Raw genomic sequence first — 60,948 nt, 5'->3', positions numbered from 1 at the left:
GATTTAAGGAATTAAGGATTTGAGCACTTAATCTAGGATGACTCTCCAATCTAACATTGAGGGAGTTCAATGTTGTCAGACGTGCCACCCTCCGGGATAAGATGTTGAACTGAGGTCCTGAGTACCAGTTTAAATGGATGCTAAAGATCCCACAGCACATTTTGGAGATTAGGGAGATGTCCTGGAGACCATGCCATCCTCAACCAGACTCCCACTGACAACAGACTGACTGGTCATTTGTCATGGCTATTTGTGAAGCATTGCTAATACTTAACAACAGCACTTCAAAAGTAATTCATTGCATAAAGTGTTCTGAGATATTTTAACCTGTTAAGATGTTATATAAATAAAGATCCAAAAGGATAATTCCAACATTGAATCTTCCCACTGTGTTTATAGTGTCACTAACACAGAGGGAATCTTCCCGTTGTGAGTTTTGAACACCATGAAAAATAATTACTGGGTGAGAGGGTTTTTGGGTGCGATCCAATTTCTAGGCCAATCCGTTTTTGCTGGTGTTGGTTGAGGGATAAATACTGACCAGGACGTTGTGAGCACCTCCCCCGCGCTTCAAAAAGTGCTGTGGGAACATTTACATCCACTTAAGTTCTTTGTGTTTAGATAAGTGAGGTGTGACCCTGCCGGGAGAGAGCATGAACTTCCCAGTAGTTTCAGTTGGAGAGTCTTAAACATGGTGATGGGTTCTGAGTGCGTCAGACACCCGACTGACCAAAACAAAAACGTGCAACTGTCCAGACAGCTCGCAAAGCTGGGAGGTCAACGAGCCAGCAGGGGGGTTATTGGTGCTCTTCTGGGCCCTCCGGGTTGAGTGAGCGTCTCGACATGGCTGAAAACCGCAATGATACCTCTGATAGTCTAGGGTAGAGCTATAGGGGAGCAGGAGTGGCTGGAATTAAGTATATGGAGAGCAGGATTACTCCATTTTCAGTGGCAGATGTTAACAGCGATCACTAATGGGCAGTAGACATGCCTGGAGACAAAGTGCTGTTTGGTTTGATACTTGATTTTACTTCATGTAAGAAGGGATGTGTGTGTCTGGTATAAATTATACACAGTAATGGTCAATTCACGGTCATTGGTAGCACACAGGATTCCACCTATAGGTTAAAGTCAATACCTCAGTGCTGATGGGAAATTTTAAGGGTTCCAAAGAATAACTCCAGTAGGAGAATCCAAAGCAATCATCTTAGAACTGGAGCTAAACCCATTTAAATTGAATCCAGGAAAACAACCTCTTTACAGAGTGTTGTGAGAATGTGGCATGCACTGGTCCAGATGCAAAGTCAGTTGAGATGTTTCACAAAGGCCGACAGGTACTTGCTTGGAAAGGAAGGGGATTGAGGGATACGGAAAAAGCATCGGAAATTGGAGTAAAGAAATGGAGGTGCCATGAGTAACAAAATGGCAGAACAGGCACAATGGGTCAACAGGCTTACTCCTGTTCCTATGTTAATGTACCTGCAGGAAGAATGGGTTGTGCCTTCGCATTTACTGGCAGTGACTATTTCTTAGCTGCCTCTGGGATTGTTTTATTTTTAGAAGTGAGAACATTCCCACATTTGCTCAATCCCAGTCCCCAAACAGCGGGAGGGAGGGAGATGTAGGAATGGTTGCAAATAAACGCAGGAAATGCTGAAAGTGGTCGATCAGCATCTGAAAGAGAAGGATAGGCCAACGTTACAGACGGTGGCCTTCAGTTCAATTAGTAAAATGCCTTTTCTCTTTTCGGGTGCTGACTGACCTGCTGTGTATTTCCTGCATTTCCTGTTCTTTTCAGATCCTCGACTACAGAGACAATTGGGCTGAAAACATTGGAGTGTGTACGTTGTTCCTGCTCTGACTTTCTCCATCCTTCAGTGATTGGAGAAGAGCAGACATTTGTGTGACCTAGTCCAAAGTGGGTGTATGCTTCTCATGGTTACTACTCTGGCAGAGGTTGCACCAAGACAGCAAGTTGTGCACAAACCCCTTTCCCCTTCCGCTCGCGCACCACAATCATGTCTTTGGGCCAATGGTGTTGGCGCCCCGCTGGAAGGGAAAAATTAGGGCCATGGGTATTCTTTCACTCACAGTGTGAAGAGCTTCCACAATGCTCACCGGTGAGTTGTGAGTGCGTCTCGGATGTGAAAGGTCCTCCGTTACTAATCGCTGAGATATCCTAGACCTAAATGTCTGTGTTCATGTCTAGACCAACAAAAGATTGCACTGCAGAAGTATAAATTAGCTTGGATAACAAAGTGTTACTTAATATAAGCTCCTCTTCTATCATATTGTTTAGTTTGACTCTATTTTTTGCTATGAAGAAAGAATAACAAGGAATAAGGAGATATTTTCATTTCACTGCACCAAATATTGGAAAACAAATCCAACCCCTTAATAAGAAGTCTTAAAAACCAAAATTACACTGTCTTGTTGCACTTCCCATTCAGTCAACTGCATCCATGTCAGTGTCTTCTGTCCTCTCCGCCATGCCCGCCTGACTGGGAGTTGGTTCTGCTGCGGAAGCTCCTGTTTCACGTGCAGCACCTGGAACTGGAGCTGAAGCTGGACCTGGAGCAAGAGTAGGGGTTGAACTGGGAGCTGAATCCGGAATTGGAACAGGAGGAGGAGCAAGAGCTGGAGCCAGGGCTGAAGCTGGAGCTGGAATTGGAGCTGGAGCCAGAGCTAGAGTCGGAGTCGGAGTCGGAGCCGGAGCTGGAGCAGAATCCAGTACTGGCACAGGAGGTGTAGCAGGAGCTGGAGATGGAACTGAAACAGGAGCTGAAGGTGGAGTTGGTGCTGAAGCTGGTTTTGGAGCCAGAACTGAAGGTGGAGCAGGAGCTGGCGCTGGCAGAGAAGCCTTGTCTGGAGTGAGAGCTGGAACCGGTGCTGGAACCAATGTTTCTGTGACACTGCTTGGCCCTGTCTGGTTATCTTGTAGTGGGGACCTTAAAGTCTCTGCAATAGGCAGTGGACTTTGTGCCTCAGAGGTGTCATGTGAAGCCTTGTCGTCCTTCATACCATCATTGTGGAGGGGCTCTTCTGTGCAATGTGCTACTTTGAACACCATGGCCAGGTCTTGCAGGCGGCTTTCTCCCAAAGCGGGAGCCCCCATCGTATCTGCTCCTATCTCCTCCCCCTCCTCTTCAATGCTCCCTGCTTCATCTGCCTGGGATTCTGCATCATCCGCTATGGTGCGCACATTCACTATCCTCTTGTACAGCTCTGTCCTTTCCTCCTGTAGCGCTCTGCAAAGGTTTTCCAACCTTTGGATCTTCAGCTGAAAGCACTCGTACTCCTTGGCTCGCATTTCTCTCTGTGAAAGAAGAAGCCAGAGTAAGAATCATCGAATCTTACAGCACAGCAGGAGGCCATTCGACCTATCGTGCCTGTGCCGGCTCTTTGAAAGAGCTACCCAATTAGTCACACTCCCCCAGCTCTTTCCCCCATAGCCCTGCAAATTTTTCCTTTTCAAGTATTTATCAAATTCCCTGTTGAAAGTTACTATTGAATCTATTTCTATCGCCCTTTAAGGCAGTGCATTCCAGATCACAATACAAGGGAGAGTTCTCACCAACACTGGGCATCTACTCCAAGGGGGCTGTTGTACTGTAGGTACCTGGTTCGAGACCAGTTTGTGCTACGTATTATATGGAGCCAGCAGGTACGAGTTATACTGCCAGCTCTGTGACACTCTCTGCTCAGGCAAAGCAGAGCTCTGTGCATGGACCCTGCCCACACCTCACCTTCAGGAAAAAAAATGGCACCTTAATAGTTTTCTTTGTCAGCTTTTCAATGTCACCAGGTATCTGTTCTAATACCCGGCTAGGCTTTGCTTTGCATGCACTGCCTTGTTGAAGATTGTATCCTCCCACACACCATGAGCAACTCCACAGGACAGCAGGTGTCAGCTGTGGCTCAGTGGGTAGCACTCTTGCCTCTGAGTCAGAAGGTTGTAGGTTTATAGTCCCACTCCAGAGACTTGAACACATAATCTAGGCTGACACTCCCAGTGCAGTAGTGAGGGAGTGCTACCCTGTCGGAGGTGCCGTCTTTTGGGTGAGACATTAAACCGAGGCTCTGTCTACCCTCTCAGGTGGACGTAAAAGATCCCACAGCACTATTTCGAAGAAGAGCAGTGGAGTTCTCCCCAGTGTCCTGGCCAATATTTATCCCTCAACCAACAAAAAAAACATTATCTGGTCATTTATCTCATTGCTGTTTGTGGGACCTTGCTGTGCATAAATTGGCTGCTGAGTTTCCTACATTACAACAGTGACTACACTTCAAAAAGTACTTCATTGGCTGTAAAGCACTTTGGGATGTCCTGAGGTAGTCAAAGGCGCTATATAAATGCTAGTTCTTTCTTTCACTAGCTCTACAGGAATGGCCAGGCGATTTTGTCTTGGCTGTTTCGGTTCATTCCACAGAACCTCGAAGGCTAAATAGAATGTTAAAATGAATGTTCCCAATTAAATGCAATTTTTAAAACATTCATTCTCAGGATGTGGGCGTCGCTGGTGAGGCTGGCATTTATTGCCCATCCCTAGTTGCCCTTGAGAAGGTGGTGGTGAGCCGCCTTCTTGAACCGCTGCAGTCCGTGTGCTTTGTAGCGATCAACCATTCTTGTGGGACTGGAGTCAGACACAGGCCAGGCCGGGGAAGGACGACAGGTTTCCTTCCCTGAGAAACCAGTTGGGTTTTTCCGACAATCCGACAACTTCATGGTCACTTTTACCGAGACCAGGTTTTTATTTCCTGATTTTTTTTTAAAAAACTGAATTCAAATTCACAAACAACCCTGGGAGCACGTTCTCTGGATTATTAGTCCAGGCCTCTGGATTACTAGGCCAGTAACATAACCAGTACACTACCCTACCTCATATCCATATATCTCAAGATGTGGATGCTGACAGATCTTGGCCTTATGATTTAGGATTTATTGACCAGTGAGGCAACAGGTGTAAGAACAAACGGAACCAAACCATCAGGCCCATGATATTCAAACTGGACAAACCAGCGAATAAGAAACGTAGGGCTTCCTGGACTGGGTTCTCAGGTCTTGTGGGCTACATGTGACCCACGGGACTTAGTTTGGACACCCCCCTGCACTAGTATGTTCGAAATGAAATTTTGTGGGGTGGGTTGGAGGGGTGTGGGGTGGTGGGGGTGGGGGGCATTCGCCTGATCTTCGAGTCTCCCACACCGTAACTCCAGCATGGGAACCACCCTAAAGGGGAAAGTGGTGGAGACCCGGCAATGGTGTGCCCAGCTGTGTCAGAACACTGCCGAGTTCCGCTCTTGGAGGCGATTGAACTGGCTGCTCTGCCAACGAGAGCGAAGCTTTACAAGCTGGAATTGGTGGCTTGCCCGTTTTCATTGGGTGGTTGAACCCTCACCTCCTCAATCATGTCCAGAAGGGCCTTGTTGCAGGACTCCCACTTGTTCTTCCACATCATCGTCTCCTTTTCAAGTTTCTTCATCCTCTTTGTCATCTAGAAGGATGCACAATAACATAAGTGTTACATCTTAAGAAACATAATGTTAAGTGTCAGCTTGGCTCAGTGATAGCATCCTTGCCCCCAGAGCCAGATGGTTGTGCGTTCAAGTCCTGCTTTATGACTTGAGCTCTTAATCTAGGCTGACTCTTCATCGGATATTAAACCAAGGCCTGTTTAGGTAAAGGAAGTAAAAGATCCCATGGTACCATTTGAAGAAGAATGGGGCAGTTGCCGATATCAATTTTGTTCTTCAACCTACTCCACCACAATAGATTAACTGGCTATTTTCTTCATTGCTAAGACTTTGCTGTGCACTTCAAAAGTAATTCATCGATTGTGAATCACTTTGGGATTTACTGAGGGTGTGAAGCATGCTATATAAATGCAAGTTCTTTCTTTCTTTAAGAAATATCAATAGACCATTTGGCCCAACAAGCTCATTCCCTTTCAATAGATCAAACACATCTATCTAATTTGATCCCACGTCCCTCAATACCTCCTCTCTCCAGAAATGCATCGGATTAGCTCTTCAACAATTTATAGTCTGCTTCAATCCTTGTGAATTATTTCATGTCTGTGAATCCTTGGGTGAAAAATGTTCTGCCTGACTACCTTCTTATTCCGAACTTCTTCATTTTAACATGTATCCCCAGTACTTCAACCCTTTACCATAGTGACCAACAACATCACTACTTCGATGGTCAGAATGCTGCTACATATCTTAAACCGTTAAGCAACCCACAGAAAAGAATACATTGTGAACGTAGATACCAGAGCATAAACGTACCACCATGGCAAAAATGGTGGCATTTAAGTACGGTGGCTCGGTGGGTAGAACTCTCTCCTCTGAATCAGGAAGGTTGTGGGTTCAAGTCCTACCCCAGAGACTTAAGTACAAAACCTAGGCTGACACTTCAGGGCAGTACTGAGGGAGTGCTGCACTGTGGGAGGTGCCATCTTTCGGATGAGACATTAAACCGAGGCCCCGTCTGCCCTCTCAGGTGGATGTAAAAGATCCCAGGTCACTGTTTCGAAGAAGAGCAGGAGAGTTCTCCCCCAGTGCCCTGGTCAACATTTGTCCCTCAACCAACATCATTAAAATAGATTATCTGGTCATTATCACATTGCTGTTTGTGGGATCTTGCTGTGCGCAAATTGGGTGCTGCGTTTCCTACATTACAACAATGACTACACTTCAAAAGTACTTCATTGGCTCTATAGCGCTTTGGGATGTCCTGAGGTCGTGAAACACGCTATATAAATGCAAGTTCTTTCTATAAGTGGGGTTCCAGAAGCAGAATGTTCCTGATTGTCCTGGCCCCAGGGGGAATGTGCATGATGCTCAGCTCATATCGTGGACCCTCACTAGCAGTGAGCGTGGTAGCGGACGTAGGACTCTAGCCCACGATTTTCTGATCTGCGTTTACTGCCAGGGAGGCTTTGCACCCGAAACCTCCCAAAATTACTCCCCCCCCCCCCACCCCCCCACCTCAACCCTCCCAATTTAAGGAAGTCAAAGTCACACGAAAATATACACTGATCCCTCTTAATCTTGCTAGAACTGAGTGACCTGTCGCTGCCCCGCGATCGCTCGAGCGATTTCAAGTAACTGACCTTTTCCATGTCCTGTTTGAAGCTGCTGAACGTTTCGTTGCTTTTCGACAGTGTCCCCTGGAACTCCTCGAACTTCTCCGAGTACAGCGCGAGCTGGAAATAGATCGGCATGTACACGTCAGCTCTGGGAATGGGCTTTCCTGTTATGAACTGTTGTTTAGTGTTGGTTCAGTGGACAGCTCTCTCACTTCTGAGTCATGAAGCCACTCCAGTGGCTTGAGAATATAATCCACACTGGACATTTTAATTCAGTACTGAGGGAGTGCTGCACTGTTAGAGGTGCCGCCTTTTGGATGAGACGTTAAACTGAGGCCCCATCTACCTCTTCAAGTGGACGTAAAAGATCCCATGGCACTATATGAGGAAGAACAGTGGAGCTCTCCTGGTGAGCTAGCTGATCTCATGTAGTTACACCACTCATCTTCCCAGGAACCAACATGTTTGACACAGTATTTGATCATCTAAATCCTAGTGAAGAGATATCCATCCAGCTGTGTCTAGCTTTTATAGGTCTTACCAGGAACAGAACTAACGAGGTCTGTTCCACGATGTTTGGGAGGGAAAGTAATTTCTACTGATCTCAAATCTTGCTTGAGGTTTCTTAATTGTGCCTCCTAGTTCTTTGTTCACTGTTTAATCCTATTACATTTACACTGTCCGCCTCTTTCAACATAATAAAGACCTCGATCATGTCCCCTTTCATTTCACTTAAGGGTTAGGGAGAAAGTTGTAGGGATTTAACCGCCCTGGAAGGTTTGGACACTTCCCTCAGAGACTAAATAAGTTGGGTGAACTTCATGACCAGTATATGGTTGATGGGCTGAACAGCAATATTGCATTCTACACTTTTAGGCTGAATCACGTGTGCTGTTAGTGACAAACACATTAATGCATTATTTTACTAAACGGGTTTAAAACAGGAAATGTGATAAAATAGCAGAGAAATATCTTGTAAGTGGACATAAAAGATCCCATGGCACTATTTGCAGAGGAGCGGGGTCCTGCCAATAATTATCCCTCAACCAACATCACTAAAACAGGTTGCCTGGTCATTATCACATTGCTGTTTGTGGGATCTTGCTGTGTGCAAATTTGCTGCTGCGTTTCCTACATTACAACAGTGACTGCACTTCAAAGAAAGTACTTAACTGTCTGTAAAGCGCTTTGGGACATCCTGAGGGCATGAAAAGCACTATATAAAAGCAAGCCTTTCTTGAATTTCCTTAAATAGTCTGTACTTTATGTACCCACAATATATATTTTTTAAACGTAGTTGAATTGTTGCAGTGAATTGCCCGATGCAGGTCCACAGTCCGATGGTGATTATGAATTTTTTTATACAGGAGATAGCAATGGAGTTGGGACATGGATTTCAGAAACTTGTTCACATAGAGCCACATAGTGGACAAAGCCTGTAACTACTTTGTAACAGTTGACATAGCAAAAATTGGATGGGAAACGTTGATATAACTTACAATGGTAAGAGCTGACACAAAAGCGTGACCAAAAATAGTGACAACACAAAGTAAGTAAGTGCAGAGTTTGTCTTGCCTCAACCTTTGAAGGTTGTAAATTCAAGTCCCACTCCAGTGACTTCAGCCCAGGATCTAGGCTGGCACTTCAGCGCATTACTGAGGGAGTGCTGCACTGCCAGAGGTGCCGTCTTTCAGATCAGGTGTTAAAATCGAGGCCCCCCTTCTGCCTGTTCATATGGATGTAAAAGATCCCACGGCACTATTTGAAGAGATCTCCCCGTGTCCTGGCCAACCGACCATCATTAAAACTGATTAACTTGCTGCCATTTATGTCATTGCTGTTTGTGGGAGCTTGCTGTGCGCAAATTGGCTGCCGTATTTCCCTAAAATGCAACAGTGACTGCACTTCAAAAAGTCCTTCATTGGCTGTGAAATGCTTTGATAATATGTAGATGATTAAAACAACCCACTGATTGTTAGCACTACATCTATCAACGTGACTTCCAGATGGAAATCTTGTACCCTACCATGCATATGTGAGGAGCCTATAAACCATTCAGCACGCCCTCGCTGGCACACCATGCAGTCTCCCTCAAATCACCTGGGCCTTCATAAGAGTTTCTTGTTCCTTCATGATGTTGGTCTGCATCTTCCACTCAGCTGCTTGGTTCAGTAGCTATTTGAAGAGAGAGAGAGAGAGAGACTGAGAACGATCGATTTGGTATTAATAGCAACTTCTCTTTGTAAAAAAAAAAATGTATTTCAGGCAAATTTCTGCCCTCCCAGGAACTGTATTGAACATACGAAATTGATGGGCAGAAAAAGACCAGCTGGTCCATCAAGCCTGTCCCAGACCTCACGATGGCTGGAGCATCCTGACTAGACCGATCTCTGAATCATCCTTATTCAGAACTCCGTGGCATATTCAATGCAACCACTAGAGTTCTGAGCACACCAACTGGTGACTCAGTAACTAAAGGGGATATATTCAAGATCATCACCAAAAGAATGAAGCGTGAGGCTAGGAGAATGTTTTCTTTAAGCACAGAGGGTTGTTAGAATATGGACAGCCCTTCCAGAAACACCAGTGGAAGCATCAATATTTGAAGAAGAAGCAGATGAAGAATTTAAATGGGTATGGGGAAAGGTTGGGAAAACAGGACTAAGGGGACAGCTCTTTCAAAGGGCCAGTGCACATTTCATGGGCCAAATGGCCTTATTCTGTTCTGTAAAATTCAATGATAAAACAAGAAGAGTCACACTAAACCTTTAATGTTCTTGCGTCTTGCGGCCACAAGAAAGGTTTCTCCATGACAACATCACTGACCCAATCATTCAAGCTCGTAGTAACTACTATATGAGCCAGTGGTTGGCTAATAATTATATACCAATTGATAAACCAATGGTTGGCCAACAGTTATATACCGCTAGATAAACCAATGGTTGGCCAACAGTTATATACCGCTAGATAAACCAATGGTTGGCCAACAGTTATATACCAATAGATAAACCAATGGTTGGCCAACTGTTGGAGGCCAATCACTAAACCAATGGTTGGCCAACAGTTATATACCAATAGATAAAACAATGGTTGGCCAACAGTTATATACCAATAGATAAACCAATGGTTGGCCAACAGTTATATACCAATCGATAAACCAATGGTTGGCCAACAGTTATATACCGCTAGATAAACCAATGGTTGGCCAACTGTTGGAGGCCAATCACTAAACCAACCGTTGGCCAACAGTTATATACCAATAGATAAACCAACGGTTGGCCAACTGTTGGAGGCCAATCACTAAACCAATGGTTGGCCAACAGTTATATACCAATAGATAAACCAATGGTTGGCCAACAGTTATATACCAATAGATAAACCAATGGTTGGCCAACAGTTATATACCAATCGATAAACCAATGGTTGGCCAACTGTTATATACCAATAGATAAACCAATGGTTGGCCAACAGTTATATACCAATAGATAAACCAATGGTTGGCCAACAGTTATATACCAATCGATAAACCAATGGTTGGCCAACAGTTATATACCAATAGATAAATCAATGGTTGGCCAACAGTTATATACCAATCGATAAACCAATGGTTGGCCAACAGTTATATACCAATCGATAAACCAATGGTGGGCCAATACTTGCATATTCCCTTTCTCGCTGGTGCCGATCCTCGGCTTCCTTCATCAGCTCCTGTGCCTGTAGGAGCTTTGCATCCAACAGTTGCTGCTGCAGGTCCCTGTGCTTGAAGACCTTTTCAAAATGCTGCGGAAAGAATGAGACGCACACGCACACGAAACAGTGAACAACTGCGTACTGGAGAGACCTAAAGAAGGGCTGTGGCCGGCTGAGAGCCATTGCAGAGCCGTCAAATCCAACCCTAGTTTCCCTCCACCTCGGAACCTTTGATCAACTTTTCATTAGGACATCTACTGGTGCGGGGCCGGCGGAATTACTGGCAACAGGCAGGCCATGGGGAGGGGGTGAAGTTTTGCCGGGCGTTATCAGTGTGTGGACACTCAACGCCTTGGTATGAAATTCCTTCGACTGCTAGTAAAGTCAGGGGTTTGTTTATCGGAAGCAGTGCGTGTGGTGGGAGAGAAATTCCGCAGGGGTTCTCCTGACCTCCCGCTGTAACTTCAGCGGGATACTGGTGGAAGCCATGTGGGAACGGTGTGAACGGCCATTGATGCTGTTTCAGGATTACCCTCCCCCACCCCAGCTGGGACTGCCACTGGCCGCCCCTTCCCCCCCCCCCCACCTGCTGCTCGCAAATGGTGGTGAAGGGTGGGGGAGGGGTGGTGGGGGGATGGGGGGGTGGTTGGCGGAGGGGGATCAGCCGACTTCCCTCCCTCCCGCCCAGTTACCCCCCACTTCCCGTCATGCGGAAGGCGTGGGGTAGCAGCGGAAACGGCTCTGAGATCAAGGAGGCAGAGGACTTAGTAGCGACCGCCTCTCCCTCCAATCTTGCCCCCCCCCCCACCCCCCCCGCACACCTACCTGCCTCGGTCTCTGCCGAGGTCAACAAGGCTGCAGCTTCCCTGGTCTTCGAGGCTCCTCTGCCCCTTTAAATGCCCGTACGCCCCCCCCGGTGCCGCGGTGGTGACGGTCCAGTTGCACCGCTGCTAGGATTTGGCGGCTGGGGCTCCCTCTTGGCGGTGGGAATTGCCCCGAGGAGCCTGCATCTTCAATGACCCTCGGCCTCGGCCCAGGGGAATGGGGCAGAGTCAGAGGGGTGGGCGGAAGTCCTGCACGGCCTCCACTCTGCCTCGAGGAGGAGAAGCCAGCCCATCGAATCCAGAGGTGGCAAAAGTGTGGATTAGAGTTCGAACGGCAGTGAGGGTGAGACAAGGGTGGAGGTGGGCGACAGTAAGCAAAGAGCGGGCAATGAATGGGATGGAATTCCAGGCAGACTAGTGGAGGCAAAAACCCTGGACCTTCGAAGAAACCAATTAGTTGTACACTGCAATGGGAGAGAGTTCAGGGTCTTTTCCTGTGGAGGATCCAAGATGGGCCAAATGGCCTTCCTCATCGTTAACTATCTTAAGATCTTGTGCCTGCTCCTCCACGCACTCTGCCACAGGTCAGTGAAGGCTGAGCCCCTCCCTCCCTGCCCCCCCCCATCCCCGCCCGATTTCCCCATTGTGTCACAAATCCACCTCATAACGTGGTCATGGATCTCGCACGCTGGCCGGTGGAAGCCCCTTCTGTTACGTACCTAGTACCTCGGCAGCCAGCGTTAGAATTGCTCAGGACACATCTTACACACCACAAACCCCACCTGAACACTGCCTGCACTGGTGGTGGGGGGAGGTGGGGGTGTGGTGGGGTTACCAACCCTCCAGGATTGTCCTGGAGTCTCCAGGAATTGAAGATTAATCTCCTGGCCACTGCTGTGAGCAAACACCAGGAGAAAAACCCTAGGGACATCGAAAAAAATGTATTTTTATTCATTTTCTTTGAACCCTTTAATTTATTAGCTATAAAAAAAAAAATTGGCGATGGAATAAATAAAGGCTGTTTGGGCGGGGTAATTGAGATCATGTGATGAAACCTCCAGGAATATGTCCAACCAGAGTTGGTAACCCTGGTTGGTGGGTGTACTCGCAGAGGCTCCACGTGCCAGGGTTCCCCGTCTCCGTTCTTTACCTCCTCCCGCGCATCGTACTGCTCGATGATGGTTTTCAGTCTGCTGGTGAGATCGGTGTTCTCCTCGCACAGCTTGACGTTGCGCTGGCTGTGCTCGTCTATCTGGGCCTGGATGTCGATCAGGGTGTCCTGAAAATGTTTGGTCACCTCTTTGCGTTTCTCCTCTTCCTCTCTCGCTCGCTGCAGGCTCTCCTCCTGCTCAGAAGAGGAGAAACAGATTGCGTTCAATGACAAAGGGAGAACGAACGAACGAGAAACAAAGAAAGAACCAAAGAGAAAGAAAGAACGAAAGGAAGGGGAGGGAAAGAACGAAGAGAAGGGAAGAACGAAGAGAAGGGAAGAACGAAGAGAAGAAAGAGAAAGAATGAAAGAGAAAGAAAGAAAGAGCAAAAGGAAGAGAAGGAAAGAGTGAACGAAAGAAAGAACGAAAGGAAGAACGATCCTCGCCTCCTCTTTGATTAGTTTCTCTTTAAACTTTGAAGTCTAACACCCAATGGGAAATCTTATTTTGGGAATGGTGGGGACTGGGAGCCCACATATCATTATTATATCGAGGGCCTCCAACCTCCACCTGTATGATCCAACCCCCTCCCCCCATCTGTATGATCCAACCCCCTCCCCCCACCTGTATGATCCAACCCCCTCCCCCCACCTGTATGATCCAACCCCCTCCCCCCACCTGTATGATCCAACCCCCTCCCCCCACCTGTATGATCCAACCCCCTCCCCCCACCTGTATGATCCAACCCCCTCCCCCCACCTGTATGATCCAACCCCCTCCCCCCACCTGTATGATCCAACCCCCTCCCCCCACCCGTTTGATCAAGTGCCAAGAGCTCTTAAAGTGCTACTACCCTCATGGAAAACTATTAGGCGATCGATCCCTTTCCCCCTTTCAGTAGACGAGTGGCTCAAGTGAGATGTGTCAATGAGATTTACACCATCGTGTTGTGCGTTTTGCCAAATCACCATTTAATTCGTTTACACTTTTTTAATGATGGCGAGGCCCCTTTAAGCTAGCAGTCCCCCCTGCCCCCCCACTACCCCCCTGCCCAACCCCCCCACCCCATGCCACTAACCTTGAGCGTCTTGTTGTGTCTCTGGAGCTCTCGGCAGAGGCTCTCGAGTTTGCTGCGAGCCAGGATGGCCCTGCTGTGCTCACACTGCAGATGGTCCTTCTCCTTGGCGATCTGCGCCTGCTTTCTCTGCAGCAGCTTCCTCTGTTTCTGCTCGCCGCGAAACTCTTCCAGCTGCGCAGACAACCATCAGTGAACATCTGGGGAACACCTGGGGAACACCGCCCCCCCCCCCCCCACAGTGACGCAACGCTACCCACGCGGGATTCCCGCCTCGCGTCGGTCGTCTAAACGCTCCCGCCTTCTGTAAGCAAACTAAAAGTGCGTAGCACTGTGAATCTGTTCTACATCCAAAAAGATATAAGAAATCGTAGAACTGAACCGTTTAAGTTTCAAGCTTTAAAACCACTTTCAAAATCCCCTGAGAAGAAAGGAATTGCATTTATATAGCGCCTTTCACGACCTCAGGACGTCCCAAAGCGCTTTACAGCCAATGAAGTACTTTTGAAGTGTAGCCACTGTTGCTATGTAGGAAACGCAATCTGCGCACAGCAAGATCCCACAAACAGCAATGCGATAATGACCAGATAATCTGCTTTTTTTTTTAGTGATGTTGGTCGAGGGATAAATATTGGCCCCAGGACGCCGGGGAGAACTCCCCCCCCGCCACCCTGCTCTTCTTCCAAATAGTGGCCGTGGGACCTCTCCACCTGAGAGGGGCAGACGTTTCACCCCTTCTCTTTGAGGCTTCCTTACCCTAAATTATTTTTTTTTTGCTCCTCTCTTTTACTTTTTTTTCCCCCGCTCTGTACGCTGCTTCCGAGATATTCTCCATGGACCAGTGTTGTGGTTGAAAATGCACGGTGAACGTGTGGAATTATTGATGACAAACAGCTGCAGTTCCGTCATGGTCCTAATGGTGGCACCAGCGAGCTTTAGCAGCCACTGATGCGCAGTGGCGCCCTCCAGCAGGAGCTCGATGGTACTGCAGGCCCTCAGTGATCTGGAACCGTCAGCAAATCCTGGATGCCATCCATTGCGCGGGCTAGAACTTTGGCAAATAATTTTGTGACCGGAAAAAAAAAAGCCACAGATATTCCGATCGCGCGAAACCCTAAATCGTCAGCCTTGGCTCGGTGGGTAGCACTCTCGTTTCTGATTCAGAAGAAGGTTGTGGGTTCAAAGTCCCGCTCCGGGCACATAATCCAGGCTGACACTCCCGGCGCAGTACTGAGGGAGTGCCGCACTGTCGGAGGTGCCGACTTTCAGACAAGTTCTTAAAGTGATGTCCTATCTGCCTGCTCAAACTGAAATGGGAAGTCATAGAATTAGATATTTGATCTTCTAAACCATGAGAGGAGGGGGTTGGATGGTGGCTGGCAGCTTGGCTACTCGGAGCACTCTCACCGCATCTGGGTCAGAAGGTTGTAGGTTCAAGTCCTGCTCCAGAGACTTGAGCACAAAAAGCTGGGCTGACACTCCCAGTGCAGTACTGAGGGAGCGCCGCACTGTCACAGGGGCCGACTTTCGGATGAGACATTAAACCGAGGCCCCGTCTGCCCTCTCGGGTGAACATAAAAGATCCCATGGCACTATTTCGAAGAAGAGCAGGAGAGTTCTTCTTGGTGTCCAGGCCCAATATTTATCCCTCAACCAACATCACTTAAAAACAGATTATCTGGTCATATTCAAATTGCTGTTTGTGGGGGCTTGCTGTGCACAAATTGGCTGCCGCCTTTGCTACATTACAACAGTGACTACGCTTCAAAAAGAACTTCATTGGCTGTAAGACACTTTGGGATGTGCTGAGGTCATGAAAGATGCTATATAAATGCAAGTCCTTTATTTTTATTTATGTATTGCCCCCAGCTCCCTTAACTGGTGTTAATTGTATGATTTGTATCAATTGGGGTTAATTGTATTCAGGTGGTGGGTATCGATTGGGGACTCTCTTGTATCCTTTTTTATAGGAGAGCTTAGCTAGGGTGTGGTGTGTGTGTAAGGGGAATCTCTGTGAATAAAGGCTTGGAAGCAACTTAATACCAGGCTCTAGTATTCCCTTCACCACATGGCTATCCAGTTTTAATAACTGGCATCAGTTTGGTTCCTCAGTCCGATTCCTCCGAGACAATGTGTTCAGAAGGAAAGGAGGATCTACAGAGGGCCAGCTCGCGAGGTGAAGTAAGATGACCTCTCTTTGGGAGATGCAGCTGGTGAAGGCTTCCCCCTCCAAATCAAGCTGTGCTAGTGGACTCCCCTATGGTGTCACTACGTTATGTTACGTGACGTTCTGACCAACTCTTACACTGGATGATTTCTCAGAAGCACCCCAATCGCAGCAAGCCGTGCTTTGTGTGGCACTGCATGAAAGAGGTGCCCACGCCAGGGTGGCCAAGAGCCAACCTTGCACGATTGGCCACATTCCTTCAGGCCCTGACACCCCCCCCCCCCCCCTATCTGCCAATGGCCGTGGGGACCTGTCTTTGCAGGGATTAGGTCAACACAGAGGCAGAAGCCCAGCTGTGCCGTCTGCTGCAAGGACGCTTGCGGCTACCACGCAGTACAGGGCTGGCACATGCAGGGAGAGTGACGGCCTGAAAATTGGCTCCACAACCTTGCAGGCACTTTGCAGAGCTGATCTGGGAGGAGGAGTTCCATGTAGTGGCACAGAGGGTGTAGGTTTTAAGAGATATATTAACTTGTTTTCCTCCCCCTGTCCTCCCTAGACTTGCCTGAGTTGGCACCTGTCCCTATGGCAATGAGCTTACGGCAGAGAATTGAATGCTATTAGCACTTGATCTTTCCAGCAGGGTTTGCACTAATTCTAAACCATGTGGAATCAACTTAGGCCTGAAGACAGAACTTGGCCCTACTATTTGGAGGGGGCTGTCATCACAGTTCCTCTCCAGTGTCCTCAGATGGTTGATGGTGCCACTTGCTTCCCTGCTCTTTCACACACAAGCTGCTTATTTAAAAACGCACGGGCACAGGGCCGCCCGATGTAGCACTGAGCCCCACAGATCAGGAAGTTCTGAGGCTCAATCGCTGGGTTAACCAGGTGGGCGTGCCACGATTCACCTCAGGACCCCTGGGCCTAGGAGGGAAAGTGAAGGCCTCAGCCCGGGGGTTCTCAGCTCTTCGTTGCTATCCGGCCGTCCTCGCTGGAAAGCGAGGACGTCGGTCAAGAACAGGATCTGGCTTGGCCGTGAAGCTCCTCACGGTCAAACAGCCCACCGGCACTCGCCGCCCAGAGATGCACGTTAAGAAAGGGCCACTTGGGTGCGGAGCCAAGGGCGGTTTCGTGCTTCTGGAGGTGTTTCCCAGCGAGGAGAGGAGAAGACATAAAGATTAAAAGATAAATCCTATTCAGTTCTGTGTTTACTGACCAATTCAGTGTACTTCATGATCAGGGCATCATGCCTCTCCTCGGGCGTGCTAATTTTACTCAGGTTCTGCATCAATACGGCAACCTCCTTCCCTGTGTTTAAAACAAAAAGGCAACAGGATTGTTAAACCCACAGCAAGGTGACAGTAACAACACATCCAATAGGTGGGGTGATCTGCGGGCTGGCATCAGAAAAGTGACGATGAAAAATGCCAGATGGTCGTTTTAAAAAATAAACACAGGTTCACCAGTGTCCTCCAGGGAAGGGAACCTGCCGCCCTATTATCTGGGCTGGTCTACATGTGACTCCAGTTCCACACTACGTGGTTGACTTTTAATGGCCTCGGGGCAACCAGGGATGGGCAATAAATTTGGCCTTACCAATGCTGCCCACATTCCCGAGAACAAATTAAAAATAAATGGAGCTGGCACTAAAAGAAAGACTTGCATTTATATAGCGCCTTTCACGACCTCAAGACGTCCCAAAGCGCTTTACATCCAACAAAGTACTTTTTTGAAGTGTTGTCACTGTTGTAATGTAGGAAACGTGACAGGCAATTTGTGCACAGCAAGATCCCACAAACAGCAATGTGATAATGACCAGATAATCTGGTTTTTTTTTAGTGATGTCGGTTGAGGGATAAATATTGGCCAGGACACCGGGGAGAACTCCCCTGCTCAATAGTGCTGTGGGATCCTTTACGTCCACCTGAGAAGGTAGATGGGGCCTCAGTTTAACATCTCTTCTGAAAGACAGCTCCTCCAACACTGCAGCACTCCCTCAGTACTGCACTGAAGTGCCTGTTTAGACCATGTGCACAAGTCCCTGGAGTGGAACTCTAAATCCACGACCTCTTGACTCAGAGGCAAGAATGCTACCAACTGAGCCATGGCTGACACTGGGTCAGGAATGTCAGTAATAACTGTTCAGAGCTTCAAAAGTCTCCATACAAACCCTGCCGTCACAGTTAATGTTAGATTCCTCATTAGTCTTAAAGAGCATCAAGTGACAGGAAGTATCAGGATTGATCCTTAAAGGGGCAATGTCTTCATGACAAAGTGTTGGGCAAACTTTTCATCTGGGGAGAGAGAGTCAGGAGAGGCGTGTGTTTTACTCTCCAGTCTGCACCGTGGCCCATGCCCCACAGTCTTCATCCATTGTGCCTCCTCCCTCTGTACTTCTCGTCCTAAACACCTTTGCCGCACCGTCTCTCTCCCCTCCTTCAAAAGTCTCCTCAAAGAATGATGCCAGGGCTTAGAGGGTTAAATTATGAGGCCAGCTTCCATAAACTAGGCATGTGTTCCTTTGAGTTTAGGAGATTGGGGGGGTGATCTGATCGAGGTGTTTAAAATGTTGAAAGGATTCGATAGGGTGGATACGGAGAAACTAAATCCTCTGGTGGGGAGATCAAGAACAAAGGGGACACTGCCTTAAAATTAGAGCCAGGCCGTTTAGGGAGCACTTCTTCACACAAAGGGTAGTGGAAATCTGGAACTCCCTCCCTAAAAGACTGTGGACTCTGAGGGTCAATTGGAGCTTTCGAGACTGAGATCGATAGATTTTTGGAAGGTAAGGGTATCGAGGGATATTGGAGCAAAGGCGGGAAAATGGAGTTGCGCGATGGTGTAATTTAACGAACAGGCTCGAGGGGCTGAATGGCCCACTCCTGTTCCTATGACCCCTTTGACTGTGCCTTCAGTGACCTCCCCTGACTTCTCTCCTGCTCAGTGTTTATAGTTCTGCCTGTAAGCACCGAGGAGCCTTTCGTTTCACGAAGGCTGCCCTGAAAATGTTGTTTTCCTTTGTTAAAACACCGCAATTAAGCGATACAACAATGCATCTTGACATGACTTACGTCAAGTGTTTGCCAAACACCTTTTCATGCAGGCACAACCCCCTTTCAGATGTACCTTTAAAAAAAAAAATTTGAGGTTTCACAGCCATGTACGCACAGAGCTGGAACTCAGTCTGCCTTGGCTCAGCGGGCAGCACTCCCAGCCTGGAGTCAGAAGGACGTGGGTTCACAATCCCACTCCAGAGACTTGAACACATAATCCGGGCTGACACTCCCAGTGCAGTACTGAGGGAGTGCCGCACTGTTGGAGGTGCCGTCTTTCGGACGAGACGTTAAACCAAGGCCCTGTCTGCCCTCTCAGGTGGACGTATAAGATTCCCATAGCACTATTCAAGTTGTTAAACTTTGCTAGCTCTTCAAATTGTGGAAAATAATAAATTGTTTGGAGGTCTCGGCTAAGCTCGAGATAATTAATCACCTTCTGCAGAGAATCTTTCTCTCTTGATGAATTGAATTCCAGGATTTATCTACCTTAGCTAATAGTCTTTGGGGAGTCTCACGTAGAATGCCTGTGTAGGATCCAGATAAAATTCCTTGATTTGAACATTCCAGGCTAATAAATATACCTGAACAGTTACTCGGGCGTTGTTTTTTTTATTCGTTCATGGGATGTGGGCGTCGCTGGCAAGGCCGGCATTTATTGCCCATCCCGAATTGCCCTTGAGAAGGTGGAGCTGCCAATCACAACAATATACCCAGACAAATCATGTTTGTGTTTGAATTGTGTGGCTGGGCTCCTCCCTCAGGCAAACTGAGGTTCAAAACACTGTGTCGAGTTAAACCGGTACATGATTTCTGGGCGTGTTGCTGGTTTTTAACCCCTTGTGTAGTGTGGCTGAATTCACAGGAGCAGCTACTGGGCTAAAACACAGTCGGAAATGCTTCATTTTTGTCACAGTAGCTTCAGACTAGCAAAAGGCAAATTTAGAACAATTATCAGGAAGTTCTTCACACAAAAGGGGTAATTTTGACTCGGTGCGGTAGTGTAAAACGAGTGGTGGTGAATTGGCAGTCCTTCTTACATCTGCCCTCATTTTCATTTCCATTAACTTCAAAGGTCTACCTCAAGGAGTGGTCAAGATGTTGAATGGACGTCTAAGTGGGGCAGTGGAGGCTAAAAACCTTGGGAATCATTGAAGAAACAGCCGGAAGCTGCGATGGGGGAAAAGTAGGGTCTTTATGAATGAACTAGATGGACCGAATGGTCTCCGTCATCTGCACGAGTCTTGTGAGGCAAGAGAAACCCAGAACATTACTTCAGAATAAGTCAGCGGGACATTAGTTTACAGTAAATTTACAACAGGGAGAATTTTGTTACACAAGTGGATGTCTGGGACAAATTTCCACTAGATACCTGAAAAGGAAAAATTTGCAGGGCTACGGGGAAAGAGCAGGGGAGCGGGACTAATTGGATAGCTCTTTCAAAGAGCCAGCACAGGCAGGACAGGCCGAATGGCCTCCTGCTGCGCTGTGTGATTCTATAAGGAGTTTGCAAAGTTTTACAACAGTGAAAATATCAAGCAAAAATATTCGGGCCGTTGAAAGTGCAGTTGGACGTTGTAGTGGGAGAGCTTGAGTATTACAGGGTCAGGGTTCAATGGGATGATTGGCCATTTAATGCCTTAAACTTTTCTCAGAGCTGGAACACTCTATATGGCTGTTCGATGTCCAATGCTGCCTGAATTTCCCCGGAATATGTTCATCAAGTTGACATGAGAAGTTAAATTGTACTCACCCAGTCCTTTCAGTTTCTTCTTGTCCAGTTTCTGTTCCTTACCCATCTCCTTGTTTGCTTCTGGAACATCACCAACCACTGTGGGCCCCGGCTGCCGCTCTTTCTCGGCCTCCCCGCTGCAGTCCTCTGATTCCACATCTCCGTTGTTCAGGACCTCACTTCTCTCCGCGTCTCCTTCAGCCTCCTTACCTGCTTGGCTGTCCTCAGAGGCGTAGGTTTTGATAATGTCCTCCAGCTGCCTGTCCAGTTCCTCTGAAATGTCAGGGATGGTCACAGGGGCCTGGACAGGAGCTGCCTCCTTCGGTTTTAGAGAAGCCGTCTTCACCGGTGCCTGATCGGGCGCAACGGCAGCTTTTGGCTCCATCTCTGGCTGTTTTGGCGGTGCTGGGGAGATTTCGGCAGGACTGTCTGCCCCCTGCTTCTCCAGTTGGTCGGGGCTGGGTGCCGAGGCCGGAGATTGGACAGGCTTCTGTGTTCCAATTCCACTGGTAGGGACTTGAGTGTTATTATTGACAGTATCCTGGCACTCCATAGTTGATTAATAATGCCTAAATGAGAAACGACAACAGGAATGGCATATCCTCAGACAACTTACGCAGAAAATAGTGACTCACATAATGTCAAAACTTTTCTGAGATACTTTTTAATGTTTGTTTTCATCTCTTCCTAAGGACAAGCAATGTTCCTCGGCCAAAATGGATCCTGTTCTCAGGCCTCCGTCAATCGCACTCTTGAACCGGTAGCTGGGAGATGAAGGGCGGCCTAGGGTGGTTCCCCTCCAATTTTCCCTTTCATTGTTGACCAAGATGGCATCCAAGGCTAGCAGCCCCTCAGTGAGCTCCTCTCCTCTGCAACTCTATCATGACATGCGGTAAGTGTAATGGGCTTGGGAGGAACAGGTGACTTTGGACCTATGGTTCCCAAAGCTCTCCACCACTGGGGGTTTTCCTCACCTCATGTCTGGGTCTGTTGTAGACTAATTGATGGAGATTGATTGCTATGATTAGTCAACAACTCCATTATCGTTGTATCATGCGACTACCAGGAAGGTAGAGGGCGAACTAGATGGAGCTTGGTCCGTTTTTGTCATGCAGTTCCTACATTCTATCCTTGGTCCTTTCTCCCCCAATCTCCAGCCTCCCACTGTTTAAGATCCCCTGGTTCTAATAGTGGGTACATTTTAGCCCAAACTACAAGTTTAAAACTACCTGTGCCGATCCCACTGCCCATCCCATGACCCTGCTTCTTCTGTGTTTTCACTGTGTTGTCTTCAATGGCTGGAACTCTGCTCAAATTTTGATTTCCCGCACTCCCGGAGTCCTCCGCCATCAGGACTACGCTGCTGTACTGGACTCCACCGCAAGACTCTGCTCCGCTACTCAGTCCCTTCAAGTTTTACGGTAACTTTTTCCAGCCTGCAGTCCATTCCCACCCCCCACCCCCAGTTTCTCAACGAGAGGTCCTCACTCCTTTTTTTTCCCCTCGACCTCTGCGCTGATCGACTCCTCATCCTTGGTGAGTTCAACCTCCATTTCAACTCACTTTGCCCTCTCTCCTCTGAGTTCATGGCCCTCCTGTCCACTCTTAACTTCTCCCTCCATATAAACTCTCCATGCCACTCCCTTGACCCTGCCATCTCACATGGCCTCTCTATTCCCATCGTCTCAATCACTGACAAGGCCATCACTGATCACTTCCTTGTGTCACTCGCCTCTTCCCTCTTCCAAATCCACTTCCTTCTGCCTCTGCCCCTGGAAATACTCTCCTCCAAGTCGCTTACAACAGCACTTTCAAACTCTCAACTGTCTAGCCTTTTGCCCTCTATTTTCCACGATACATCTGCAGCTGTCGACCTGCTCATTCACTCCCTCACCTTCACATTTGATGTTCTTAACCCCCCCCCCCCCCCAAGTAAAAACCTTATTCTCTCTCACCCTGGTCATTCCCCGGTACAGCCCCCATCTTCACTCCCTTAAGCCCAAGGGGCACAGATTTGAATGTCTATGGTGCACAGCTGGTTTTGCTATTCAGCCTGGTGAGGACGGTAAACATCACATCTGGTTTAGCCATTCAGCACCAGATCTGGCTGGACCACTTCAAGCTCTACCAGGCATGGCTCTCCTCTGCCAAAACTGCTCACTCTTCCAGGATTATCCTGGAATGCAAAGGTAAACCCCAGGCTTCTTTTTTCCACTACCGACTGGCTTCTTAAACTCCTCTTCTCTGCCCCCTCCACCCTCACCTCCAGCAATAAGTGCGAGGAGCTCATGGACGAAGATTGAGACCATCCGTTCAGCTGCCTCTGCCACATCTCCTCACGGCAGCATAGCTGAGATAGGGAACTCTTCAGAGTGGGGTATGAATTTATTTACCATCATACCAAGGTACTGCTCATGGGTATTCTGATGTTCTACTCCAATTCACTAGCAACCCAGATTTCTCACTTCTATCCGTTCCAGAACCCCTATCGACATCCAAATGGATTGTCAATCTCAGGACCCTTAATAACGTAATGAAGCAAGGGAATGAAGAAATGCAGCTTAGCCTGTTCCTTCAATAATGGTCTCCTCCATTTCAGGAATCCCTCCAATCTTGTCCTTTGAATGAAATGTTAAACTGAGGTCCCGTCTGCCTGTTCATGGGGAGGGAAAAGGTTCTTTGCGCTATTTGAACAAGGAGTTGTCCTAGACTGCTGGCTAACATACCTCCCTCAACTATCGCCGACAAAAACAAGTAGATGAACTGGTGATTTATCTCAGTACAGATACACAATGACTGCCACCTGTTCCTGCATAACAACAGTCACTGCACTTCAGAAGTAATTCAATATTTGAGGGCTTTGAGTTTTGATGTAGTAAGGCACTATATGGAAGCAAGAATTTGTTTTTTTTAAACTTATTGACCAGAATTCGTAACTTCCTCCATTCCAAGAGTATTAACTTCCTTGGGGCCTTAGCTTGATTCACCCTGGAACTCCAAGCTCCCTCCATCCCGTGATTTGTACCTTCATCCCTTCTCCAGACTTCTAGTTCACTCCCTTTCCCAGATTTTTAATTCCCTCCATCCCAGGACCTCCACCACTCTCCTCCCAAGACTATTAGATCCTCCTTCTCCAAACTTCTTGTAACTCAGGCCTCCCAATTCCCTCCATTAAACCCAAGATTGGCCGTACGCTGGCCAGCAGCGAGGGGCCTCGTTAGCTAACAAACAGTCCTCACGATAAGTTAAAGCCGGCTATCGTGCAAGTAGGAAAAACATCTATTTTTGAAATTCTATTCGAACGACGAAATGGAAGAAAGCAAATGGATACTTGGAGCTGGAGCTGGATGTGGGAGGCGAGCTGCGTGAGTGTGAGCGTGCGCGAGTGTGAGCGCGCGTGCGTGTGCAGTGAGCTACTGTACACAAGGATTCCCCTTTAAGACAGATACCGCTTGACAACATACGCTGTGGTTTAATTATAGCTCTTTTCTTCACAGAGGGGATAAGCTGACCAGCGTGCAGCAGCTGCTCGGTAGCTAGAGGTTATTTGGAGCATTTCTAAATAGGGCCATGTTGACCAGCACTTTTCAGGAGTCACAAACCCAGCTGGAAAAACAAAGCAATCCTCTCTGCTCATGACCAAACACCGCAGCACAATGAACCTTTGCGTCAGTGAAATTGCGCCACGGCCTCAGAATTCCGCCGGAGACCGGAGCTTCCGAATGGTGGACCGTTATAGATTCCTCTTTCTGCTAATTTGGCGGAGGTGTTAACTCGCTCAAAATGGAGAGGTGTTCTGACACATCGCGCAGCCTCTCCTCCCCGATCCGCCGCATAGTCCCTTCTCCCCGATGCCCGCTCTGTCCCTCCTCAATCATCTCAACCCCAGGACACTGCTGCAGGGGTTCCTCAGGGCAGTGTCCGAGGCCCAACTATCTTCAGCTGCTTCATCAATGTCCTTTCCTTCATCATTAGGTCAGAAGTGGGGCTGTTCGCTGATGATTGCACAGTGTTCAGCTCCATTCTCAACCCCTCTGATAATGAAGCAGTCCACGCAGCAAGATCTGGACAACATCCATACGGACATAGGAACAGGAGTAGGCCATTCAGCCCCTCATGCCTGCTCCGCCATTTGATTAGATCATGGCTGATCTGTGATCTAACTCCATATACCTGCCTTTGGCCCATATCCCTTAATACCTTTGATTGCCAAAAAGCTTCTATCCAGGTTTGGGTTAACAAGTGACAAGTAACATTCGTTCCACACAAGTGCCAGGCAATGACCATCTCCAATAAGGGAGCGCCTCACCGCCTCCTCTGGACATTCAATGGCATTACCATCACCGAATCCCCCACCATCAACATCCTGAGGGGTCACCATTGACTAGAAGCTAAACTGGACCAGCCATATAAATACTGTGGCTACAAGAGCAGGTCAGAGGGTGGGTATTCTGTTGCGAGTGACTCACCTCCTGACTCCCCAAAGTCTCTCCACCACCTACAAGGCACAAGTCAGGAGTGTGATGGAATACTCTCCACTTGCCTGGATGGGAACAGCTCCAACAACGCTCAAGAAGATCGACACCATCCAGAACAAAACAGTCCGTTTGATTGGCACCTCAACTACCGGCTTAAACATCCACTCCCTCCACCACCGGTGCACCGTGGCTGCAGAGTGTACCATCCACAGGATGCACTGCAGCAACTCGCCAAGGCTTCTTCGACAGCATCTCCCAAACCCGCGACCTCTACCATCTAGAAGGACAAGGGCAGCAGGCACATGGGAACAACGCCATCTGCACGTTCCCCTCCAAGTCACACACCATCCCGACTTGGAAATATATCGCTGTTCCTTCATCGTTGCTGGGTCAAAATCCTGGAACTCCCTTCCTAACATCACTGTGGGAGAACCGTCACCACACGGACTGCAACGGTTCAAGGAGAAGGCGGCTCACCACCACCTTCTCAAGGGCAATTAGGGATGGGCAATATGTGAAAATGTGCTTTAACAACACTACATCCTCATGATGGTTAGAAGTGGATCCCACAATGGTAGAAACAATAACAAGCTGAGACCGAATCTCAGTTCGCAGGGTTCCTCCCAAGCTGGAGTCGAGATTTCTGACACAGGAACGCTAGAATTAAATTATTGCCTTGTAACTCGCTGCTGGTTATCCACTCCAATGAAAAAGAATCTTAAATTGGCATTTTGATGAATATTGGGCCATCCTTAGATATATCGTCAGGAATGTTGAAGATAGGAGTGAGCAAAGAGACCATCCAGATCACCTAACCTGCCCCCATTACTTGCGTCCAAATTGAGGCCCCCATCCCTCACGAGTAGATCATTTTCACCGACCTCCACCTTTGGTACCAAGTTCATATCCCACTACTCCATTGTGATTTAAGAAGGGCTCAAATATCACTAGAAATTGGCAAGTTCGGAGCAAGAAGGGGTCGTCAGGTGGAACTTTGACACCCAGAGGGCAGTAGAGTTACCAGGGAAGGACTTGGAAGTGGACAAAATTGATGGGTTCATGGGTCAATTAGATGGGTTTTTCGGAGAGAAAGGATTGAGGGACGTGGGGAGAAGACCGTTAGATGGGATAGAGATCGATCAAAAAAGCTTATTGGACCTAATGGTCTTTTCCTATTACTGGGAATTCACGTGTTCTCAATCTGCTCCGCTTCGAACACTTTATCCATGTAAATGAGGTTATCTTTCTGGTTAGAAAAAGATGGCAGAGTTTCAGCAAGATTCCCTAGTTAGGGTAGTCATAGAATCATAGAGCGCAGAAGGAGGCCATTCAGACCATCGTGCCTGTGCTGGCTCTTTGAAAGAGCTATCCAATTAGTCCCACTCCCCTGCTCTTTCCCCATAGCCCTGTAAATGTGTACACAGGATCTGTTATTCCTCCCTAACAAGGGGGTGAAATTAAACCCGACATCACTGCAGTTCAAATCATGTGATCCTTCAGCTATTAATTATTGTTAGACATTTAAAAAAAATGAAATAAAAATGTTCTTTTTTACTTTTTCTTTCTGTCCATTTTATCTCTCTCTCTTAATCTATTCTTCCTTCCCCTCTATTTCGCTTTCTGAACCTGATTTAATATTGAACTCACTATTCCTACTTACACTTCCTGGTTCAGACTCTTGAGCTGTTCATTAATGATTCTTCAATCTGACTGGTTAAGGAGATACACAGTTGCTTGCCCTGTTCACACAGGTCCCGGATGCCCTGTAGAGGGCTCCACGCTGAATGGATCTCAAACTTACAGGAATTTGCCGTGCAAAAAGCTAATAGGAAGTCTATGGGCAAATGCAAGTCTAACGAATGGCTGGCATTGTTCGTTTGCCGGTCACAGCAAAATCCGGCCCAATGGAATGGAATCAAATTAAGCAGCTAGTCCAACTGGCTTCAGTGACCCTGGGTTAGACAGAGGGGGAGAACCATCCCACTTCCTATCACTCAGCAGTAATACCTGCTGAAAAGTGTGTGAGTGTGTGTGTGTGTGTGTGTGTGTGCGGTTGTGTCTGTGTGTGCGGTTGTGTCTGTGTGGGTGTGCGAGTGTCTGTGTGTGTGCGGTTGTGTCTGTGTGTGTGCGGTTGTGTCTGTGTGGGTGTGCGTGTGTGTGTGTGTGTGGTTGTGTCTGTGTGTGTGCGGTTGTGTCTGTGTGTGCGGTTGTGTCTGTGTGGGTGTGCGAGTGTCTGTGTGTGTGCGGTTGTGTCTGTGTGTGTGCGGTTGTGTCTGTGTGGGTGTGCGTGTGTGTGTGTGTGTGTGTGCGGTTGTGTCTGTGTGTGTGCGGTTGTGTCTGTGTGTGTGCGGTTGTGTCTGTGTGGGTGTGCGAGTGGGTGTGTGGGTGTGGTTGTGTCTGTGTGGGTGTGTGTGTGTGTGTGTGTGGTTGTGTCTGTGCGAGTGTGTGGGTGTGTGTGTGTGTGTGTGGGTGTGGTTGTGTCTGTGCGAGTGTGTGTGTGTGTGTGTGGATGGGGGTCGAGTGCGGGATTGACCTGAACTGTGATGGCCCGCGCCCAGTCATACTGTCAGCACTCGATGCCTAGACTCAAAAATGATGAGGAATGGCCATTTGGGAAGTGGCCTCAGGGCTCCAACATGAGTCGGACCTTCAGGAAAGGAGGGACTATGATAGGCAAAAAAAAAGACCCCAAATTATAAACCTTCTCAAAATTACTTAGATGCAGGGTTGCCAACTCTGGTTGGATGTATTTCTGGAGGTTTCATCACATGACCTCCTGCCCCATCAAACAGCCTTTCTCCCCTCCTTCTCCAATATCTTTGTAACTAAGAATCAAAAGATGTTCAAAGAAAATTTTTAAAAACACACAATTTTTAACGCCCCAATGATTTTATCCCGGAGTTGTTTGCAGAGAGATTATCCTTTCATTCCTGGAGGGTTGGCAACCCTAGTTAGGTGTCAGCTTGGCTCAGTTGGTGGCACTCTTGCCTCTGAATCAGAAGATTGTGGTTCAAACTCCACTCCAAGAATATCCTTCCTTACGTAAGGAAGGATATATTTGCTTTGGAGGCAGTGCAACGAAGGTTCACAAATTGATTCTTGGGATGGGAGGGTTGTCCTATGAGGAGAGATTGAGTAGAATGGGCCTATACTCTCTGAAGTTTAGAAGAATGAGAGATGATCCCATTGAAATATATAAGATTCTGAAAGGGCTTGACAGGGTAGATGTTGAGATGCTATTTCCGCTGGCCGGAGAGTCTAGAACTAGGGGGCATAGTTGCAGGATAAAGGGTCGGCCATTTAGGACTGAGATCAGGAGAAACTTTTTCACTCAGAGGGTTGCGAATCTTTGGAATTCTCCACCCCAGAGGGCTGTGGATGCTCAGTCGCTGAGTATATTCAAGACTGAGATCGATAGATTTTTGGACTCTAAGGGAATCAAGGGATATGGGGATCGGGCGGGAAAGTGGAGTTGAGGTCGAAGATCAGCCATGATCTTATTGAATGGCGGAGCAGGCTCGAGGGGCCGTATGGCCTAGCCCTGCTCCTATTTCTTATGTTCTCATGTTCCACTAGAGCACATGATCCAGGATGAAGCTCTGGTGATGTACCCAGGCCCGGTGTATCTGTTCCAGTGGTTCAGGTGGAAGTTGAAGATCCCATTACACTTTATGAAGAGTTCTCCTGGTGTCCTGACCAACATTCCTCCCGTAAAACGTTTTTTTTTTAGGTGGTGTTTGTTAACTGTTCGTTCATCACATTGGCACTTCTTGGGATCTTGCTGTGTGGAAAATGGCCGGCTTCTTTTGCCTACATCACAACAATCGCCATGCTTCATGGTAATTCATTGTATGTGAAGCGCTCTGGGAACTTTCTGAGAGATGTGATAAGGGGCTATAAAAACGCAAGTTCTATCTTTGAAGTTAAGGTCATACAATTCAATCACGGAGACTGTGTCTGTCACTGTCTCCATGACTACCAGAGTGTCAGGGGGAAAAACAATGATGAAAAAATAGAATAAAACTGCTTCACAAATTCCACCTGTGTATTTTACATAGAATACTGCTTAAATAAAACATCTTAAGACATAACTGGGTTTTTCCCATCTCTATTTTCCCCCAAAATTTGTTGGGCTGTTTCTGGGCCGATTCAGGGCCCCTCAAAGGCTGAAAGCTGCCGACTCAGTTTCACAGCTACCAGTGACCCACTTGTAAAACCTAGACAGCAGCATCTTCAATGCAAGACGATTTCGGGCCCAAAAACGGGTGACGCTCCACAAGCGCGGGGCACTCCAGGCACCTCAGGCACAAAGCCTCACCTGGAATTGGGCCTCAGGCCTCGTTATAATAATCTGCCCGTCGTGCCTGCAGAGGCGGCTTGCCCGATTGCAGCATCCGATTTGGGGGGGGGGGGGCCGGGGAGAAGAAGAACCGGAAGGGGGGCGACTGTGGGCTGGCAGCAGACTTGAGGAGCGCTGTGCAGGCAGGAGGAGCACTCCTGAGGTGGGTAAGTGAAAATGCCAACTTACTTTTTGGTGATGACTGCCTGTTAGGCCACAGTAGTCCCACCGAAACACGAGTGGAGCAGCCAGCTCAGCTCAGTGCTCACCAATTTTGCTGAGGGGGTCCTTAAACAGATGTTAGGCCCCCCCCCCCATTAACACAAGCAAAGGCCCTAAGGCCTGTTTAAGGCGGCCCCTGAAAATCATCCGAGGACAATGTGTCGTTGGGAGGTATTTCAGGTGGCCGTGGGAAGTAGGGGATAGCCCCGCAAAATTGGACTCGTTTACCCTCTTTTCCACCTGGAAAACGAGCTCAATAAGGAGCAATCTCCAGCCCCAACTTCCCACTTTACTTAGTTTCCCTGCTTAATTCAAATTATTGGATAATTCACATTTTAATGAGGCAGTTGTGCTGTTTAGAGTGAAAAGTGCCTCATTTATTGGAAGAAAGAAAGAACTTGCATTTATATAGCGCCTTTAATGTAGTAAAACATCCCCAAGGTGCTTCGCAGGAGCGATTATCAAACAAAATTTGACACCGAGCCACATAAGGAGATATTAGGACAGGAGACCAAAAGCTTGGTCAAAGAGGTAGGTTTTAAGGAGCGTCTTAAAGGAGGAGAGAGAGGTGGAGAGGTTTAAAGAGGGAATTCCAGAGCTTAGGGCTGAGACAGCTCATATAGCACCTTTCATGACTTCAGAATGTACCCAATACGCTCATATCAAGGTCCCCCAAACAACAATGAGATAAATGGCCCATTAATTTGTTTTAATGATGTTGGTTGAGGGATACATGTTGGCCAGGGCACTGGGAGAACTCCCTGTTCTTCTTTGAATAGTGCCATGGGGTCTTTTACATCCACCTGAGGTCCTCAGTTTAACATCTCATCCAAACGGCAACACTCCCTCAGTACTGCACTGAAGTGTCGGCCTAGATTATGAGATCATCAACAACAACAACAGCTTGCATTTATATAGCGCCTTTAACGTAATAAAACATCCCAAGGCGCTTCACAGGTGCATAATCAGACAAAAATTGACACCGAGCTACATAAGGAGACATGAGGACCGAAGACTAAAAGCTTGGTCAAAGAAGTAGGTTTTAAGGGGGGTCTTAAAAGGAGGAAAGAGAGATGGAGAGTTGGAGAGGTTTGGGGAGGGAACTCCAGAGCTTAGGGCCCGGGCAGCTGAAGGCACGGCCGCCAATGGTGGGGCGAAGAAAATTGGCGATGCGCAAGAGGCCAGAATTGGAGGAGCGCAGAGATCTTGGCAGGTTGTAGGGCTGGAGGAGGTTACAGAGATAGGGAGGAGCGAGGCCATGTAGGGATTTGAACATGAGGGTGGACCTCCATGAATGAGTCAGCGATTCCCCCACACAGAGGGACCCAGAGCTCTATTACTGTCGAGGGGAACAATCGGATTCTGTGTACGAGTCAAATGGTCAGATATGTCATCGCAGCTGCCCGAGGAAGTCTCTGAGCTCCTTATTTTAGTCTGGATGACAAGGCACTGTTAAAATAATCAAAGGCGTCACTTTCCCCACCAATCATGTCCTTAAAAATAGAAATTAAAGCTTCCTTCTGTTTGGGATACACTTTATATTATCTCACTGGAAAGTTTTTGTTGCATTCTCAATTTCCCTCTCTTTCACTCTAAAGCCTGATTAATCACTGGTCCTCCTCATCTCAGTCCTAAAAGTTTAACTCCGAGATATTGTCTGCTCGACACCTAAATGACAATCCCGGACAGGATTCCTCTTGTTAAAACCGACTTCAAAGGGCTTAATTATCACTTAATATGATTTTGTCTCTCTCTCTCTCTCCCTCCCCGCCCCCCTCCAAAAACTCCAAAACAACGAGTGATTTCATATCCTTGTGATGAAGGAATATAATTAAATGAGGTTTAAATTTCTCCCATAGCACTTACTAATGATACTGAGACAGAAACTGAGCCATGAAAATCAACACACTCTTCTCCCACTCTCCCCCCACACAGAAAGTCCTGTCAATTTCAGAGACGAGCTGGGATAAAGAGATTTTTTTTAAGAAGTGAAACTGTTAAATAATCCTCCCCAACCCCCCCAACACCCCACAACAGATTAAGAGGTTCATTGTAAACTCACCTCTGCCTGGGTTGCGGATTGCTGTGAAAGTGAGTCCCAGGCGCTGTCTGGAGTGACAGGACAGCTGGGTGAGACTGACCAGAACAGCTCCCAGCTAAAAATAAACCAGTCAACAGTGAACGAGTGGGGAATGGACTTGGGGTTATACTAGTCCTGGGAGATTACCTGGGACTCCTGGGTGGCTCAACTAAACCCCAGGGGGCACTCGATTTTGTTTCTTTTTTGCAATGCTAAGCAGAGTGGGTCGATGAGATGGCGTTAACTAACTAAATTAATCCGTGAGGTTACAGAGGCAGTTCCGTTATACTTAAGAAAAGACATACTTGCTCTCGAGGCAGTACAAAGAAGGCTCACTCGGTTAATCCCGGGGATGAGGGGGCGGACATATGAGGAGAAGTTGAGTAGATTGGGACTCTACTCATTGGAGTTCAGAAGAATGAGAGGCGATCTTATTGAAACATATAAGATTGTGAAGAGGCTTGATCGGGTGGATGCGGTAAGGATGTTCCCAAGGATGGGTGAAACTAGAACTAGGGGGCATAATCTTAGAATAAGGGGCTGCTCTTTCAAAACTGAGATGAGGAGAAACTTCTTCACTCAGAGGGTAGTAGGTCTGTGGAATTTGCTGCCCCAGGAAGCTGTGGAAGCTACATCATTAAATAAATTTAAAACAGAAATAGACAGTTTCCTAGAAGTAAAGGGAATTAGGGGTTACAGGGAGCGGGCAGGAAATTGGACATGAATTTAGATTTGAGGTTAGGATCAGATCAGCCATGATCTTATTGAATGGCGGAGCAGGCTCGAGGGGCCGATTGGCCGACTCCTGCTCCTATTTCTTATGTTCTTATGTTCTTATGTGTCACAGTAATTCAGCAATAACTGGGTTATCGGTTATTAATTAACACTGAGATCATTACATAGAACGCACAGCGCTGAAACAGGCCAGTCGGCCCAACTGGTCCACGCTCCAGACAAGCCTCCTCCCACTCCACTTGGTCTCACTTTAGCAACATATCCTTCTAGACCATTCCTCCTTAGTGTATGCCTTTTCTAAAATAACCAGTAAGGAGACACTGGGTTGTCCCAGCATCATCAACCAAAGAAACAAACCAAAATGCCCTCTTTTTAGAGGAGAATAATTAATAGGGAACTAAATCATAACAAAAAGGGAAACTTATAATGTTAAATAATAATATTGTTAACAGTGTCCAGTATCCACTCCAGTCCCTGCGGTGCCCGGTCACGGAAAGTCAGTGTCTGCGATTGAAATAAATTGGTGAGATTCGTTTAAAATTAAAATTTAGCAATGTTTTCAGAACTTACCTGACTGTGCCCTTACGCGCTGGTGTGGTTGAGCAGGTTGTCTTGCCTTCCTGTGCGGCGATGATGTTAGTCTCTGGGACCTCAGGGTGATGGACCTCTATCTGTACGGGTGTATCCGTTCATCTTTGATCCTCTGCTCCTGGGTGAATCCATCTGGTAACTGTACCTGGACCAGTTGCCCTAAATCTCATCTCCCTTGATCTCGGGAAAACTTGTCCGTGCAAGTGAAAGGTAGACTGCCTGGTACAGGCGTTCAGTTTCAATTCTGTGACTGCTCTCTCTCTTTGTTAGAGATGTACTTTCCATCTTGTACAGAAACACCCTGCTACATACACTATTCAGAGAACCTCGACTAAAGACTATTACAAGAGCTATTAGAAGAACAAGAACTAAGAATGAACTGAACTTCTCAACTAAGTTTCTTTACTGTCAAAACGCCATCTTATATATCCTTGATTTTCAAAGAAACAACCTCAATTTTAATGACCAATCTGAGTGACATATATATTAGAAGAGTTCACCTCTTTTTGATGTCAATCACTTCACACAACCATGTTGGTTAATCATGTATCAGGACCCAGACATGCCAGGTAGTGATTTCACTCCCTTGGCTTTCATTCTCTCCTTAACAAAGAATTCTTCCATACTTTTTCCAGTAAAGAATGGTACGTTTACATCTCCTAGCAACTTATTTCTGGGCCTGTGGGGTTTTAATTAGCATTAACTTTTGGTTTCCCACAGTTCAGCCTGACTATTGACTCCATTCTGAAGACACAATTAATCACCTCCCAAACCCGCAACCTCCACCACCCAGTAGGACAAGGACAGCAAGTCCATGGGAACACCATCACCTCCAAGCTCCCCTCCACACCATCCTGACTTGGACACATATCGGCCGTTCCTTCATCGTCGCTGGGTCAAAATCCTGGAAGTCCTTACCTAACAGCACTGTGGGAGAACCTTCACCACACGGACACAACAGCGGTTCAAGAAGAAGACCCACCACCACCTTCTCAAGAGGCAACTAGGGATGGGCAATAAATGACAGCTTTGCCAGCGATGCCCACATCCCAAGAATGATTTTTTAAAAATTCTTAAATTATTTTGCCTGCACCGAGATCAGACACTCAGTGAAGTAATCTACAGAAATCAATTTTATTTTTAACAATGACAACATTTGGCACAAAAAACACTTTATTCCATTGTTCTTCATTCTATGATTGCACGCTCGAGTTAGAGAACATACGTTATTCTAAGTTATTCATATTCTTCAGCATTTAAAAAAAACCTGGATCATGTCCCCTTTCAAACTTTTCTCAAACGAGAAAAAGTCCAATTCTTTTGGCTGCTGCCCATGAGTTAAAGCTTTTAGTCTCTAAATCCTCCTTGTTGATCTCCTCCACATCACCTCCAACACATTAACATTGTTTTAAGAATGTAAGAAAATGCAGAGCAAGAAAAGGCCATTCAACCCATCGAACCCACTGCTATCCAGCGTCAATGACTGATTCGTCTATCGAGGCCTTAGAATCATAGAATCATAGAAAGGTTACAGCACGGAAGGTGGGCATTCGGCCCATCGAGTCCATGCAGGCTCTATGCAAGAGCAATTCAGCTAGTCCCACTCCCCCGCCCTATCCCCATAGCCCTGCAAATATTTTCCTTTTAAGTACTTATCCAGTTCCCTTTCAAAGGCCATGATTGAATCTGCCTCCACCACCCCCTCAGGCAGTGCATTCCAGATCACAACCACTCGCTGTGTAAAAAAGTTTTTCCTCATGTTACCTTTGGCTCTTTTGCCAATCACCTTAAATCTATGTCCTCTGGTTCTTGACCCTTCCAATGGGAACAGTTTCTCTCTATCTACTCTGTCAAGACCTTTCATGATTTTGAATACCTCTATCAAATCTCCTCACAACCGTCTCTGCTCCAAGGAGAACAACCCCAGCTTCTCCAGTCTATCCACGTAACTAAAGTCCCTCATCCCTGGAATCGTTCTAGTGAATCTTTTCTGCACCCTCTCTAAGGCCTTTACATCTTTCCTAAAATGCGGTGCCCAGAACTGGACACAATACTCCAGTTGTGGTCAAACCAGTGTTTTATAAAGGTTCATCATGACTTCCTTGTTTTTGTACTCTATGCCTCTGTTTATAAAGCCCAGGATCCCGTATGCTTATTTAACCTCTTTCTCAGCCTGCACATATACCCCCAGATCTCTCTGTTCCTGTATCCCTTTTAGAGTTGTGCCCTCTAGTTTATATTGCCTCTCCTCATTCTTCTTACCAAAATGTATCACTTCGCATTTTTCTGCGTTAAATTTCATTTGCCACGTGTCCGCCCATTCCACCAGCCTGTCTACATCCCCTTGAAGTCTGTCACTGTCCTCTTCACTGTTTACTACATTTTCAAGTTTCGTGTCATCTGAAAATTTTGAAATTGTGCCCTGTACTCCCAAGCCCAAGTCATTAATTTATATCAAGAAAAGCAGTGGTCCCAGCACTGACTCCTGGGGAACACCACTGTACACCTCCCTCCAGTCCGAAAAACAACTGTTCACCACTACTCTCTGCTTCCTGTTACTTAGCCAATTTTGTTTCCATGCTGCTACTGCCCCCTTTTTATTCCATGGGCTTCAATCTTGATGACAAGCCTATTATGCGGCACTTTATCAAACACCTTTTGAAAGTCCATATAGACCTCATCAACTGCATTGCCCTCATCTACCCTCTCCATTACCTCATCAAAAAACTCAATCGAGTTAGTTAAACATGATTTGCCTTTAACAAATCCATGCTGGCTTTCCCTAATTAATCCACACTTGTCCAAGTGACATCTAATTCTGTCCCGTATTATTGTTTCTAAAAGTTTCCCCACCACCGAGATTAAACTGACTGGCCTGTAGTTGCTGGGTTTATCCTCACACCCTTTTTTGAACAAGGGTGTAATATTTGCAATTCTCCAGTCCTCTGGCACCACCCCAGTACCTAAGGATGTTTGGAAGATTATGGCCAGTACCTCTGCAATTTCCACCTGTATTTCCCTCAGCAATCTAGAATGCCTCCCATCTGGACCAGGTGACTTATCTACTTTAAGTACAGCTAGCCTTTCTAGTACCTCCTCTTTATCAATTTTTAGCCCATCCATTAACTACATCTTCCTTTACAGAGACTCTGGCAGCATCTTCTTCCTTGCTAAAGACAGATGCAAAGTACTCATACAGTACCTCGGCCATGCCCTCTGCCTGCATGAGTAGATCTCCTTTTTGGTCCCTGATCGGCCCTATCCGTTTACTGTTTACATGCCTATAGAAGACTTCTGGATTCCCTTTTATGTTGGCCGCCAGTCTATTCTCAGACTCTCTCTTTGCCCCTCTTAATTCCTTTTCACTTTCCCTCTGAACTTTCTATATTCAGCCTGGTTCTTACTTGTGTTATCAACCTGGCATCTGTCATACGTCCCCTTTTTCCTGCTTCATCTTACTCTCTATCTCTTTTGTCATCCAGGGAGCTCTGGTTTTAGTTGCCCTACCTTTCTCCCACGTGGGAATGTCCCTAGACCGTACCTGAACCATCTCCTCCTTAAAGGCCGCCCGATGTTCAATTACAGTTTTGTCTGTCGATCTTTTACCCGGACCAGACCTGTTCTCATCCCACTAAAATTGGTCCTCCTCCAATTGAGTATTTTTATTTTAGGGTGGTCCTTGTCCCAAAGCCTTAGCCGACACCTCTGCTTCCACCATCACCTGTTGATCCTGTAAGGTTTTCAGTGACCTACGCACACATGGATTGCACACGGCTTTAACACAAGAACGGACAAGATAAACTAACTGATCACAGAATCAACTAAATCAACTCAACAATCGCTGCATTTCTTTCAGTATTCTGAGTTATCACTCCTCCTGTTAAACAGGTAACTTCGTTGAACGCCAACTGCAAATGACTACAGAGATGACACCAAAATATACCACTGTAAGATGTTCATACTGGTAAGGTTAAACAGCAGAGACTTGCATTTATACAGCACCTTTAACATAAAAAACCCTTAAGATATCGGCTGTGACTCAGTGGTAGCCCTCTCACCTCTGAGTCAGAAGGTCGTGGGTTCAAGTCCCACTCCAGAGACTTGAGCACATAATCTAGGCCGACACTTCCAGTGCAGTACTGAGGGAGTGCTGCACTGTTGGCAGTACTGTCTCTCGGGCGTCCCAAAGCACTTCACAGCCAGTGAAATACTTCTGAAGTGCAGTCACTGTTGTGATGTGGGGAAAACTGGCACAGCAAGATCCCACGCAACTCGGGATAGGCGATAAATGCCAGCCTCGCCAGCGACGCCCACCTCCTGAGAATGGATATATGTTAAAAAAGTTTCATTTAGTTATCTGCTGAACTTGAGGAGGAGCCAAGCTACTTTCGAACAAAAAACGAAATGCTGCAGTTGCTGGAAGTCTGAAATAAAAACAGGAAATGCTGGAAACGCTCAGTAGATCAGTTCTGGCAAAAGGTCGTTGACCTGAAACGCTAATCCTACCGCTGCCCTCTCTCCACAGATGCTGCCTGACCCCGCCGAGTGTACCCAGGGTTTTTACTTTCGGACAGATATAGTCTGTGTGATTTGTCCATTTATGTGTACATGACAGCAAGTTATTTTCAAATATGGTTGACAGCTATTCGAATGCAGAAAGTCCTGGTAACAGGTTTCGGGGACACAAAAGAAGCTGGAGCTGTTCAAATCTTGGAGTTTGGGATTCTCAGGAGAATAGTTTAACCTGCAGTGGTAAGAAATACAACAACAACAACCTGCATTTATATAGTGCCTTTAACATAGTAAAACGACCCAAGGAGCTTCACAGGAGTGTTATAAGACAAAAATTGACACTGAGCCACATAAAGAGATATTAGGACAGGTGAGCAAAAACTTGATCAAAGGGATAGGTTTTGAGGAGCGACTTTTAGGAGGAGAGAGAGATGGAGAGGCAGAAAGGTTTAGGGAGAGAGGTTTAGAAAAGAAACATGGTTATAAAAAAGTATTCTACAAAAGAGTAGCTTAGCATTAGATTATGACAGGTACATAAGGCTATCAAAAAGGCTAATGGAATGTTGGCCTTTATCTCAAGGGGGCTGGATTACAAAGGGGAGGAAGTTATGCTTCAGCTGTCTAGAGCCTTGGTCAGACCCCATCTGGAGATACTGCGTTCAGTTCTGGACACCGCACCTCAGGAAGGATATATTGGCCTTGGAGGAGGTACAGTCCAGATTCACCAGAATGATACAGGGGCTTAAAGGGTTAAGTTATGAGAACAGATTGCATAAACTTGGCTTTTATTCCTTTGAGTTTAGAAGATTGAGGGGTGATTCGATCGAGGTGTTTAAAATGATAAAAGGATTCAATAGGGTGGATCGAGAGAAGTTATTTCCTCTGGTGGGGGAATCCAGAACAAGGGGGAATAATCTTAAAATCAGAGCTAGGCCGTTCAGGAGTTAAATCAGGAAGCATTTCTTCACACAAAGGGATAGTAGAAATCTGGAGCTCTCTCCCCCAAAAGGCTGTGGATGCTGGGGGTCCATTGAAACTTTTAAGACTGACGAGTGATAGATTTTTGTTGTGTAAGGGATCAATCATAGAAATTTATGGCACATAAGGAGGCCATTCGGCCCATTGTGTCTGTGCCGGCCGTAAAAGAGCTATCCAGCCTAATCCCACTTTCCAGCTCTTGGTCCGTAGCCTTGCAGGCTATGTCACCTCAACTGCATATCCAAGCACTTTTTAAATGTGTTCAGGCAGTGAGTTCCAGACCCCCACCACCCTCTAGTGAAAAAAAATCTCCTCAGCTCCCCTCAAATCCTTCCACCAATCACTTTAAATCTATGCCCCCTGGTTATTGACCTCTCTGCTAAGGGAAATAGGTCCTTCCTATCCACTCTATCTAGGCCCCTCATATGGATATGGAACCAAGGCGGGCAAATGGAGTTAGCGTACATATCGGCCATGATCGAATTGAATGGAGGAACTGGCCCGAGGGGTCGAATGGCCTCCTTCTGTTCCTATGTTTCTATGATACACAGAGGCCATTTGCAGCCTTGTGACCTTTCAGGATCAACTCAGATTGGTGCAGCCAGGGAGGGGGATGGAGTCTGGAGATCAGGCGTAGACTGTGTGAGGGGGGAATAGCTTTGGTCTTCCCAATTAGAGGAACCTCTGGCTCACCCAGGCCTTTAATGTCGGACAGGCAGTCGGACAACACAGAGGAGTTGGCGGTGGTGGTGGGAGAGATGGGTATCTTCAAAATACAAATGTAACTTCATGCCAGCTGCAGGTGCGCCAATCTTGTGCATGCAGTATAAGATAATGTGATCAGAAGAGAGGTAATCTCAGTATTAATCGGGACATACAATACAGTTTCTGTGTTGCTCCCATCGGCCAAGTGGCTGCAGTACTATATTCCTTCGCTAGGTGTCAGAAATGCTTCACAATAGGAAATTATTGTCTACCAGTTACCAGTGGAGACCTTTTGTAATCCTGCCTGACGAGGCCTTGTCTTTGATAGAAGTTACCAGGATGTACCTGTCAGTGAAATCGTACACAACAGCGCCAAGAAGAAACGCACTGCAAGGGGGACTTAACCTTATTAAAAAGAAAAAAAAATGATCTAACCCTAACAGTTTCACCACAAGTTGCATCTTTTCTGCCCACTGTTTTCACGCAACCCCTAAAACCGTGGGACTCCTGACCTCTCTCCGCCTTTCCTCCCCCCTGCAATCCACTGGCGTTTACAAACCCAAACTTGGTGGTGATCTGTATTCACTACTTCCTGATTTACCCCCCTCTCCCCTCCGATTCTTTCTGACCTTAGTGTGGTTCTCCACAGTAAGTCTTGGGCCTCCACCAGAGATCTCCAATTTAAAATAAAGAAAGACTCAAAATCCTTTCCCCGCTGACAGGTGGCTCCATGTCTACTGACAGAAAGTCGACAGTGTCGGTTTCTTAAAGGAGCAATATTTTAGTGAAGTAAGTGTTTGGTGGACCTTTTTTTAAAATTTTGTTTCGGGAGGGAGAAAAAATTCGAGAGAGCCTCGTGTCATTTTCATTGCGGTGATGTTCTGCACTTGTGACATGATGGTGTGTTTCCATATGATTTACATCTGTTGATAAATAATTAAAGATTTGCCTAACAACAACAACTACTTGCATTTATATAGCGCCTTTAACGTAGTAAAATATCCCGCGGCACTTTTTTTATTGACGATGTTGTCCCCTTTTACATTGGTTGAATTAAATGTAATCGCTGGAGGCAGCTCATTTATCGCAGTACACTGGCCCACCACTGAGGTGCAGCAAGGGATGCTGGAGCATTGGTTCAGGAGGCACAGGCCCCAACTCGCAGCTTCCACGATGAGTGGAGACCACAGAGCTTCCTGAAAGGGGAAGGAGTGTCGGAGAGAGAACGGTCCCTGGGCTCATCCTGATCTCCTCCCGGTGACAAGGATCAGGCTGGCAGCAGACCTGGAGAATAGATCCCGCGCTTGCTCAGCTGATTGGTCACTGCGGCCCTTTATCGACTTAACAGGGCTCCAGGGTCCGTGAACTCTGATTGACCTTATCTCAGACCTGCGCGCCATCATCAATTAGTCACAACAACAAAAAAAACGTTCAATTCTGAGTCCGATTGGTTCACTTAGGTCTGACTGGGTCGCTCTGCGGTACCAGGTTAAGATGGTTACATTAAGATGGTAAGCTGCCCCGCTTGTGGTTAACTCCAATCACTGGCACGCGGAGTTCGGAGTGGAGCTGATGTCTGGTAAAATAATCCCGTCTGTTTTCCCTGTTGGGCCATTTGCTAAATGCATCGAGCCAGATGTATTCTTTTAAGGGCCAGGAACATCACAGAACACAGGAAGACTTTGCTGAGAGTCTTTAATACTCAGCCATGTTTTACTGATTTGCCTGTTCTTAGGACAGAACAGCTCTCAATTCCCAACTAACCAGGAACCAGTCTGCACCGGCTCTGTAAGCAGCCTTCGGGAAGCTGTGTCGCACTCTAGCAACAACCCTCAATATCAACCCACCTTTGGGGTTTAGAGGGTCATATTATGAGGGCAGTTTGCACAAACTAGGCTTGTATTCCTGAGTATAGAAGATTGAGAGGTGATCTGATCAAAGTGTTTAAAATGTTAAAAGGATTTGATAGGGTAAATACGGACAAACTATTTTCTCTGATGGGGGGAATCAAGAACGAGGGGAACATATTCTTAAAATTAGAGCCAGGCCGTTCAGGAGTGAAATCAGGAAGCACTTTTTTACACAAAGGGGAGTGGAAATCTGGAACTCTCTCCCCCAAAAGGGTGTGGATGCTGGGGGCCAATTGGATCTTTCAGGACTGAGATTGATAGATTTTTGTTGGGTAAGGGTATCGAGGGAGACGGAGCAAAGGTGGGCAAATGGAGTTGAGGTACAGATCAGCCATGATCTAATTGAATAGTGGAACAGGCCCGAGGGGCTGAATGGCCTCCTCCTGTTCCTTATGTTGCTCTCCTTTAAATTTAAAGACTAGTGCTGAAACCACATGTAAACCAGACCGAAGTTACACGTCTGAAATGGCTTTAAACTCCTAGTGCTGTAAGATCGTCTGCAAACGGCAAATTGTGTCTATATTACGTGAATAATAGTTTAAATAATAAATTCAACCCTCCGCTGACTCAAGGGCCCTGGAAACTGCTGTTAATACCAGTCTACAAATGCTTAACGTTGCTCATGTGACATTCATCTGCCCTCTATCTTTTTTATGGCGACATTAACGGGTTTACTTAAATATTAGCTCCTCTGTGAAAGCAGTGGGCAGAAGACTGTCATCTGGAATTGTGACGTGTTCTTCTGCTAATATTGCACACAGTCATTTCTGGGCTAATAAGTCTGTCTGGTTCTCTTATTTCTCGTCCTGACTCGACAGACTTTCCGTTCCACAGTCTCCAGTATCTTGTTGAATTACGGTATGCTTAGACTCAAGTGGATTGCTTTGATCTAATGGGATTTGATTCATTAACTTGCTGGTTACATGGAGTTTGTACACTGCGAGTTTCCATGTTAACATCGCACGATAAGTCCTGAATGTCCAAAAAAGAAAGAAAAGAACTTGCATTTATATAGCGCCTTTCACGACCTCAGGAAGTCCCAAAGCGCTTTGTAGTCAATAAAGCACTTTTAAAGTGTAGTCACTGTTGTGATGTAAGGGTCTCTATTCTGGGTCTCCTGTTCATAATCCCCTGTTCTGGTCCCCTATTCTGAATCCACTGTTCTGAATCCCCTGTTCATAATCCCCTGTTCTGGTCCCCTATTCTGAATCCACTGTTCTGAATCCACTGTTCTGAATCCCCTGTTCTGGGTCCCCTGTTCTGGGTCCCTTGTTCTCTTCCCCTGTTCTCAGCTGCCTGCTGTTCAAACTACTCATAAATGAGCTAGAGGAGGGTATTTCTTGTCATTTTAGATTTGTTGTTCACTCCAATGACGAGGTTTCTGGATGAAGAGGTTTCTGGATGAAGAGGTAAATGGATGTCAGGAGATTTTCAAATAAATTAATAGACAACAGGAGGTGGGAATGGTTTAGAATTTCACAACATTACAGACCTTGACTTCTAGTGGGACACACTGGGCTACTCTCTCTGGACGTACTGGAAGGTGCAAAGTTGGGACTAGTGAAGAACAGAGTAAATTTCCACACAATGTCTACACGTTAATCCATTATAAATCTGATCTTATTTGGTGCTACATTTGAATAAGAGAACTGATGTAAACGACTTCAACAGTGTACGGTCAGGGCAGTCTGCTGAGAAAGTTTTATTGTGCAGAATCCACAACTGACAATCCATCAACACTGAAACAGCCGCAACCAAATGCTACACTGTCCCAGTTATGTCTCTCACAGTCCACTGCACGATTTACCAAATCCAGTCCTCAACGTGCACTCATCCAGACCCATCTCTCACCAACAGGTGAGCCTCCCACCTTCCACCCCCTGTAAACTTCAGCTCATCCCTAACTCTGCTGTCCATATCCTAACTTACACCAAGTCCCGTTCACCCGTCACCCCTGTGCTCGCTGACCTACATTGGTTCCCGGTCTGGCTTTGCCTCGAATTTAAAATTCTCATCCTTGTGTTCAAATCCCTCCGTGGCCCTCGCCCCCACCCCCCCATCTCTGTAACCTCCTCCAACCCTACAAGCCTCCGAGAATTCTGTGCATCCCCGATTTCCATCACTCCACCATTGGCGGCCATGCCTTCAGCTGCCTAGGTCCTAAGCTGTGGAATTTCCTCCCTAAACCTCTCCGCCTCTCCACCTCTCTCTCCTCTTTTAAGACTCTCCTTAAAACCTACCTCTTTGACCAAGCCTGTCCTATTGTCTCCTTACATGGCTCGGTGTCAATTTTTGTCTGATAACGCTCCTGTGAAGCACCTGCGGACGTTTTACGACATTAAGGGCGCTATATAAATGCAAGTTGTTATTGGTCGATCACGAGGCAGGGCCGAGGCTTGATCCACCTGGAACTATGAGGACTGAGGAGACTAACTCAGGCACAGGCGAAGGCGGTCAACGGAGCTGGGCTTTGTAGATGTACAGACGCAGCAGGTTTGGGGGGGCTTCTGAGAATATGAACTTGCCCCTTTAAGGCAGGGCTAAGGAGGATTATGCCATTCCTGGGCATCCGCGAGCAGTTTTATCTCAGTCCAGCCTCTAACTCATACACGCAACTGGGGGAACAGCCACTGTAGCACCAACAGGAAGTGGGCCTGGAGGCACAAGGCAACAGGAGGAGGGAAAGTAAGCGAAGAATGCCAGAGATTTGGAATGAATACAGAATATGGTGCACATGCACAACAGGTGAGTCATCGACTGAAAGAAGAGAGATAGGATAACGTTTTTGGTGTGTGACCCGTCACCAGCACTGTGGGGGGGTCAGGCTGGAAAAAGGGACCGAGGAGGAGAAGTCAGACTGCATGGAAGATAATAAAGAGAGGAGAGGGAAACAATAACTGCGCGCCAAAAATTCAAATCGAATTACTTTCATAAAGTGGCAACTTTGGGGGGGTTGGTGGTGGGTGGGGAATAGCCTATTAATAGATTCTGAAATTCGTGGAATGAAGTGTAAAGTGTCAGCCTGGCTCAGTGGTGTCACATTTGCCTCTGGGTCAGAGGCCACGCAGGTAAGCAATGCAAAGGGCCTAACGCCTGCTTCAGGTGTGGGTAAAGGACGCCTCTTGTTTGTCCTTATCCAATATGGCGGGCGCCGCACGCCTGGTCGGAGGTGTGCGCACACTTCCCGCCCGCCATTTTGGGCTTTACGAGTCCACGTAGCGCCTGAATAATGAGCGCTACCCGACCCAATTTCTAGGCCAGGGTCTTTTATATAAAGACTTCATTAGAGAGGGAAGCAGCAGCGATGGAAAGTTTAAGAGTGTTGCAGTTACAGCATCGATCAAAGAGACAAAACATCCTTCTGTTTCAAAAACAACTAGGTCAAATGTACTGCGCACACCGCTCGCTGCGAGAGCTTCCTCTGCTCGGGATGGATGCATCTATCACTAATATGGAGTGGATAATTGTTGCAACAGCACAGCGAGGAGAGTGTTACAGAGAGGGTACTTTATACAGAGAGGGAGCCATAAATAATCTGCCTTTCCCCTCATAGGCTGCGATAAACAGAGAGAGAGCCCTAGTGTGAAGCAGGTTCACACAATGAGGGCCAGTTTCACTCCCCTCCCCCCTTGAATACTTGCTGGAGTTTGGGTCCATGGTTACCAGAAGCTTCCGTTATCTCCCCCAAGCGGTGGTTTCTCTCGTGTGAGTGTCGGCACACTGGGAGGTGGTGGGGTCTTACCTGCTCCTGCCCTCATCTGATGGGCAAGCGGGTATGGAGGGTAAACAGCGTGAAGGGTTAATACACCAGCCCCCCCCTCCCACCACCCCACTACTGCCCCCGTCGAACGAGTATCGGAGGTTGAACAGTGACGGATTAATACGCCTCGATACACTACTGCCTCTGCTGGACGTGTTGCTCCTCCTCATTGCTTACCCCTTGCAGAGGAACAAGCAAAAAGGGACAGGGAAAGATTGGCCTGTCCATCAAGCCCATCCCATCGACGCGGTGTGATCTACACCCGCCACCAACCTGTGGGGCATTCCTTGTTTACCCTATTTTGTTGTTGGAGTTGCGAAAAAAAACAGGAGGAAAAGATCTGAGGCCACTTTAGGGAAAAAAAAACCTGGGAAATTCCTCTCTGACCTGCCCCCCCCCGACCCCGGCCATGGCGCTCAAACAAAGCTCCAGGAAGACTGTAGGTGACGGCAATCACAAGTCTCCACTAACCGACCTTACCTTCTGTGCCTTTCGCTCACAGGAACTCGTCCACCTCCCCCCACTGAAGGCCCACAGCAGGCGGAATGACAACCTGTTCCAGAGATCGCCGACTCCCTCTAATAAGAATTAATTCCTGCCTCCTAACCTAACTCTCTATGTTGTTGTAACTTGTGCTGACCCCCGCTAATCCTCCCCCTCCCTAATTACAACAACGACAACTTGCATTTATGTGGCGCCTTTAACGTAGTGAAAACGTCACGAGACGCTTCACAGGAGCGTAATCAGACAAAATTTGACACCGAGCCGCATAAGGAGATATTAGGACAGGTGACCAAAAGCTTGGTCAAAGAGGGAGGTTTTGAAGGAGCGTCTTAAAGGGGGAGAGAGAGGTGGAGAAACAGAGGTTTAGGGAGGGAATTCCAGAGCTTAGGGCCGAGGGAGCTGAAGGCATGGCCGCCAATGGTGGAGCGATTAAAATCTAGCTCAACTAACCTGCCCCCTGTGGACAGGGACTGATCCCTTTGTTATTTTAAAGATCTCAATCACAACCCCTCAAAAGTCAACACTTTCCAGAGTAAAACGTCCCAGTTCCCTAAACCCATCCTGATACATCAATAAACCTTGTATGAGGTATCCCTCAAGATGTCCTCCTCCAAACCTTCTCCAAGGGCCTCGATATCTCCCGTCTTGTGAGGGGACCACACTGGGCGACGTGTTCCAGAGGCGTAATTGCTGTTTCTCTGCAGCTCTTCCGTCAGAGTTAAGGCGGGCGATCGGGAGAAGCCATGCGGAATTTCACCCTCGCTCCATTGTGTCTTTGTTTGTTGATATCTTAAAAATGTGCCTGCTTTCCTTCTTCAAAGAAATGAAGGAAAATAAAGACTTGCATTTATATAGCGCCTTTTCACGACCTCAGGACGTCCCAAAGCGCTTTTTGGCCAATGAAGCACTTTCTGAAGTGTAGCCACTGTTGTAATCGAAGAATCATAGAAAGTTACAACGCAGGAGGACGTCATTCGGCCCATTGTGTCCGTGTCGGCTGAAAAAGAGTTATCCAGCTTAATCCCACTTTCCAGCGCTTGGTCTGTAGCCCTGTAGGTTATGGCACATCCAAGTACTTTTTAAATGAGTTGAGGGTTTCTGCCTCTACTCCCCTTTCAGGCAGTGAGTTCCAGACCCCCACCACCCTCTGGGTGAAGAGAATTCTCAACACCCTCTAATCCTTCCACCAATTACTTTAAATCTATGCCCCCTGGTCACTGACCCCTCTGCTAAGGGAAATAGGTCCTCCCTATTCACTCCATCTAGTCCCCTCATAATTTTATATACCTCAATTAAATCTCCTCTCAGCCTCCTTTGTTCCAAAGTAAACAACCCCAGCCTATCCAATCTTTTCTCATAGCTCAAATTCTCCAGCCCTGGCAACATCCTCGTAAATCTCCTCTGTACCCTGTCTAGTGCAATCACATCTTTCCTGTAATGTGGTGACCAGAACTGTACGCAGTACTCAAGCTGTGGCCTAAACAATGTTTTATACAGTTCTGGCATAACCTCCCTGCTCTTACAATCTATTCCTCGGCTAATAAAGTAAAGTATCCCGTATGTCTTTTTAACCACCTTATCCACCTGTCCTGCTACCTTCAGGGATCTGTGGACATGCACTCCAAGGTCCCTTTATTCCTCTACACCTCTCAGTATCCTCCCATTTATTGTGTACTCCCTTGCCTTGTTTGCCCTCCCCAAATGCATTACCTCACACTTCTCTGGATTGAATTCCATTTGCCACTTTTCCGCCCACCTGACCACTCCATTGATATCTTCCTGCAGTCTACAGCTTTCCTCCTCACTATCAACCACACGGCCAATTTTTGTATCATCTGCAAACTTCTTGATCAAGCCCCCAACATTCAAGTCCAAATCATTAATATATATCACAAAAAGCAAGGGACCCCACTGGAAACAGCCTTCCAGTCACAAAAACACCCGTCAACCATTACCCTTTGCTTCCTGCCACTGAGATAATTTTGGATCCAACTAGCCACTTTCCCTTGGATCCCATGGGATTTTACTTTTTTGACCAGTCTGCCATGTGGGACCTTGTCAAAAGCCTTGCTAAAATCCATGTACTCAACATCAAATGTTACCCTCATCGACACCTCCTTGTTACCTGCTCAAAAAATTCAATCAAGTTAGTCAGACATGACCTTCCCTTAACAAATCCATGCTGACTGTCCTTGATTAACCCGTGCCTTTCTAACTGAGGATTTATGCTGTCCCTCAGAATTGATTCCAATAATTTGCCCAACACCAAGGTTAGACTGACTGCCCTATAATTACTCGGTCTATCTCTTTCTCCCTTTTTAAACAATGGTACAGTGTTAGCAGTCTCCCAATCCTCCGGCACCACGCCTGTAGCTAGGGATGATTGGAAAATGATGGTCAGAGCCTCCGCTATTTCCTCCCTTGCTTCTCTTAACAGCCTGGGATACATTTCATCCGGACCTGGTGATTTATCTACTTTCAAAGATGCTAGACCCCCTAATACTTCCTCCCTCACTATGTTTATCCCATCCAATATTTCACACTCCCCCTCCTTAACTACAATCTCTGCATCGTCCCCCTCTTTTGTGAAGACAGACGCAAAGTATTCATTAAGAATCATACCCACATCTTCCGCCTCCACACATAGGTTACCTTTTTGTCTCTAATCGGCCCTACTCTTTCCTTAGTTGCTCTTTATGTATTTATAAAACATTTTTGAGTTTGCCTTAATTTTACTTGCCAGTATTTTTTCATGCCAGTATTTTTTCATGCCCTCTCTTTGCTTTCCTAATTTCCTTTTTAATTTCGCCCCTGCACTTTCTCTCGGTTTCCTCTAGACTTTCTGTACCATTGAGTTCTTGGTGTCTGACATGAGCTTCCTTTTTTCTCCTTAACTTACCCTATACGCTTCTTGTCATCCAGGGGGCTCTAGATTTGGCAGCCCCCATCCTTTCCCTTTGTGGGAACATATTTACTCTGAACCCCTTGAATCTCCCTCTTGAAGCCTCCCGCTGTTCTTACTCTGATTTACCTTCAAGTAGCTGTTTCCAGTCCACTTTTGCTAAATGTAGGAAACGCGGCAGCCAATTTGCGCACAGCAAGCTCCCACAAACAGCTATGTGATAATGACCAGATAATCTGTTTTGGTGATGTTGGTTGAGGGATAAATGTTAGTCAGGACACCGGGGAGAACTTCCCTGCTCTTCTTCGAAATAGTGCCATGGGATCTTTTACATCCACCTGAGAGGGCAGACGGGGCCTCAGTTTAACATCTCATCCAAAAGATGGCATCGCCGACAGTGCAGCACTCCCTCAGTACTGCACTGAGAGCGTCAGCCTGCATTTTTGCATTCAACTCCCAAGAGTGGGGCTTAGAACCCATGACCTCTGACTCCGAGGTGAGAATACGGCCCACTGAGCCACAGCTGACACCTCAATTCATCGAACAAGCCGTGACTCTTGCGACCTGCTTCCAGCGCGGGGAAGACGGATGGGAGGACGTGCTCTCGGCGAGCGCTGCCTTACCGCCCAGCGCAATGCGCGGCAGACCTGGGCGGTGTCCCGCCCTCCGTTCCCGGGCTCCTCGTCTCTCGGAGCGAGAGCTGAAAGGTAAAAAAAAAAACAAAGAAGAATTTATGAGCAAAGGACGCCTGTGCTGGTGTGTCCTTGATCCACTCGGTTTAGTACAGAGTGGGTCTCCTCTGGGATTTATTACATATTCCTGGATCCGTTTGCAGGAGAATTTATGCGTGGCAGCGTGTCAAGAAGTCCATCAAAATGGAGACAGTTGCATAAAGGGGGAACAGAACATGCAGAGCAGCTTTTGTTATTAAAGAGACAGTGTCACCAGGAGAAACTTATGCTTCTGAGGTGACCCAATTGGTACGATGTCATGGGGGGCGGGGAAGGCTGGTACGGATAGAAGGGGAAAGGGGGCACGATGCCATCTGTCAAGCATCTTGTTCCTCCCTCGCCCCTGCCCAGAATCCCGAATACCAGTACAATAAATAATGTTACGAGCCAGTTTACAGTGAACCCTCCACCACACATTGGAACCAAATAACCAGGCTTGGCTCCGGCTGAGGTTTGTTTTGGCTACAGGGGTTAAAGAGAGAGCTGATAAATTGACGCAAGTCAGCGAACCCCTCCTGATCTTGCTGAGGCCACTCTGTAATTCTGAATTGAGCTCATTCAGTAGATTTAACGTCCTGAATCTTCTCTGCCTATCTTTCTCATTCTCTCCCTCTCTCACTTCCTCTCTCTCCGTTGGGATGTCTCTACCTGTGTGTCTCTACTTCTCCCTCTTTCCTTGCAAGACTGACCCATATTGTGATTGACGCTGTGAATGACTCCTAGAGTCCACAAGCACAGCCTCACTCAAATTCTGTCGTCGCGGTAACTTGGGTCACCGTCCCGACTGCCCAGCCCAAGGAGAGCCTATATGGCACTGGGTGACCCCCTTCCTAGATGAACAAGGTATGTGGAAGTGAATGGCTCAGACTAGTTTGCAGCAGAGGTCAGCGGAGGCTGTGCGAAGGTGCCAAGTCCAAATATTTACACCCTACAGGCCAGGGTGAAGCTAAGAGGTTCTGACAGTCTCACCCCAAAGGCCCCAGAAGGCTTCATGGAGGTGCTAGGCCCAGACCATCATCCTCTTGGCAAGGTGATGGTCCTAATAATGTCTCCAACATGTCATCAGACCTTTGAAACAATTAAAAAATGTATAATTTTTGAAGTGGCAGTCATGCTGGATGCTCTTATTTTGGCCTATTGCAATTTTGATGACAGGGGCCCTTTAAGACTCATCAAGGACAAATTTTGGTTTCACTACTTACTGTTGTATTTTCTGATTATGTGTTTTTTTTATATCTTATTAAGATTTCTGGGGAACCCTTCATGTTTTTCACAACGGTGAATGAAGGGGGCGGGGAGAGGAGGTGGTTACTGGCCATTCAGAGCTGCCTCTAGTCTTGTCCCAACAATGTGTCTTAATTTCAACATCAAAAGAGCCCCTCCCCTTCATACAACACTCCTGAATCACTGCACCAATCTTAGGGCACCTTGGAGACAGATTGCCAATCAGTGCCAAAGCTCGGGCCATTTGGCACTGTGGACGGGGGAGAGACTAAAAGAAAGAATTTGCATTTATATAGCGCCTTTCACGACCTCAGGACGTCCCAAAGCGCTTTACAGCCAATCAAGTACTTTCGATGTGAAAACAGAAAATGCTGGAAACACTCAGCAGGTCGGGCAGCATCGGTGGAGAGAGAAACAGAGTTGAGGTTTCAGGTCGATGACCTTTCATCAGAACTGGAAGAAGAGGAGGAGTCCCATTACCTCCCCGCTTTTGCCTTGCACCATCTTCCCTTCTGTAATTTAATCATTCCTGCCCTCCAGCCCTACTAGAGGCCTTCTCTTTTGTTCTTTCCACTCCCCCCCCATCCCCTGCTTTTTCCTTGGCCCTGTACTTATTTATAAACTGTTAAATCTCTAACTTCTTCCAGTCCTCTCAGATGCTGCCTGACCCGCTGAGTGTTTTCTGTTTTTATTTCAGATTACTGCCACCTGCAGTATTTTGCTTTTGTTTATGTATTTTTGAAGTGCAGTCACTGTTGTAATGTAGGAAACGCGGCAGCCAATCTGCACACAGCAAGATCCCACAAACAGCAATGTGATAATGAGCAGATAATCTGTTTTTAGTGATGTTGGTTGAGGGATAAATATTGGGCCAGGACACTGGGGAGAACTCCCCTGCTCCAAAACAGCAGCTAAGGGATATTTTATACCCATGTAAGAAGGCAGATAGGGCCACAGTTTAAAGATGGCACCTCTGACAGTACAGCACTCCCTCAGTAGTGTATGGAGCCAGTACCCTAGATTTTGTTCCTAAGTCACTGGAGTGAGATTTAAACCCACCATCTTCTGACTCCAAGGCGAGAGTGCTAGCCGCTGAGCCACTTTTCCTCTGGTGGGGAGAAGTCAAGAACAAGGGGATGAAATCTTAAAATTAGAGGTGGGCCATTTAGGAGTGAAATCAGAAAGCACTTTCTCAACAAAGGGTAGTAGAAATATGGAATTCTCTCCCCCAAAAGGCTGTGGATGCTGTGGAACAATAAGAAACATAAGAAATAGGAGCAGGAGTCGGCCATACGGCCCCTCGAGCCTGCTCCGCCATTCAATCAGATCATGGCTGATCTTCGACCTCAACTCCACTTTCCCGCCCGATCCCCATATCCCTTGATTCCCTTAGTGTCCAAAAATCTATCGATCTCAGCCTTGAATATATTCAACGACTGAGCATCCACAGCCCTCTGGGGTAGAGAATTCCAAAGATTCACAACCCTCTGGGTGAAGAAATTCCTCCTCATCTCAGTCTTAAACGGCCGACCCCTCAACCTGAGACTATGTTCTAGCGAATTCTCCAGCGAATTGTAGCTTTCAAGACTGAGAGTGATAGATTTTTGTTGGGTTTGGGTATTAAGGGATATGGAGCAAAGGCGGGAAATGGGAGCAAGGTACAGATCAGCCATGATCGAGTCGAATGGCAGAACAGGCTCGAGGGGCTGAATGGCCTCTTCCTGTTCCTATGCCGGATTCTACAAGGTGTTCCACAGCAGGTAATGCATTCACCAAATGAGTCACTGGGACGCCATGGGTGTAGATATTTTAAACCTAATTATAAAAGAAAGATTTCTGTAAACTGCTTCACCGTCCGGTGCCTTCATTTGGGACTGGATTGAAGCACAGACACCACAGGTGAAAGGAGAGCGACCTAACCCAATGCAATCCAAGGTCTCCTGATTGTATATTCCTGTGTATAAGCACAGTGTGTTCATAATAACCCCACACTTCTTATTTCTAGATGCACTTATCTTGTTGTACTACATGTTTTTTTTTTGTTTTGTTATTCACAAGGTCCCCGTGTGCATTGGTGATTTATCTAATCCTAGTTATTCCAGGCTATGACCCTTTTCTTTAGACAACATATACAAAGGGCCTAACTCCTGTTTCAGGCGTGGGTCCTGGATGCCTCTTTTGACGCCTGTACCAATGTAGCGGGCGGCGCATTCCAGGCTTCGAATGCGTGCGCGTGCCCTGCCCACCATCTTGGACGCTTTTGTGCCTGTTTCACACCCGTAAAATGGGCCCGGCCTCGTCGAATTTCTCAGCTTAAAGAGGCATCGTCCATGATGGTGCAGTTGACGAGGTTTCCCTCCCCCTTCCAACGTCCCCCACCCCACCGCCAAAATTTGGGGAGATGGAGAAAAAGCACAATGCCATTCGGAATCTGTCGGAACCAAGGCTGCACTTTTCTTTTTTTTTGGTTTCTAAAACAAACTAAATGAGGGTGTAAGCACTCCTGCCCTGCCAACTCCAAGGATCCCGACAGAAAAAGTACTAAAATACCATCGGTGTGGCAAGTCATGCTGCTGGTGCGGAGTATGTGTCCAATTCCCACCCACCTCCTCTCCACTTCTACATGCAGACGCACAAAAAAAAAACCCAGAAGATTAGTCTCCTGACTGGTCGAACATGCTGGTGTTTAAAAATAAATGAATGTTATTCAGCGAGAGACAGCCCCACTGTGATAGGAGGTGTGATGTTAGATAATGAATGCCAATTGGACCGTTTAAGAATATCTTGACAACAGTGACATTGGGATTTTTCTTTAACTCTTGTGTCGTTGGATTGCTGTTAGGGTTCCAGGTGAGATGGAAAAAATAACTAGATTGGTCCAGGTTTGGCCAACTTTACATACAGCAGCTCACTGCTAACCTACGGACTCCATCTTATGGACTAATGTACCTCATTCTAGGGTTGCCAACTCTGGTTGGGCATATTCCTGGAGGGAATCATCACATGGCCTCTTGCCTCTAACTGCCCCACCTGGTCAACCAACCTATTCCCCCAATCCCCCATCTCCGATATTTTTATAACTAAGAAACAAAAGTGTTAAAAGAAAATGAAAGAAACATTAATGCCCCTATGATTTTTTCTCCTGGATTTGCTCGCAGCAGTGTCCAGGAGATTAGTCTTTAATTCCTGGAGACTCCAGGGCAATCCTGGAGGGTTGGCAACCCTAACAGAGCCCCAGAGGTGGGTGGTCAGTTTTAACTTAAGTGATCTTATTTACACAACACATACATGAATAAGGAATGCCATAAACACAGTTGCTATTAGGACTTGTATTATTGTTGGCTTCAATTGCAATCCACAATGCCAGGGAACAAATGCGATGATCTGTTTTTTGCATTGCACTGTGGTTATCTGGGGCCTTACAGAGATATTACATGATGTAGAAAATGTAAATATGACACTACAACAACAGCAACTTGCATTAATATAGCACCTTTAACATCCCAAGGCGCTTCTCAGGGGCATAATCAGACACCAAGCCACATAAGGAGATATTTAGGACATGTGACCAAAAGCTTGGTCAAAGAGGTAAGTTTTAAGCAAAGAGGTTTAGGGAGGGAATTCCAGAGCTTAGGGCCTAGGCAGCTGAAGGCACGGCCGCCAGCAGTGGGGCAAAGGAAGTGGAGAATGCAGAAGAGGCCAGAGTAGCAGAAACGCAGAGATCTCGGAGGATTGTAGGGCTGGAGGAGGTTCCAGAGATAGGGCGAGGCGAGGCGAGGCCACGGAGGGATTTGAACTCAGGGATGAAAATTTTAAACGCGAGGCCTCCTGGGACCGGGAGCCGATGTAGGTCAGCGAGCACAGGGGCGATGGGTGAACGGGACTTGTGCGAGTTAGGATACGGGCAGCAGAGTTTTGGATGAGTTTATGAAGGGTGGAAGATGGGAGGCCGGCCAGGAGAGCATTGGAATAGTCGAGTGTGGAGGTGACAAAAGCATGGATGAGGGTTTCAGCAGCAGATGGGCTAAGGCGGGGGCGGAGTCGGGCGATATTACAGGGGTAGAAGTAGGGTCTCAGTGATGGAGTGGATATGGGGTCGGAAGGTAGTTAAAGGAATGGAAAACATGATCTGGAATATTGCTTTAAATTAAATTGCGAGAATAGGACAAATAGACATGGGTCCAAACTGCAAAAAAGTAAATTTAGGATTGATAGCAGGAAATTCTTCACACACAGAGTGACCAACACCTGGAACATCCTTCCACATAGAGTATTGGAAGGGAAATCCCTCAAGAAACAATTGGACGCTGCAATGAGGACAATGTAGGGTCGGTGATGGATGGATGAATCGAGATGGCCCGAATGGCCTTCCTCGTCCGTAATTATCTTGACATCAGCCCTAAATTTGCCTTTCACTAATTTCAACCCAAAAAAAGGACTTGCATTTATATAGCGCCATTCACGACCTCAGGACATCCCAAAGTGCTTTATAGCCAATGATGTACTTTTGGAGCGTAGTCACTGTTGTAATGTGGGGAAACGCAGCAGCCAATTTGCGCACAGCAAGATCCCACGAACAGCGATGAGATAATGACCAAATAATCACAAGGAGTAGTTGAGGCAACTAGCATGAATGCATTTAAGGGGAAGCTAGATTAAACACATGAGGGAGAAAGGAATAGAAAGATATGTTGATAGGGTGAGATGAAGAGGAGTGAGAGGATGCTCATGTGGAGCATTAACATTAGCAGGGACCTGTTGGGCTGAATGGCCTGTTTTTGTGCTGTTCATTCTATGTAATAATTGTTTTTTGTTTAGTGATGTTGGTTGAGGGATAAATATTAGCCAGGACACTGGGGAGAGCTCCCCTGTTCTTTGAAATAGTGCTGTGGAATCTTTTACCTCCAACAGAGAGGGCAGACAGAGCCTCGGTTTAACGTCTCATCCGAAAGACGGCACCTCCGACAGTGCAGCACTCCCTCAGTACTGCACTGGGGAGTGTCCGCCTAGATTTTGTGCTCAAGTCTCCGGAGTGGGACTTGGACCTTCTGACTCAGAGGTGAGAGTTCTACCCACTGAGCTACGGCCGACCCTGCGTGCCCCTTGACCTACTGTCGGAGATGAACCAGAAGTGCTCGCTCCAGCTTTACCTCCCCCGTACTCTTGCGCCGCCCCTTAGGGCTGTTGCCAGAGCTGCGGAATCCACCCTGCAATGTGCAGGGACCAAATTCCACCTCACCGTCAGCCGAGACTCAGAGGACGGGTTCGGTATGGGGAAAGTTCTGACGGAGCAGTGCCACACTACTCTCTGAAGTGAGCTCACAGTCGGGGTAGGAGTGTGAGGCAGGGGCAGGGATGGACATTACGGCAGCGCAGGTCGTGAAGAGTTTAAGGCAACATTGTGACAAATAGACGAGACTCTATCCTCCCACCCACCAGTCATTTAGACGAAAGAATTTATTAATTATCTGTCGCGTACCGCAGGTTAGAAGTTAATTAATTGCTCGTCCATCATCACGTGTTAATGAATTCCTGCGAGGCTCGAATTAAAAAGAAAGAGACCGTGCAGCGACTGTTGATGTTCAGGCCAACAGTCTGCCAGGAATGAGATGGTGGTGTTGGGAATGTTGGCCAAAAACACTGGGAGAACCCACTGCTCTCCTTTGAATTGCATCACGAGATCTTTATGTATACCGTACCTGCAGGCGGAGACTTAGTCTGAAAGACAGCACCTCACACAGAATTCAGTGTCCCTCAGTACCGCACTGATAGTATCAGCCTGGACTTTGTGCTCAAGTCTCGTGGAGTGGGGCTATGAACCCACGACCTATATCCAACATCAGAGGCGAGACTGGTGCCAAGTGAGCCGAGCTGACACATTTACCTGATTTGTTTTTGGGGTGAGGGTATCAAGGTATATGGAGCGAAGGCGGGTAAATGGAGTTGAGGTGCAGAAGGGCCTGTTCCTTATGGTCCTCTGTGTACGGAGCATGTGGATTCTGCTTGTGATTCACTTAGTTCCACTTGGCTAACCGGGTTCATACGTAATGAATGGCCATCTACATGGTAACGGAGGGCTGTTGGTGCTCCAGGGATTGTACCCCAGCAACAGTCAACACCCACCAGAGAAGAGGGCAGTGAAGCAGGAAACTATATTTGTCAGCGGGAGTCACTGTATAGCAATAGGGTTGGGAACCCTGGATGAATTTCCACAGGCCATATGCCGCATCCTTATCACTGCCCTGGCACAGACCAAAGCATACCAGGATTGGCTTTGTACTTACCCACTGTGCTAGCAAGGGAACTCTGGGGTTAAACAGACCTTTTCCAAAATTGGACCTATCTAAGTTCTTAAAATCACTGCAATGGATGAACTGCAGCCTGCCCTTAAAAGCACTGGAAAGCAATAGAATGACGGAGGGGTGAGGGTGAGACAGGGAAAATAGATGAGAGAGACAAAGAGAAAAAGAGAGAGAACAAGATAGGAAGGAGAGGCAAAAGGAAAAAAGAGAGCGAGAAAAAGAGAGATAGGAAGGAGAGGCAGAGGGGACGAGAGAGGGAGAGAGAAATGAGAGAGAGAAAAAGCACAAGGTGAGAAACAGGGAGGTAAGAGAGCGAAAGAGGGAAAAACACGTGAATGAGAGAAGGAAAGAGCACGAGGGAGGGGGAGATAAGGACAGGGTAAGGGGAAAGGGAGAGAGAAGAAGCACAGAAGGAAGGGAGATGAGAGGAAAAAAGAGAAAGGAGAGAAAAATAGATAGAAGGGGAGAAAAGGAGTAGAGAGTGAAAGAGCACAAAAGAGAGAGTATGAGAGAGAGAGAGAGAAGAAGCAAGAGAGAGAAAGAATGGTAACTGAAAAGAACTGTTGAGAAAGTGCCTGAGATCTGTTTTGTGGTTGACGGTGCAGGTTGGGGATTTATTGGTTTTGGACTCTGTGCTCTGAATGTGCTGCTGCATTGTACAGGAGCAATGGTTTGTGAAGTTTCTGCAGCATTGGTGTTGCCAAGAGTCTGAAGAGGGGGGGAGGGGAGCCGACTAGAGCCCCTAGTAGGTCATCAAAATGTAACTTGACACTGCACACAAAGCACTTGCCTTTCAGAGAGTGGATGGATGTTAAAAGGGACGCAGAAAACTCAGCGAAAATTGTATCTCGGCACCATTGCACGTACATAGATGGTTCCTGATTTGTTTTATTGCGGGGGGGGGGGGGTGGGGGAGCAATAAGATGAAAAATAAATTTAAGCCGAGGCCCAGGAGAGAATTTTTTTTTGTTTTTGAAGGAAAAGGGAAAAAAAACGTTTCGAAACTTTGAAATACTAGAGGCAGAATTTTGCTCCCGTGGTTTATGTCCACTGATAAACGAGCCTGTTTTTTCAACCCCCCCCTCCCCCATCCCATCCCATGCCACACAAGATTCCAGAGTTTAACTTTAGTCAAGAAGTTCCTATCATAATGGGACAGTGGGTCGTGAAATCGGTTAGAACTCTGTCCTTCCATCTCTGGGAGAGGCACTCGAATCAACCTCCCCCCTCCTCCCTCCCCCCCTATTTAAGAGATAAAGGGGTAGATTCCTAATTTACCACCGGGGTGTAAAACCAGCATTGCGATCGGCCAACCCCATTATCAAAATGAACATGAAAACCGGGCGATTGCGATAACAGACGTCAATCTGAAACTCTGCCCCCAGGTTTCTCTCTCTCCCGACCTCCCTCTTTGGCTCCACCTTCCCAGTAATCTTTCCGTGTAATTGGGTGACAAAACTGTTTTGTTTTTATGTAGGATTTCTTAAGCTACAACGTGGATCATACAAGTTGTTGAGCGGTATCGTCAAAAAGGCAGCAAATGAAGAGAAAGAAAGAAAAGGTAATGAGGGAGATCTGAGTGCTGCCAGTATCACTATTAGTTATCGGCGCAATTTCAGTGAGTTACTGGTGGAAGGAAAATTCTTCCCACCTCTGGTTTCCCCCCGTGAATCATTTCCCCCCTTCCCCTCCCTCGGTTTCCCCCTCCCTTAGTTACGCTGTCTTCCCCGCCCTCAGTTTCCCCCTCTTCCCTCGCCCTCGGTTTCCCCCTCCCTTAGTTACGCTGTCTTCCCCGCCCTAAGTTTCCCCCTCTTTCCCTCCCTCAGTTTCCCCCTCTTCCCCCACTCTCAGTTTCCCCTCTTCCCCCTCCTTCAGTTTCCCCCTCATCCCCCACTCTTGGCTTCCCCTTCCCCCCCTCGGTTTCTCCCTCTTCCTAGGCCTCAGTTTCCCTCTTTTCCCCTGCCCCGGTTTCCCCCTCCCCCTTTTCCCCCCACTTTCCCCACCCTCAGTTCCCCCCTTTTCCCTGCTCTCAGTTTCCCCCTTTCCCACTTTCCTCCCACCCCGGTTTCCCCCTCTTCCCCTCCCCTCGGTTTCCCCCCTTCCCCCACCCTCTGTTTCTCCCCCTTAGTTATTCTGTCTTCCCCCACCCTCAGTTTCCTCCTTTTCCCTTCCCTCAGTTGCCCCCTTTTCCTCCTCCCTCAGTTTCTCCCTCTTCCTCGTCCTCAGTTTCACCTCTTCCCCCACCCTCGGTTTTCCCCTCTTCCTCGCCCTCAGTTTCCCTCTTTTCCCCGCCCTCAGTTTCCCCTCTGCCCCCGCCCTTGGTTTCCCCCGCCCTCGGTTTCCCCCTCTGCCCCCGCCCTCGGTTTCCCCCACCCTCGGTTTCCCCCTCTTCCCCCGCCCTCGGTCGGCCTCCTCACACATCTCACACAACAGCTGCTGGTGCAAAACCACGAGCGCAGATTCTGAAATTAAAAAAAATTTTTTTTATTCGTTCACGGGATGTGGGCGTCGCTGGCGAGGCCGGCATTTATTGCCCATCCCTAATTGCCCTCGAGAAGGTGGTAGTGAGCCGCCTTCTTGAACCGCAGGGGACCCAACCTTTATAAAGGCAAATAAAAAAACATTTGCAGATGTCACGTGATCAGATGTCACGTGGTCAGAACATCACATGATCAAACCTACAGGAACGCCTTCCACCAGAGTTGGTAAGCCTAATTTCAGCTGAGAAGTTAAACTGAGGCCCCATTTTCCTGTTCAGGTGGATGTAAAAGCTTCCATGGTGCAGTTTCAAAGAAGAAAAGGGAATTCTCCCAGTTTCTAGGCCAACATTCGTCCCTTAACCAACACCATCAAAAACAGATCATTTATCACTTTGTGTTTGTGCGACGTTGATGTTCTCAATGTGGCTGCTGTGTTTGCCTACAAAACAACAGTGACTACACTTCAAAAATAATTCCATGGTTGTGAAGCATCCTGAGGATGTGAAAAGCACAATGTAGAAATTCAGCCTGTAACTTACTCCCAGCACATATTCTATCATTTCAGACTCTTCTTGCCCCATTGAACTTATTTCTTCCTATCTCAACTCTAATTTTTTTCCCATTGTCCAGTCTCTTCCGACCTACATCCGCGACTCTTCCAACGCCCTCCGCCACTTCAACAGTTTCCAGTTCCCCGGCCCTAACCGTCTCCTTTTCCATGGACGTCCAGTCCCTCTACACCTCCGTCCCCCACCAGGACGCCCTGTGGGCCCTCCGCTTCTTCCTTGAATTGAGGCCCAACCAGTCCCCATCCACCACCACCCTCCTCCGCCTGGCTGAACTTGTTCTTACGTTGAACAACTTCTCCTTTGATTCCACTCACTTCCTCCAAATGAAAGGTGTCGCTATGGGAACCCGTATGGGTCCTAGCTATGCCTGCCTTTTTGTGGGATACGTAGAACATTCCTTGTTTCAGTCCTACTCAGGTCCCCTCCCTCGCCTCTTTTTCTGGTACATTGATGACTGTATCGGTGCCGTTTCCTGCACTCGCCCCGAATTGGAAAATTTCATCATCTTTGCTTCCAGTTTCCACCCTTCCCTCGCCTTCACGTGGTCCATCTCCGACTCTTCCCTTCCCTTCCTCGACTTCTCTATCTCCATTTCTGGATATAGCCTGTCAACCAATATCTACTATAAGCCCACCGACTCCCACTGCTACCTTGATTACACTTCCTCCCACCCCACTTCCTGCAAGGACTCTATTCCCTTCTCCCAGTTTTTCCGTCTCCGTCACTTCTGTTATGTCTTCCTTTTTCCCCCACTGTAGTTGACAGGGCCCTCGACCGTGTCCGTCCCATTTCCCGCACTTCTGCCCTCACCCCTTCTCCTCCCTCCCAGAACCATGATAGTGTCCCCCTTGTCCTCACTTTCCACCCCACCAGCCTTCACATTCAACGTAGCATCCTCCGCCATTTCCGCCATCTCCAGCACGAACCCACCACCAAACACATCTTCCCCTCCCCTCCCCTTTCAGCATTCCGAAGGGACCGCTCCCTCTGCGATACCCTGGTCCACTCTTCCAACACCCGCTCTCCTTCCCACGGCACCTTCCCGTGTGAGCGCAGGAGATGCAACACCTGCCCCTTCACCTCCTCCCTTCCCACCGTCCAGGGCCCCAAACACTCCTTCCAGGTGATACAGCGATTTAC

The 60,948-nt window shown here is 47.3% G+C and overlaps 1 protein-coding gene across 1 annotated transcript; it reads right to left on the bottom strand.

The window, feature by feature from the left end:
- Window positions 1–2,340: 2,340 nt before the first annotated feature.
- Window positions 2,341–31,972, bottom strand: txlnba (taxilin beta a). Its single transcript, XM_067988561.1, has 10 exons — window positions 31,888–31,972; window positions 20,808–21,355; window positions 17,218–17,309; window positions 13,835–14,005; window positions 12,756–12,950; window positions 10,752–10,871; window positions 9,192–9,266; window positions 7,116–7,208; window positions 5,400–5,495; window positions 2,341–3,316 (listed from the first exon to the last, which is right to left on the bottom strand). Exons 2-10 carry the CDS (start codon window positions 21,337–21,339, stop codon window positions 2,447–2,449), a joined length of 2,244 nt encoding a protein of 747 aa, XP_067844662.1. The 5' UTR covers window positions 21,340–21,355; window positions 31,888–31,972; the 3' UTR covers window positions 2,341–2,446.
- Between the last annotated feature and the right edge of the window lie 28,976 nt (window positions 31,973–60,948).

Source organism: Heptranchias perlo, chromosome 8, assembly GCF_035084215.1.
Source record: "Heptranchias perlo isolate sHepPer1 chromosome 8, sHepPer1.hap1, whole genome shotgun sequence".
Lineage (NCBI taxonomy): Eukaryota > Metazoa > Chordata > Chondrichthyes > Hexanchiformes > Hexanchidae > Heptranchias > Heptranchias perlo.
Note: the sequence above shows the minus strand (reverse complement) of the source record. Positions and strands in the feature narration are given on the sequence as shown.

Bases quoted from the DNA above. Each gene is read 5' to 3' on its own strand.
- txlnba (XM_067988561.1), bottom strand. From the start codon at position 21,339: ATGGAGTGCCAGGATACTGTCAATAATAACACTCAAGTCCCTACCAGT. The intron at 12,951-13,834 runs GTTAGTGGCATG...TCTTCTGAGCAG, and splicing joins GACACAACAAGACGCTCAAG to GAGGAGAGCCTGCAGCGAGC. The intron at 3,317-5,399 runs GTGAGGGTTCAA...CTTCTTTCACAG, and splicing joins TTCTGGACATGATTGAGGAG to AGAGAAATGCGAGCCAAGGA.